Genomic DNA, 72,089 nt, shown 5'->3' with positions numbered 1-72,089 from the left:
TTATCTTGTTTGGCCCATTTGGATCTTAGATGGTCAATACTATGTTATAAGTGCATCTGTGAAATAGAATACTTTGTATTATATTTATTTTTTGTTGTTGTTCAAATTCCTTAGTCCTATGTGGTCATATTCAATCAAAAATATGCAATATGTTTTCTTAAACATCATATAATTTTCAACATAACGAACGTGCGGCTTAAACTCCTTAGTGTCCAATTTAGAGTTAACTGCTGCTATTTTAGTCTGTTTTACATGCATGTTCATATTGTACACATAAAGCACATAACACAATACAACAACAACAACGACAACAAATAATATTTTATCATAGTGTCACCATAATTTACATTATATATTACAAATCAGTAAAAGTACATAGAAAAATACAAATTGAAAAATAATAACGACAAAAACAGGGCAAGATTATATGTATGATTCTTTATTTGTTGTTTTCAAAAACTCAAATGATTAATCGTATAAAAGGCCTTCTCAGAGATGCTAACATTACCTTTATAAAAGGTTCACAAAATACATGAGGTTGTTTTTTTTTTTTTGATAAAATAAAATCTATGTTATTTTCTTTTAATCTAATTAGGAGAGAAAGTGGGTTTAAGCGTATTATGTTAAAATTTTAATGCATTTCTTTTTGTAAAAAGTTCCTATTAGTATGATTAAATTATCAGATATATCATTTAAATAACATAGATTTTGCACATGCAATAAAGGCATTGTTTCCTGTAAGTTATCTGGGCAATAAAATTTCATAAGGGCAAAATCTGCCATCTCTGGAGCTTTACTGACGTCGTTTCCGTACCTCTTTAATCTTTATCCTGTGTATCGTCGACGTCACAATCGAATTGACGTTACTTTGTCAGTAACAAATGCGGATCACGGTAGTAGCACGACATTAAAAAATCCAAATGCAGTAAAAACAGAAGAAAAACGATTATTTGCCGATAGAGAATCATATGTTGTCATAATGGAGAGATATGTTGTTATTAACTCTGAGAAAATTCTACAAAACGTAAGGCATCAACAGATTATACCACACACTTTATCTGCTAGTCTTTTATGAGCTTTTTTTATTTGCAAAAAAGTAAATAATTCATACTGGTATAAAAAATATGCTATAAACAGATTAATACATGGTCTTTTTAATACTGTATTTGCAATAACAAGGACAATGTAAAAATGCTTTTGTCTCAAATAATCTAACGGCTTAATAAATGCTTTGTCACGGAATTACGCTGAATTCCTATTTGAAGTTTATGGGTTTATTAAGAGGTACCTAAATAGAAATAATTAACTCACCGAAAATGAACACAAATATGAAAACCACAACAAACAAATGCATCTGTAAAACAGTAACCCCTCCTTTGAATATCATTGCAAAATATTAAGGCAATGTTATCCTTTCATTGCAACGCAGCTAATGACAAATGTGTCTGAACACCTTTTATATACTTACCAAGAACATTCCCATTGGTGGGTATGAAAATAATTGTTAGTGAAATAAGAATGCGTTAAGCATTAGTTTTCGGAAAACACCATTTAACTATATTTGAAATTTAGAAAAAAGACAAATAATAAAACTTTGATAAAAACAAAAATCAGTGCTGGAAATGATATATTGAAATTCTTGAAAATTGATAAAAATATCATTAAGATAAACTTTAGATTTATAAATGCTTTATTGGCACACGTCATGTTTACGCTTAATGTTTATTTCGTACTCTGTAAACGGTTCGTAAAGTATTTAAAAATGAATATTTATTTTCGTAGCCATGACTTATCAACTTCTTAACGACAGTATCTAACTAGGATGCTTTGAGTTTATTTTAAATAAAAGACTTGGAAAGATTTTATGATTAGTGTAGATACATTTTGAAATAATACCAAAGAACGAAAAATAAACATTATTTATGCCATGAATGCACTCAAACTTCTACAGAATGTTTAAGTTGCAAACAATATATTTCAACTTCCTTTCTAATGTATATTTTAATGTTCTTGTACAACTATTAAGTAACAAAATCATTTTTAACTGGTGACTATTTTTTTGTATGACCCATTTTAACAATATTCTAATTTGATACAAAGTCACAACAGTGTTTGGTGCTCCTATGACAGAAACGGACTGACATTGTTTTATAATCATGATGGAATATCTTTTTTTTAACTGGAAGCAATCAATCCGATGCTTGAACAAAATTTTCACAATGTTATATTTTACGTTTTAATAAGGTAATTATGTGCACTCAAAACACGTCAATACGATCATTTAAACAATGTTGCCAGACCGTCATTTCAAGTTGAACAAAATGCTTTTTTTTCTTGTAAGCTATTCATAAGAACAGTAAAACATAAAAAAAATCAATAATGATGTTAACAAACAATATATTTGTAAACTACTATTTTTGACTTTTGAATACAGTTGTTAAGACTTATCATTAGCAATCTTTAAAAGTAAAGCAGTGAAGTCACTGCATATAACATTGTTATCAATTTGTGCATTAAAAAAAACTTATTTAACTTAGTTAGATATACAGCAGATGCAAATATAACGAGGCTAGGTATTATAAATTATGCTGAAGAGACAACAAGCCCATCGCGATGAAAATGTCAGCCCAAGGCCTTCCATTGGTCTTCAAGGAATAACGAGGAAACCCTCACACCACCGGGTAGGCTGCAGCTGCCACCAAAACATAATTATACAGAGGTACAGTGAAATAGTTGCCCTTTATACACACGTAGCATACAAATAAACTAAAGGTGAAAACGAAACAAATCATGCAGACGTCAGAAATTCCTGACTTGGAACAGGCGCAAAAACTGCGCAATTTTTTCTTTATTTCTACGGTTAGTCAAAATAATCTAGAGCGGCACAGATTAATTATCACTCACGTTTGTACAATGCATTTCGATTTTGAAATATTTGAATTATCCCATTGTATTCGGAATTATGTTTGCCGATATTCAGAACATTTTATGTAGCAAGGATCTTTTGCAGATCCTCTGGATTCAGATATATGTATTGTTACACGTAAGTAACCTGAACCTCTGCACTTGATGAATATCAGTCCATTAGGTTGATCCGGTAAAATATACCGAAAAAGTCCAGAAATTAATCAGTATATTTATAACTTTTGAGCGTTAAAACTGTTAAATAGTGGTTTTCATGATGTTTGTTGTTTTCCATCTAGTGTCATTTTCTCAAGATTCTCCATCGTTTATACCTTCGGTATTCCCTCTGCCCGTTCACCACTGCATCATTTGGAAAAAAGCAAAGTTTTAATTTGTTTGATGCTAGACTTTTACCGTTACTGAAACCGAATAAAAGGAAAATGATAGTAAAAATCATATTTGTTTTCTTTAATGCCATGAATTAGAATAAATTGACTGTACTTCAGAATTTAATGTACTATTATTTGATGGGCAAATAATACATTTTTGCGTTTAGTTTAGGAGTAGTCAAACGCACTGACTTTTCTATTTTTATAAGTAAGATAATTTGAGTTGGATATTGTCAATATAAAAAAAAAACTGGTTCTGGTTTGAATGCATGAGCTCATATGATATTCATACAATAAGTGTTTTAAAATATTCTGCCATTTTAGAGGCCAAATTTACACATACTCATTTAGAACTATTACATGTTTAGTTGGTTATTCTTTATTATAGGTTCTAACAACTGTAAGAAAACAAAACAAAACAAAAAAAAAAAAAAAAAAAAAAAAAAAAAAAAAAAAAAAAAAATGGGGGGGGGGGGACAAACAAAAACAAGATAGTTATCAATAGATAAAAATTGGAAATCTATCCCAGGCAGCACGAACCTTTTTCGAAACATTTTATTTAGAGTTTATTGGTAATTTGCTAAAACATTTTCAGCAGAACATTTTAAAAACGTTTTTAAAACATTTTGATTTTCAAAATGTTTTGATGTGGCTTTTAAAAAAATTTACAGTTTAAGTTTGAAAAAAGATTTTCAGAATTGTTTATTGAAATGTTTTGGAAATGTTGAAATAACATGTCACTGTAATGTTTTGGAAATGTTTAAATAAGATGTCACTGTAATGTTTTTGATCTAATTTTAAAACACTATTTGGATTTGTTATAAAATGTTTCTTATGTTTTACGAAAAAATATTTTCTGATACTGTTTTCATTACGTTCCTTTGAAACAGGTTAAAAATATTTTCAGATATGGTTTTTATAAGGTTTTCTGAAATATTAAGAAAAAACATTTTAATGCATTATTTTTTTAAAAAAATGTTTTCAAACTAATTTAGAAAAGATTTCTAAACTATTACATATAGGAGAATCGTTTTGAAAATATTCTTGCATAATATATTATGCTTAAGATGAAATTGTTATGAACCGAGCACCATATGACAAGCATATATTTTATTTAACATTTGATAATCACAAAATTTTCACAGACATATGATAAGCACATGTTTTTCACAAACATCTGATTATGTTATGTTTTCAAGCCCATATTATCATATGAGAATAGTATGCTAATTGTATGACTGCAACAAGATAAATATTATATGATTTTCACATGATTACCATATGATTATCATATGAATCGAGCACCATATGATTATCATATGTGGCACATTTGGCTGTATAGTGATCTAACTGTTTTGGAAACGCTTCATTGTAAACTATTCGTTTATAGTAAACCCCTGAAGAAATCGGGCGAATAGGATTGTTGAAATTTTTGTTTTCATTTGTTCGAATCGTCTGTTGAAAATTAGTCCAACATTGTGACCGAATTCGCTATGGTCATAATATCATCATTGGTGTATTTGTCATTTATAAATGGAGTGACTTTAACAAAAAACACCTTATCGCTCCGAAAACACCAGGTATTGATACCTGTATTTACTATTTTTTCTGCAAATTAAAACCTATAATCTGTCCATCTGTTGTTAATTAGAATAGTAATATTGAGGTGAGAGAAATCAATATTTTAATTGCCATGCATTCAAAAGTAGATATAGATGTAAACTGATCTGATTGATCTTTCGAATCTTTTAGAATGCACATTTGATCAACTCCGTTTTTAGCATAGCAAGTGTCACAATAACTTTGAAAGCCATATTTCTCCGCTTTCAGGATTGACGTCAGAAGCTTAGAAGGGGGTTATTAGTACATTTGACACAATAAAAATAATATTTATATTTATGATATATTTTTGTATAGTATCAAAATTATTTTATATTTGACATGCTGACTTCTTTCAAATCATAAACATTGAATGTATCTTTTTGCACCATTTTTCAGCTTCAACAAGGTTAAGAACATGTTATTTTTCAATTGACTGCCTAAAGTACATGCCAACACTTAACAAAGAATTCACCTGGTAAGACCTAACCACGTGATAACACGGCTCTATATACAGGATGAATTACCCTTTTCGTGTTTATATAAATAGTCATGGTTTTAGAAGTCGCAGGCATGGTTATAGACTTTGTAACTTTTCAGTTCTAATCATGATTTGTAAATGATGTTTATCGTTTTCAGTCAAAAGTACATTGTTCCAATTTTGGTAAGTGATAAACTGAATGTAGACTTTACATTAATCTTTCAATTTCACTAAAAATGTTGTGTATTGTTAGCATGCTCTTTTTCAAGTTTCCTCTTGATATTATATATTTGTCGACGCTGTGAAGGGAACATTTACTTTATAACCCAATGTTTCTATACTAGGATAGCAGGCTAACGATTTGCGAAAGTTTAATGCACCGGAATATAATAGGGCTAAATTATATATCGATGGAAAGCTTATTTAAAGCTCTATAGAGATATCAATCTCGCACGCAATGATTGTGGTCACGTCACTAACAAAATGGGGTCAAAACTCAATCATGATTTTAAAGAAAAATGGTAAGAAAAATTCCATTTTTTTAACATCAGATCAGCGCAAATTCTTTCTCATATCAAAATCAATCGCTAAATTTAAGGGAAAATGGCAATCAGTGCCGTTCTCAGCGGTTTTTGGTTCACATTCCAAAGACTTTCAAATTCTAGCAATCCGAAATGAAAGGCCGACCTTAATTTAGAAAGTAAATATTAAAAAACACATTCAGAAATATTGTTTTAGTATCTAACATTTGCAGTAAAATATCGACTTTTCTATTAAAATTGCAGCATTGAAAGTATCATTTGCCATGAGTTCAATTACAAGTTACCATTTGGTCCATTTTGTGTATATTTCGTATATTTGTAAATAGAATCATGTAATACTAAACAAAGTTTTATATAAAAAATATCAGTTCTGGACAAATTTGAGATAAACATGGAATATTATTAACTCAAACGAACTCCATTTAACCTGTCAATAATTTTTGTTGCCTTGACTATAACGAAAACTATCAGTTTTTGGGAAACGGAAGGCATGTATTAATATTTGAAAAAAAAGATAATACCAATAATGCTATAAATGTAATTCAAAGAAAAAAGCAGAAAACAACACTTCGTTATTGGCCAAAATCAATTTTGTTGCACATAATGAAACAGTGCATTATTGATTTCGGTCTTTTGCTTTCACTCCATATCGTTAATATGCGTCTTAAACATGCCAGTGCAATCCAAAAGAAAGAAACAAAAATACTTATTTTGTTGTATAGTGGTACCAAGTTCTTGAAAGGTACATGAAATGCACCGCCAAAACACCAGTCTGATTATTTGTGTCAGCAACAAGTTTTTTTTCGGTTTGAAAAGTTGATAAGCCATTGACTTACAACACATGGCTGTTACTAATAGTAAACCAGGTGTCGAAAAGGTAGGTTCTAAAGAGAGTTAAGCTGTCGTAAATGAAAAGCGAGTAAAAGTATTGAACATTCTGGCAGGAACATTTGAATGTTGTCAATCCAACATCCAGTTATTTTGGCTCACCGTTTTCAGTTTTTGTTCCCTTTGAGTCTTATGGTAAAACAAAATGGCGTTTGCAGCATGTAGCATATAGTGAAACATCAATATTTTGATTTCAGTCCATAGGTCATAAAATCATTAGTATGAATCTTGATGGCTTAATATAGCGTCCGTTCGCTGAGGTACATCATGACCGGTTACTTCATGCGTAAACGGCAGAGAATTTTTTAATTGCCAAGACTCCTTTTTTACAAATTTTAACTTATTCTGGAGGGAAGCAACGAACAAATTATTTTGGCTATAGGTCTCATTTGAAACCAGTGTTCATATGTATATTTTAAATGTAAGGAACAAGGAAAAGGAATATTAAACATTTGTAATTGCAAATAAAAAAAATGTAGTATATGATATCATTTTAGCCATAATTTGATATATACATATATATAAGGGTCTGAAAAATTCCCAACGATGTTAAAACTGTCAAATTTGCAAAGCAAAGTTTTGGTCTTTCCCTCTGCAGGCTCGAACTCTTACCGCTGTGACATATGTGGTAACACCGCCTGCACAAAGACCAGTGTCCAAGACCACTCGGCCAGTTAGACTATATAAAAATATAGCTTTCGCTGGCCGGGTCATTTGTCCTTGTAACTAAGTACACAATGTATGGTAGTACGGAACAGTTTATCTAGTTGTTAAGCATATACACTCCTTTTTAAATTTATTGGCACACTTATTATTTTCTTTTTTAGCTAAACCACTGATCCAATTCTCTTTTTTTATATGCCTAAATGTTTATTGACTAAGATTTGTTACAACCTCACTATTTTTTTTCTTAAGTCGAATGTTCATTGACCATTATAATCCGGAATTAAAACGTATCATGCTCAAATTTGGTACGAGTCATATAAATCTTACTTAATAAAAATAAGTGGATATTAAAAAAGAAAGCAAATACAAAATAATTTCGAAGTTTTCTAGCAAACTAAACAAAAGAAACCCAGCAAAATAAATAGTACACTACTTTGTCAAAACGCAGCAACACAAGAGTGTAATTTTGACCAAGCGTACTAGTTATTGACTGACCACAATATACGGTAGATTATATACCGAGCACATGAAATTCCGCATAACTGAGGTAGCTTGTACCACCAATTTCGACCTTTTTATTTACTTTTTAAAAATACTTCTTATCATTACACAATTTCCGCGGGATAAATTATTCTTTATCAATACTACATCACCTGTCTTTGCTTCATCACTATTAGTTATTCTGCCACATTTGAGTTTCGATGCAGTTCTTTCTCCGAGACTCAGTAGATAGTCATCCCTATACACTTTCTCTTTTTTAATGTCAACAGTAGTTTCTCTTTGAACTACTAATTTGGGGTAAATAGTCTGGATCATTAATTTCATTCTCCTCTATTTCTGGAATTCCAATTTTTGGATTCAGCGTAAGAAAATGTGCTGTTGTCAAGGTAACAGTTTATGTCTTCTCCAACATTGACCAATGGTCTCGAATTAACAACTGTTTATGTTATTATAGTTCTTAACTGTTCAAGAAGTTTTCCAATGGTTTTTATAAAACCTCTACAATATGCCAACTAAACGTTAAAAAAAACCAACCATCCATGATACTAATATACTGCCTCAATATACTCAATGATATTAACTGCTAATTTAGATTGAGAACCATTATAAGAAATAATCTGCTTTGGTTTTCCCTAACGTGTAATAAATCTTCTATATCCTAGAAGAGATTGATCTATAGGCATGCCTTGCATGAAAGTGAAAAGCCGTGACCACTAAGCGTGTGTACAAGCAAATCCATATCTTACTATTTCCTGTACCTGTTTTCACACAACGTGTAGGTAAATGGTGCAGGTTCATGACCAGTCTGATTCAAGAACATTCTATAAATTAAAAAAAAAAAAACAACGACTAGTATTATATTTGTAGTAGCAGGTAAATATCAGACACTGATACTTGTCTCAAAACATAAAGAAAGGACATTTAATAGTATTCTAGAACGTTCATCTAACTCTTACTATGACTAACGTGTAACAAACAAATGAAACAATTTACTAATCCTTTTTATCAGGTACCCTCATGACCCAATTTTCGAAATCGACTTTTTAAAAACACTACTATTGCAAATACGTCCAATAACAAAAGTCGTGGTACATTCTACCTATAAATGTCATGCTCACAAATGATTAATTTGTCAACATCTTTCCTCGAAATATACAGTAACGTCCACTTTTCATGATCACACTTTTTATTTGAAATTTGATTCTTATATCACTTGAATGCCTAACTCACATGGAATGTTGCATTCAGTATTTGAGTGAAATCTGTCGATCAACGACCAAAATGTTCAAAAGTGTCCTTTACTAGCATTGTTAATATGTTAATCATGACACTAAATATTTAACTGTTCAACCTTTAAAAGTAATCAATAAACCGTCAGGGGAAACTCGTTCCCCTAAATAAATAAAATTGGAATGTATACGGAAATTACAAACAGTTTACCCTTTCGGTCTTAACGACAATATCATAGGAATAGGTAACATCTCAAGAACAGATTCAGTAAACATTTTCGATATAGTTTCTAAACAAATGCGTAACAAGATATTTCATGGACGCAAAGTAAATCGCAATAAACGGAAATATCGAAACAACAATACTACGGTTTCAAACATCATTACAATCTCTGAAACAAACAATGGGCGTCATCAACACTTAATCAAACTATGTTCAAAACCAGTCATTAGATTACTTACTGTTATTGAGGATTGTAGTCAAGAGACAGTATTTTGTGTGCAAATCACTTTGAAGAAGACTGCTTCAAAGAAGACCTGCAGGTATTTATATATTCATTACATGTAGCATGTTATTTGGAAGTTAGAATTATTTTACATAGATGAAATATTATGATAAATTGTTTCAAGTTACTGTAAAAGTGATACATCCAAAAACTAAACAAAAATATAATTTTGTTATATTTTGAAAACAATATAAAAGCATCTTTTTATAATTGTATTTTTAAGTCGCCGACCACGAAGTGACGGTGACTTATTGCTTTTACTGTGTTTCTTATTAAGTCGCCTACCACGAAGTGACAGAGACATTGTTTATACTGTGTTTCTTTTTCTTATTATTATTTTAATTCTCCTGTCATAAATATTCTTCGAACTGTCCGCCTTTTTTCTCACAAGTGGCTTATCCAGTTGAGAGTTAACTTCAAAGGATGATAGAACTACTCTTCGAAGGATGCAGAATTCCAAAATGTTTCTTCCAGTTGCTATCATTTTTTTTCAATTTTTCCATTTGCACCATGAAAACTGATTTATTCAACAGGTCATAGTTTTCCTTTCTCCGTTTATCTACTCCGGACTTGACTTTTCATGAGCAATTCGGCGGGTGTTTCTAGAAAAACAGAGGACGCTTACCCTACTGGTCCACTTGGTCCATGCTCCCAGTTTTTAGTGGAGTGCGATTTGCTCATTTGCTTTTGTTACTTTGTATGTATGATTTTAGTTACTTCATGTTCTTTGTTGTGTATATCTGTTTTCCATGTCTGGTCATTGTCCCTGGATTATGTATTCCTTTGATTGTCGCTATAACCTTGGTTTCCTTGGTTACTAATTCAAACTCAAAATTTACTTTTTAACAGCTTATATTTGTATAAGAAAACAGGGCGCCCTCACAAAACGCAAAATTATACAGACTGTGACCACCATACGTTTGAACGACAAATTTAATTGAAAAAAAGAATGATTTTCCTAAAATCAACAAAAAAAAAAAAAAAGAAAGAAAACTTGGTTTATTAAATTCATTGATGATTATATAATTGATGTGTTCTTGATGGGCTTGCGAATGCTTGAAGAATTGAAAATAAATGGTGTACGTAGCAAACCTACACATACAGAGACAACCCTTTTTAAGGCAAAAATATGCACGTTCCCAAGTTTAAATTCATACAAATGAAGGAAAATAACCAAATTACCAAAACTTATAATTTAAAGGCAGTAGTTAAAAAGAATATTGTAAAAAGACTTATTACAAATGGGATTATCAATGGCAAACTCTTGAACTTTCGGAAAAGCCGCAATTGTCATAGAATATAATGCATTTTATTTATGTCTCATCTTTTTTGTAAATCTTTACCAAATGTCACAAGTCTATGTGTTTTATTCATGGCAATCTTCAGATCAGCGACTACCAGCGATTAATGAGTGATTGGTTGTAACAATGTCAATATTGTTTCTTTTGTCTGAATATATCATAAACATATATATTGTTTTATCTCCTAACAACTTATATTAAAAATAAATTACATAAGCAGGAGGTAATAATTTTGTAACAATTTTAAAGTCTGAAAGACTACGTAGCAAAACAATTGTTTAAATTATCGAATTTATGGAACCATCAAGATGCTCGTGTTGTGTTTCTTTTATTGAAAGGTGTCATTAAACTTTTTTTTTCATTAAAGCGTAATCATAACAAGTTTACAAAGTTGTAAAGTATTCATTTGAAAGTTCAAACAAAAATTCTAAAATAAAGATTCACAAATAAACGGTTGGTAACTTCCATAATTATTAATCTTGCACTGAAAGAAAGTATTTATTCGATTAAATAAAAAAAAGTTATAATTGACAGACTTAACAGGTTGAAACTTGAATACTAATGATATATATTCTATCTAAAACCGTGATCTAGATAAGACTGTTTAGAAGTTAAAAGTTTTTTTTAAAATTATGTAACGATGCAATTAAAAAAAAAACAAGAACAAAGGATAAACATTAAGCAATTGAAACTCTGTTTGATTATATCCAATCAAAATCTTCCAATAATATGATTAGAAAATACACACACTTTACTAAACCAATCAACAATTACTTACTTATTGTTTTCTTCTTATCGTTTAATATACAGGCAATTAGTGATGGTTGATCCGTGAAAACTTAGATTTTTCATGATGTAAAATTCACACATTGACAAAGTTGTTTTGGACAAATTGAAAATATCTTTATACCCATTTTGACATCAGCAGTGTTTGTACAATGAATAAGCTCATCTCTAAAAGGAAAATTGCTTGTGATAAAGGCAAAAAATAAAAAAATAAAAATAAAACTCAACAAAGCTAAGATAAATATAATCCAAATAAGAAAACAAAAATGAAAACAAATCTACACGTATGGCTTATTTTTGTACTTAATTCTTGTACAGTCTTGTATAATGGACACCATAAGAACCTATTTGTTCAACATACATTTCATATTTTAAAAAGCCTCTTTCAATGCATAAATATGTATCATACAATGGGATTCGATTTCAGATTTGATCCACTAAAACTTCCTGTTTAATGATGATTTTGATAAGATTTTAAAAGTATGGTTTGAATACGAAATGTTCCTTACGGTTTACTATGTAACAACTTTTTACAGCTACTCAATATTGTGACAGAAATTTCATAAAGTCGAGTGATGTCTATTCAAATTCTGAAAGAAACATTACCATGAAAACTGAGTTGTTCAACGTGTCATGGTTTTCCTTTCCTCTTGTCTACCCCGGACTTGACTTTTTATCAGCAGCTCGGTGGTTGTTTCTAGAAAAGCAGAGGACGTCTACCCTACCCGTACCCCTGGTCCATGCTCCGAGCTTTTAGGTGAGTCCGAGTTGATCATATACTTTTGTTGCTTTGTATGTGTTGCTTTAGTTGCTTCATGTTGTTTGTTGAGATTGTGTGTTTTCATGTCTTGTCTTTGTCCCTGGATTACATTCTTATGATTTCCGCTAGTATCTTGTTCGCCTTGATTACTCTCAAGACGGCTATATCTACATTTTAGAGTTTCAAGTATGTTGACAATATAGTATGAATATTGAATAGTCGTTTCAGAAAAAAAACAAACAAACAAAAAACAAAAACAAAAACAAAACAAAAACAAACAAAACAAAACAAAAAAAGAAGAAAAAAAACAAAAACAAAAACAAAAACAAAAAAAAAACAGAAAAAGACAAAAAAGACAAAAAACAAAAAACAAAAAACAAACTTAAAAAAGTTGCATGACAACTTTCATGTAGGTATAAAGTATTATGGTTTCAATTTTGCAGTGAAATAACATCAACCTCTCTGTTAATGTTTTGACCATATGATTTACTGGATTTGTGGACTGCAGTATCGATTTCTATTATTTTTAATTACCAAAATGTTTGTTCTTTATTGATGCTATTATCTTTTCTTTCAATTCACAGGAGTCCATTTAAACCCAAATCTTTCCGAACCAATATCATCATTAAAAAAACAAATTTTACATTATTCATTCTAAGCCCAATACTAAGTAACTCATGAACCCTAGAACTGATAATTTCATTCAATGTTTGGTTGTATTCAAATTGTTATGGAGAAGGGGATAAAAATGATGAATTTAATTTACTGGTCTAATTGCGAGACAAAACTTTCGATAAGTAAATATATATACATGAACAATATTGCGTTTTGTCGTATTAAAGATAAATGCCTTACTTTTCATGCCTATTTAAGTCGTTAATATTGATAGCGACTCTTTACACTTTCAGTACTTTACATTCGCATATTATTTGCATAATTATGTATTACTCCACCACCTTATGCTGCTGGTCGGTGCATCAAAATTGTCATTTCTAGCTCCATACGAGCATACTTGTGAAACGAAATCATAACCCACACTTACTGGTAGCCAGTTGTAACCTGTTGTCTTTATTGAGAAACAACTTGTGAGTTGGAATAACTCGTGTCTGATCCAAATTTGCTTTTTTAGCATTCGGGTCATCGCGGTTACGAAAGTGTAACATATCAAGGGAACTAAGATTCTGGCGGATGTTACCTGATTTTACAGCATGATGCATATGTGCCATTTCGGATGTTGAAAGCAAACAAAAATCAGTGCATATAATATTTGACGAATAACGACATAACAGTAGACGTTTTTTTGCGCGTCAGATGCTTTTTGAGAGCGTTTGCTGAAAAGTTAAAAGACACCATTGTGAAGTACATGATCATGATAAAATTTCACATGTGAAAGCAATTTAATGAAAATACTTTGGCATAAAACCAAACATATCGTATTCTTTTAAGAACACAATTTGTCAATGACATCGTCAAAACACTTTGTTTCTTACTTTACTTTAAACTATTGATTATATATAAAAAATGTAGTTCAGTGAAATTTTGATATTTACGTTTTTACCTTGAAATTATAATGGGAAAAATACATTTTTCAGTGAAGATAATTTTTGTTGCATTGTTCATAAAACGTGGAAATCAATGTGTCCAATACCAGGACGAAACGTGGATCCTTATCCTTAAAGAGTACGAAATGTTTTGTATCGGAACTACAAATTATTTGAAACTTGTGTAACAATTAAACATGTAGATACTGGTTATCGTGCAATTAAATTATGATGGAAATAAAATGGTGCTTAAAATTTATTGACTGAGCTAGAAATTTCAATATATGTAAAATTAATTGCAGTACTGTGAAGCAACCTAGATTTTGTGATAAGTAATTTGAAATAAAATGCATAAAGACAGATCCTATTCTTGTTTTTGTGCAAAGTGTTTTTGAATGTTGTTCTATGACGTTAACGAAATTCCAGGGAATTTTTGTTCACAAACTTAGTCGACGTTGCGGTTGGACGTCCTACCAAAAAAAATAGAAGATGATAATAAACCGTTTCGCTGCATGTCTGTATTAAATAAATGTCCGTATATAATTACTTTAAATAAGCTGAAAATAATACAACCGTTATCCCCATTTTTAGTCGCATTGGCTTAATATGTGTACCTAAAGTGTAATCGTATATTAGCTTAAGATGTAGAAAGTCCCCTCGAAAGGGTTGTCGAAGATATTGTTAAAACCTTCTGTATTATTTTCGGCTTCTTAATGCTTCTTCTCAGAGGTTTAAACGACATAGTTTTCCTAAAAGGATTATTAAAAGGCGACTTAGACAAAATTTTACAATTCTGAAATTCTAGCAATAGACAACTTACCAAAACAGAAAAAACAAGAACGTCATTTGTACCCGCCATTTCAATAATTTCTATCAATTTTTAGCAAATATCTTTTCTGATAACTAACAGAGGATATATTTTTATTTCTGTAATCTGAGGTTAGCTGTAACAAATCACTCACTTATTATCAGTCATTTCTGATCAAAGATTTTTTTACTTACAAATATGGCGGGAACTAATAAATACCACTTTTTTCCACGGAAGTATATTGTTGTAAATTAGTTCGTTCCTTATGCCATGCCATATTCAGAGCTACATGTACCTGCATTTTTCTAACACAAATGTCTAGACGAAATATATAGGCCACATTATTTCTTTTGTAGATTTCTCCATCACACTTTAAATATGTTTTTACAAAATATCAAAAAAGATATTAGTGGTACACCTAGTAGGATATGTTTTGAAAGAGTAATCAAGGGAACCAAGGTTATAGCGGTATTCAAAAGAATGTAATCCACGGATAAAGATCAGACATGGAACACAGACATACACAATAAAGAACATAAAGTAACTAAATTCATACATACAAAGTAATAAAAGCAAATGAGCAACTCGGACTCTACTAAAAACTGGGAGCATGGACCGGGTGCACCGGTAGGATAAGCGTCCTCTATTTTTCTAGAAACACCCGCCGAGTTGCTTATAAAAAGTCAAGTCCGGTGTAGACGAAATAGGAAAGGAAAACTATGACCCGTTGAACAAATCAGTTTTCATGGCACAGAGGGATACACCGTAATGATAAACGAGTTCATGATGACGACAATAAATATTGGATTGATTACTTCAAAGACAATTGTATTATTTCCGATTTAATTTTTCTAGTTTTAGCAAGGGTAAAATATTGTCTTTGGATGACTGTGTGGATGTTATGGTTGTTGCACAATATCTGTTTTCAATTTGTCAAATGCCGAACACATACAAAAAATATGATAAAATAAAATAAAATAAAATAAAATAAAATAAATAGTTTACAATACCTGACGCTAGAACGGTATGGTTTTTAACAAACGAAACAAAATAAAACAAACCGAAAAATAGAATAATAATAAAAACAAATAATAATAAGATATAGTGTTTGTCGAAACTAAGTTAATGTTAATGTTTTTCACTATTATCAATTTTAATTTACTGCTGTAAATCGCACATGTTTTGTCCCATACTAAAATGTCAAACGAACTCTGTTTTTGTTATAAGAAACAAATATTTAACAGTTCTTGCTCGTTGTTTTAGTTATTCCCTACATTATTTTTATCATAGATAAGAGGCATTATTTAAAAATTTCTATGGTTCTAATTAACCGATTGTGTGTTTACGATAAAGAGACGATAAACTTCCAATTCGTCCTCGAAAACCAACGCGTTTGTTGAGCAAAAGAGAGAAACAAAAACTCTTGACGCTTTCAATCGACTGTGTAAGCATTGGTTTTTAACAGGGTTCCTGATTCTTTTTGAACCGATTTTTTCAACCTGTCATAATTTTCCTTTCTTTTTTTCGTCTACCCTGGACTTTTCATGGGCAGCTCGTTGGGTATTTCTAGAAAAGCAGAGGACGCTTAGCCTACCGGTGCACCTGGTCAACGCTCCCAGTTTTTATTGGAGTCCTAATTGCTCATATGCTTTTGTTGCTTTGTACGTATTATTTTTGTTATTTTATGTTCTTCGTTGTGTGTGTCTGTTTTACAAATCTTGTCGTCTCCCTGGATTTCATTCTTTTGACTTCCGCTAGAGTTTTGGTTCTCTTGTTTACACTGTGTTTACAACTTTTGTATTGAAGAAATATTCTTGCTAGGTTCCTCTTTTTGGTATCTCGGATGTTTTTTTTCATCAACAAATTTGTAGTGTAGATATTGCAACTTCTGTCATAAGAACAACAATAAATCTTATATGTTATCTTTGGTTTTTTAGGTAATTACCAGGAATCGTTGTGGTGTATCTGCAACATGAGAACTGATTTCTGCGTTCACAAAGTCATAGCTTTTCTTTTATAATTCGTCTCCTCTTGACTTGAAATATTATAATCTATTTGGTGGATGATTCTTAAAAGGTAGGGAATAATTTAAGGTGTTGCTCATTTACCTTAGTTTCTACATTCGTGTTGTTTTAGGTATATGTTGTGCGTTGTCTATTCTCTTTGTCTTGTTGTTGTCCTTGGATTGTATTATTTTTTTTTCTACGTCCTAGTCCTGGTACCCAAACTTTTTCAGGAATTATATTAAGTAGCTGCTTATACAGAAATGATATGTAAGACTTTTAAACTGATAAACACACTAGAGTATATATCAATTGTTAGTAATGAATTCCAGGTTTGAAGTAACGAAGAGCGGTTGAACTGGATTCTTGGTTTGAAGAAATGATGACGGACAACAGGATGGACGGACCATTTGACGGATAGAACGATTTCTTATGTGTCTTGTGACATTAGGATGGTTTGTATACCATAATATTCGTTTTATTGTAGTTTTGCATTTTAAACAAATTCTTGTATTTCATATTCATTTTACGAAATTCAATAAAAACTTAAAATAACAGTGAGCAAACATTTGTCGATCATTTATTTCAATACCAAAGAGCAACAACAACAAACAGAAAATATTTTTAGGGAAGTGAGTGTCCTTTTTAAAATAATGTCCCAGAGAATTATGTCATTTTGGAAAAATCTTTTAACCTTTTCTTGTTGAGCTTTCGTAATATGCATTCAACGATAGATATTATTGCAGCTACTCCAGTGCATCCAAGAAATATTGATGAAACTCTCCCATCGTACGCGAACTGATGTCTTCGGATATAGGCGCTAGTTTTTGTCTTGTCGATGACATAAACGAAATCAGAAATATGGTTTTCAGACGCAAAACTGATTTTTCCAAGTAACTAGAGTTGCTTGCACACATGTAATGAAAGATAAATCATTAATCCGGTCAGATGTTGCTCTGGTCGTATGGATGTTGTGTTGTCCCGACAAAAATAAACATATAAAGATATATATCATGAATGCATAATGTTGGTAAGCATGCAATGAAAATATTAGGGAATTTAAATTTATATTTGTATTTTTTTTTAAATAATTACATATTAGGCACATTTAGAGTTACATCAAATTATTTTCCATTTTTAAATTGTAGAATGTGGATCAAGTTTTGATATTTAATGATATTTGTGTAATTTTGATATACGGGTTACCATTAATATTGTTTGTAGACTTTAGATCCAGTTCTGCCGTAACTTTTAAATTAGAAACGGGCTGTTGTTTTGACGTAGTAGTAAATATAAGTTGTTGATATTTTGGAATTGATAATTTGGGTTCAGATGTAGAAATGAAGTGTTGTTCCGTCATAGTGGTAAGCTGTTTATTTAATTCAATCGAATGAGGTGGAGCTGTTGCAGTGTTTGGCTGTTGAGCTGTTGTAATGGTTGACTGTTGAGCTGTTGTAGTATTTGACTGTAGAGCTGTTGTGATGTTTGATCGTGCAGATGTTGCATTGGTCAACATTTCAGCTGTTGTAATGGTTGACTGTTGAGCTGTTGCAGTGGTTGATTGTTGAGCTGTTGCTGTTGTAGTGGTTGACTGTTGTGTTGTTGTAGTGCTTGACTGTTGGCTGTTGTAGTGTTTGGCTGCGGAGCTGTGGTAATTACTGACTGTTGTGCTATTGAGGTGTTGACAGAGAAGCTGTTGTAGTGTTTGGTTGTCGAGCTGTTGTAATAGTTGACGACTGTTGAGCTGTTGTAGTGTGTGACTGTGGAGCTAGTGTAGTGTTAGGCTGCAGAGTTGTTGTAATTGGTGACTGTTGAGCTGTTGTAGCGTTTGACTGTGGAACGAACTGATGTAGTGTTTGACTATGTAGCCGTTGTAATGGTTGACTTTTGAGGTGTTGTAGTGTTTGACTGTGGAGCTGCTGTAATGGTTGACTGTTTAGCTGTTGTAGTGGTTGACTGTTGAGCTGCTGTAATGTTTGACTGTTGAGCTGTTGATGAGAAGCACAAAGCAACTTTTCAGACTTTCCATTCGCTATCTTTAGACAGGCCTTATATAAGAACAAAATCTTTTTTATATAAATATAATGCAAAAATGTGCAGAGACCACTTGAACTATCGATTGACTCATGTTGTTTTAATAAGTGAAGAACTATGTTTCGTTAATAATCGATTGTTTGATTTTATATTCTTAATATAATTGTTTATCTCGTGGAATTCTGACCATCACCCGGTTTCGATTGCGATCTTCAAATTTAAGCATCTTTATGTACACGTCAATCCAACTAGACGATGTTTTTTCTTAGCCAAAGTGAGTCTTAAATTGGAATACTTGAGTTACTTCCTTTTAAATATTACCGTATATATGTTTTAAAAGTTTTTGTGGTTTATCATTATCTTTAAATGGTTAACACACAAGGGCACACTTTAATGATCAAATTAGCCGACAACACAATAAAGGGGAAAATAAACAAAGCTCCAAATTAGAAAAGCAATTCAGAAACATCAGCATTCAAAAAAAAATACCAAATCGTATAAAATACGATAGTATATAAAAAACTGAAGATATACATATCAAGACAGCACTGAAAAGACTAAAGCATTATATATAGCAAAACTTGTTTGTCATGCATAGGTAATTATAAACCATCAAAGAATGATTAGAGTTATTCCCGGATATGGTCAACCCTCTCAATTTGTATACATTATTTAAGTTATTTTATTATTTTATTTGATGTGTTTGCTTATTTTCCATGTCTGGTCTCAGTCACTGAATTACATTACTTTTGATATCCGCTAGAACTTTGGTTTCCTTTGATTACTTTTATAGTTAATATCCATACCAGTGTTACGAAATATAAATTTAATGTTTGATTCTGGTAGAAGATTGGTTCAAGATCTGTTGCAGTGTCATGTAAACAGTAGTTTGTAGTTACAAGAATGGGTTGCGTACGATCGCAAAAATAATCGTACAACGTATTTCGTGTCTATTTACTGTACATTTTTATCTGTTCGAAGAAATTGTGTTTGCATCCACTGTAGCATTCAATAATTTTGCACTTTTTATTATTCATCATCTCGGTTTTTACAAGATAACCTATAGCATGAGTTACAGTGTAAATGTTATATTTATTTTGAGTCGTAGTAAATTTTTAATGTTCGAAACATAAATATTAAAACTTGCACTGATAACACAAAACATCATAAGTTGTTGTCTCACAATCAACTGGTACCCATTCTTTTCTGTCTAGTTTATGTCTCCATTTATAAACATGTACACACTTAGTTATGGTATTTGATTTCGAATATTCAGGTGAATTGTCTGGAAGTCGATCAAATGGTCCAAGTGTTATATTGTTTGTCCAGGTAAAGTTCTCTCTGAGCGGATCACAAATCAACCAAATCCAAAACTCGCTTGGACTAAAATAAAAGGAGGGATTACATTTAAGACCTATCTATAAATGCTCTGTATCAAAATAAAATAGGTGTCATACATACAGCTTGTTGAATACTAACCTAGAATTAGATACCATATGAACAACAATTGGAGTGCTTTGTTTATCTTCATCGCAGTAAATATAAGTAACGTTGTCAAACTATTTTGGTACCACATTATCACAAATGGTAAACTGTTGTGTTATAGGAAATGAGGTCTTTGCTGATTTGTAAGTTTGAAAAAAAAATACCAAAATAATATTCCCTATATACTGAATAAGTTTGGGTACAGAAAGAATTGGAGGAAAATGGCAATTCGCTTTAATTTGATATATAACTGAAACATTAACATAGACATTTAAAAGTAAGAGTTTGTAAGAATCAGGCAAAGTGGGAAAAAATCAGAAACGAAACATGTATGTCAAAATCCCACGGATCTAACAATATAATATTACTTATGGATACTTTTTCTATTTGTAAAGACCATTATTAGATCTCTGCATTACTAGCTTTGTGCAGAAATGTTTGAATAGAATCTTAGAGAAATGAGGTTTTCGACAGACTAGTCTGCCCTTGAAATGTTCATTTTCAATGCATTTCAATGACTCAGTGGTCCAACATGATATGAAAAATCTTATTTGTTTTCCTTGAATCTGATTGTGCAAATACTATGAAAGTACTATTGTTCGTGGGGCACCAATTTTCATGGTTTTCTTATATAGGTCAATTCACGAAATTTAGTTCCCAACGAATAGTAGACTCTCATTAATGTGTGTACCGAAAACTGCAAAACCACGAATTTAAGAATCCTTTCTTACCTGATCCACGCAAATTGGTACCCACGAATTAAAGTAATTTCACAGTAGTCGAAATAGTACGTGGGCTGAGATAACCCCGTGCACCCCCCTCATCAACCAAACTAGGATTTTCAGGTACCCTTATACCTCCCATTTCGGAATATTTTTGTCGCCAAAAAATTCACTAAAGTGAGGCATTTTTGTATTTTGTGGCTACCTTTTATATCTCGTTTAGGCAAAAATCATTTTTGTTTGAGTATTTTGATTCTACCAACGTCTTCTCTCTTCAACACGACGTAAACTTACGTTAAGGTAACTTTGATTGCCCAATCCACTATTGGTATATATCATTTATACTCATTTACTTTTGTTACTATGTATGTATTATTTTGGTTAATTTATGTTCTTTCTTGTGTTTGTCTGCTTTCCATGTGTTGTCTTTGTCCCTGGATTACATTCTTTTGATTTCCGCTAGAATATTGTTTTCCTTGTTTTCTCATCAAGATCAATCTTGCTGTTAAATAACACACCTGTGATCGTCATTTTCTGTAGTTCGACATTAACCGAAACCGTAGCCGTTTTATAAATAACATTCTCTTAATAAATAAGTTAACATCGTTTACTCTTTGTCTGTATTGTTGTGTGTGTACATTTTGTAATATTTTCAGAGTGTCATAATGAACCAATCCGAATAGCAATCTAAAGTCAAGTCTGACTTTTCGCATGTTTAATGTTCAATAAAACAAGTAAATGAACGACAATACCTTATATATTACTTTGTTTTTATTCTTGGTAGAGATTCCTCATACTTTGTAAAAAATAATTCCAAATCATTTTCCAAATATACAGAAGAAGATATTTTCAAAATGCTGGAGTTTTTGATCCAAACATATTTGTCTAGTGTGGTGGGCGCGTTTTTCAACAAAAGGTTGGCATTCCTATGGTTACAAGTTATGCTCCTCTGCTTACTGACCTTTCCCTTCACTTTTATCATATTTTCATATCTCAATTTTTTGTATCGTGCTAGAACTCCTTGCCATTAGCCGTCTGGAACAAGGTTATGTTGCTACAAGATTTAAGTAATCACTACAGAAGTTTTATGATCGTCATCATGAACTCGTAGATCGTTACGGTGTATCCATCTGCACCAAGAACACTGATTTGTTCAACGTGTCACATTTTTCCTTTCAACTTACGTCTACCCCGCACTTGACTTTTTATGGGCAACTCAGCGGGTGTTTCTAGAAAAGCAGAGGACGCTTACTTTACCTGTACACCTGGTCCATGCTACCAGTTTTTAAAGGACTCCGAGTTGTTTATTTACTTTTGTTACTACGTATGTATTATTTTGGTTAATTTATGTTCTTTCTTGTGTTTGTCTGTTTTCCATGTGTTGTCTTTGTCCCTGGATTATATTCTTTTGATCTCCGCTAGCATCTTGCTTTCCTTGATTACTCATTTACAATATACAACTGTGCATACTGACTCGTAATACACCTGATTGTGGACGACCAGATATGAAATGTAAATGAAGAAAACACCAATAATTTGTAATGACTAAATAATGGTCGGTTGTCCTGAAGATGATATCATTTAACATTGACTTGAATGTTTCATTGCTAAAGGAAATTGTAGACATAATTTCAGAATGTATGTTTTTGTCTTTTATGTTCACTTGAAACGAAGTTTCTATAGGTTATATTTCAGATCAATTGCGATGCATTTAGGAAAGGAATAATTTTAAAGTAGTTTTGTTTCGCAGTTTCATCTTATTTAAGTTTTACAAAAACATACATTAACACGTATTAATTGTATTTCGATGATATTGAAGCAGTTTGGAAGAAACTAAATGAATTTACCAGATATAAATAATGTACTTGATGATAACTGATAAATAAGACGGCATTTTATTCATAATGTAAACAGATGACTGAAAATAAAATTGTATTTTTTTTTTAAACTCCTTTGCAATACTTTTTTAAATAGTAATATTTATCATTTCGGTTTGTATAAAGCCAATTTCGAAATTTAATTGGTTATTCTATATTCTTCAACAGTGACATTCGTGTAAAAATAGTTGCCCATTCTTTATACTTAGTCTTGAGTATATTATAAACTAAGTTAAAACGAATGTTATAAATTTGGACAAAAATAATTTCTGTAGAATTAATTTTTAACATTACATCACGCTATTATATATTTTTTGAAAAAAAAAAACTGAAATTGTTCTATTGACAGAATCAGCGAAAATAACCAACAACGAAAATTAATATCTTAACAGTTCACAATCCCGAAGTATTGAATATGTGCATCGGTAGGGTAAACGCTCTCTGTTTTCATCGAAACCCCCTCAAAATGTTAAGTCCACAATAGACAAACGCAGGAAGGAAACATATGACACGGCAACAAATTCGGTTCTTATAATGCAGATAGATACACCATAATGACTAACGAGTTTATGATGACCATGAACCCTTTGTATTAATGATTATATTTTTGTAACAACACAAAGCTGATCCAGAAGCCTATTTGTATAACGTATGATATGAAACTTGTATATGCAGGTATGTTGCCAATAATCAAAGGACAGTTGACGATACGAAGGAGGAATCATAGCGTTTGTCGTATAGTTTGGTCATGAGTTTTCCTTTCAGTCAAAGCTGATTTCATACTGTCTCCAGTGCTCCAATCTCAACTTCTTTCGGAGTAAAAGTGATGTATATCATTCACGAATCTAATATAATTTTAAAACAAAACTACGTCTGTATAACGAAAATTGAGCTCATAGACTCTGGCTTAACGATATTCCTTATTATGGATAAGATCATCTATAAAGTCAGTCCTATAAGAGTGAAAGGATACGTTAGCGAGTTGTTAAACACAACTTGTTTCCATTGGAATGACGACCGTCTGCTCAAAAACACGTCCACTGCACACGTTTCATTAAATGTTCCAGCATTTTGACAGAATCTTCTTCGGTGTACTTACAATATGATTTTGAATCGTTTGTACAAAGTATGGAGAATCTCTACTGTGCAAATAAATGTTTGTATATAAGATACGATGTAACAACGATGTATAATGCTCCTTTGAGAAGAATTTGTACATTCTTCTTTTTTCAGAAGTAACTAATATTTTGTCTTAATGTCTGTTGTTTGCATTGTGTACTTTGGACGAAATGTTTTATATATGTCTGACTGGCGCAATAAACAGTTTTTTAACGATTCAAAAAAGGAGATAAAGGATACTATAGACACTGCGAAGTCAGCCTCATATCTTGACCTACACTTAGAAATCGATGGTAAAGGAAAACAATTGACTAAACTTGACGAAAACGTGATGACTTTTCATTCATACTGTAAGTCACTTTTTCCGTTTAGTGTAAAAATCGAGTCCCTCATTTCTATAAGTTTATATTGTCATGGTTTTATATGTACACAAGTTCAGTACATATAACAAAACAAACGGAAGTATGTCTGTTGTCCCTTAGGAGATGCTCTGTAAAATCCTCTTTCTTCATTTGTTACGTATGGAAAAACAAATGCAGCCCAGTTGCGCTCATTTATTTCAGCAAACATGAAAATAATTTAACTTGTAAGTTATTATGATTTTAAATGTGGAAGTTCAAAGTATTATGCTGATTGTGGCATATTTTGTGTCATGTTGTGTTATAATTAATTTACCCTTGCTCTTGTTGTTTTCGACCGATCATAGATTAATTGTGATGATACTTTATTTTGTTGCTGAAGAGAGGATTACAACAAGTTATAACAGAAGGTTTACCTTTCCTCGTTTGTCTACCCCGGACTTGAATTTTCATGAGCAACTCGGCGGGTGTTTCTAGAAAAGCAGAGGACGCTTACCCTACCGGTGCACCTGGTCCATGCTCCTTGTTTTTAGTGGAGTCCCAGTTACTCATTTACTTTTGTTACTTTGTATGTCTGATTTGAATTACTTGATGTTCTTTGTTGTGTATGTCTGTTTTCCTTGTCTGGTCTTTGTCCCTGGATTACATTCTTTTGATTACCGCTATAACCTTTGTTCCCTTGATTACTCTTTCAATACGTAAGAGAAAACCATCAAAATGAAAAACAAAACAACAAAAACAAAAACAAAAAAACAACAAAACTTTATTAGCAAGGTATACATTTAAACAAGATTTTCAACACAGAATAAGGGAAAATATTCCGGTCAATGATGGTGATGATAAACTTATTTGATATAAATGCCGTCTCTAACTATAATCACATTTTATTTCTTGAAAAGTGAATCTATCTGCCATTATCTTATTTATTATATATAGGAAACACTAGTCATAGAACAAATAAAGAATACTTTCCATGACTTTAGGTATCATTCAAGCACCGCATGCTTCATTTTTTTTACGGATTTCTGATATTTTCACATCCACATAGTGAAGAAACTGATTTTGGACAGAACAACAGTGCTTCAATATTCAATTCGTTTCTCTCTGTGGTAGAAAGAATAATCAAGGGAACCAAGGTTATAGCGGTAATCAAAAAAATTTAATCCAGGGACAAAGACCAGACATGGAAAACAGACAAACACAACAAAGGACAAAAAGGAACTAAAATCATACATACAAAGTAACAAAAGCAAATGAGCAACTCGGACTCCACTAAACAATGGGAACATGGACCAGGTGCACCGGTAGGGTAAGCGTCCTCTGCTTTTCTAGAAACACCCGCCGAGTTGCCCATAAAAAGTCAAGTCCGGGGTAGAAAAACGAGGAAAGGAAAACTATGACCCGTTGAATAAATCAGTTTTCATGGTGCAGATGGATACACCATAACGATCCACGAGTTCATGACGACGACCATGAAACTTCTGTGGTGATGACTTCAATGTTGTAGCAACATAACCCTATTTGTTAGAGTTCTAGCGTCTACGTAGTTTCGACAAGCTCTGGCATAACGTATGAGTTGTGATATGAACATTCCATACGCGGATGGCGAAGGGATGTTGCCACTGATCTAGAAAAGTTGACAATTTTGAATGAAAAGTCATCACTTTTTTCGTAAAGTTTGGTCAAAAGTTTTCCTTTACCATCGATTTCTAAGTATAGGTCAAAATATGAGGCTGACCTCACAGTGTCTGTAGTATCCTTTATCTCAGGTTCTTGTGGGTAGATGCGATGTATCAAATCCCCGAAATTAGGATTGTTTAAAGACAATACATCATTTATATAGTGGAAACTGAGATTTAAGGATCTAGCCAAACGATATTATTTCTTTCTGATCAGTTCACCAATAAAGTTGAACCAAAGTTTAGTTAACCTTAAAACAGAAAGGTAGACTACAAGTAAAAAAAGGAAACCTACCAAACAAACATACAAAAACATCACTGAAATTTAACAATGATATAATTTTCAAATGTCCTTAAATATTGTATTTGGTAAATGTTTATCTTTCGAACTATGAAAGTTTCCCTGATATTATTTGACATTATCAAGATATTTTGTTAACGTAACTGATACAACAATTGGCAAAAACAAAGTACAGGTAACTTTTACATTGTATATGAAAACAATATTTTTTCATCGCAAATAAATTGTATGTTTTCATGAGAGAATAATCAAGGGAATCAAGGTTATAGCGGTAATATATATAGGTCAAAATTTGAGGCTGACCTCACAATGTCTGTAGTATCCTTTATCTCAAGTTCTTTTGGGTAGATGCGATGTATCAAATCCCCGAATTTAGGATTGTTTAGAGATAATACATCATTTATATATCGGAAACTGAGATTAAAGTATTTAGCCAAACGATATTCTTTCTTTCGGATCAGATCAGCTATAAGGTCAGCCTCATAAGATCAGAAGAGTGAGGGAACAGGTAAGCAAGTAAAGAAGCACAATTTGTTCCCATTGGAATGCCGACCGTTCATTGAAAAACACGTCCACCACTGGACAAATTTGTTGTCGATAAAAAAATTCAAGCATTTTGTAAACATCTTCCTCTGCATATTTGGAAGATGATTTGGAATTATTTATTGGAAGTATGAGGAATCTCTACCAAGAACTATATATTTGTATCTAGGTGTACCATTTTGTTTTGGAAAAAAAACGATGTATAATGTTTTTAAGTCGGGATTTTAACTGAGTATAGGGAATGGAAGTATACAATGTTAGACAATCATATTTTTCAATGCTATTATATTCAGATAATAGTCTTGAACTGATTGTCTCCAAAAGATCTTTCGAATCTATCAGGATCCACATTGAATTGATACTACTACGGGAATAATAAGTATTGTCATAGGACTGCAGATCCTCTTTGACTGTTGTGAGTATAGAAGTTAAAAGTTTTGAAAGAGATTTGGTGGTACATTTTGCAGATCCAGCTATGAAACGTTGTTTGTATGGATTCTTGTGGAGTTTAGGAATCCAGTACATAGACGGTAAATCACACACAACACAATGAGCTCAACAATTGAAAATGTAATATTTTACAGCCGCAACATACTTTATAAGTAAAGACTTAAGTACATTTTTGTATAAGAATTAGGTAAATTGTGCATAAGGTGTTGCGCATGAAGGAAGGAAAAAAAAGACGTTTTGGTGCATTATCCAAGTCTTTATACCGCATAACCTCCTGAATAACCACCAAAGTTTCTTTTAAGAAATATACTGGTCAAATGTAGTTGAATTTCACTATGAAAAAAAAATGGCGGGAATATTTTCTCGTACTTTTTCCCTATACGCCACTAATGCTTTAGGATAAATTTAAATAGTTTTACGGTAGTTTTCGAGATGTATTGAATATGTTTTAAGCACAAAAGACCAATTTTATCGAATGATGTGCCACCCTTTGCATGATTCTTACACAAAATGTTACTTTAAAAATACTTCCGAAAAGGTATTCGAGCAAACTTTCGTTATAAATACACAGTATTTTCTGGCATTTCATTGTTGATTTTATTATTTACGTGTATCGCTCATACTCGTTATATCTAGTGCTGAGGTGGTGTTCTGATGTCCTGGTTATACTTGTTTGTTTCCAGATTGTTGAATGTGGTAACAGCTCTGATGAAGTTGACAGTATGTGTCCCTGTGTAATAAATAGCTGTTGTGCTGTGGTAGTTTGCTTTTCGATTGTTATCTTCTGTTATTGTATCGATGAAGTATTTCTTCATCATTAATTATTGACGTAGGTGAAAATTCTAAATTAAAACCATTCTACCATAGATTTGTTTTAATCTAATATGTAACAAAAATGTACGACGAAGAAAAATTGGAATACTTAATTTGTACAAATAATTTATCATGTTGCTCGAGACAAGTGAATATAAAAAGATTTAAATTAAAAAAAAAATAAATTCCTTTGTTTTTGTTTCAACACAGAAATAACTGACAGACTCTCGATCTATTGGTCAAATCGTCTATGGCGTTTCGTTACCGAATCATTGTTTAACATTGCATGAACATAGATAATACAGGACGCTTGAAATTTTTTTATCAATATACTTAACTTACGGAACTGTTGTAAAAAGTATACTCAGTTAAGTTCCTAAACAATTGATTGGCAGCAAATTTGTCAAGCTTGTGCAGTTGAGCCGGAATTTTGTGAAAATTGTTGAGGGGTATACTTCGTACAAAAAAGCTTCATATACATTAAAGTAGAAAATGAAGAGTAAAATAAGGGTAACAACAACATAACCGAACACTAATCCGATCCATAATCAAGTCAAGTCCAAAATAGATCTGACAAAAAGATATCATTCCACCAGAACAGCTGGTATCGCAATCCAATTTAAATTAATTCTATAAAACATTTGAAATAGAAATAGAAATCGCAATGGTTTTGGCTTGTTGTGGGCATTTCAAACGAAATGTTGGGTTACATATAGGTTTTTCAGCGCGTTAAACCTCCCTCTTTCATTATGGTGATTAAATAGCATTTGCATGTTATAGTGTCATAATTATTAAATCAGTGGTCATATCAGCATACAGAATTATTTACAAAGATCAATAATTACTCATTGTTTTAGAAGAAACTTAGTAGTTTTCAACCAAGGACTGATAATTGAAAATGATACTGGTAAGAGACCTTTTGAGACGCATTTCCTCATCCTCATAACCTAATTCAGGAGTCTGATGCGCAGATACTTGTGGATGTAAGGACATCATAGTTCATAGTAAATACTTGCTCTAGCGTAGCGAATCAATCGTGAAATATAAACATCATATGTAGGAGATGAAGGTATATTGCTGTACAGGTAAGGAAAATATATAATTTAAAAATTAAAGTCTTCTTTTTATCATAAATCTTAGTGCTGAGATGACCACTTTTGTCAGCAGTCTTTCTTAACCCGAGCTCTGTTGGATATATTGAAGGTTACCATTTACCAAAACAAAAGGGATTGCTGATGGCCAATATAGCATGATATAATATCATTTTATATGTCATTGTGTCAATTTGCTTTCAGATAGTGAAGTCTTACTACATCTCCAGTATGTCCTCGTCGCAAAAATGTAACTAAAGAAATGCAAAAATGAATTTTCAAAGGCATTGGCGTTGTCTTTCCCAACAATAATCAGGATTTGCTTTTTAAATCCTTATATAACAAAATCTCCTTCTTCATTTTAGGGGTTTTTTTAATTCTTAATCCACTTAGAATTAACACTAATTCATTAAGTAAATAGCAATATAGTAAATTTAAACAAGAATGGAATTCAATTTACTTCTTACAGAAAAGATGGTAGTTAAAAATGTTGATAAACAAATTATAAAGCATGTTTTAATGTTTAAATCAAAGAGCTTGCGTCAATTCCAACTAGAGCCTTAGGAAAGATTGTGAAATATCAAGTTTACCTAAAAGACTACATCTTTTATAGTTTTCCTGCCATGATATCTTTTTGACAAGTGTCATCACGGATATTTACTTTCGTCGTATGACGGTTGTTGGAAAATATGCTTTGACAAGTTATTATCTATATACATGTATCTTGTTATTAATTGTGACAAATATAAAAGAAAATACGACCTCGGTTGTTTTACGTGCATTTTACTGAATGAATTGAATGAAAATGAGCTTTTTATGCCAAAAATGAAGAAAAAATACAAAGTATGTCATATGAAATGAAATTTAGATATGCACCAAGGTACTTTTTTATATCAATTAATTATAATTTGCATGAAAAGTCGTTAACTTGAATATTGATCATATAAATATCTTATCATCAGAAGTTTATTAACGAATTCTAATAACGTCTTTTTCTTTGCTCTCTATATGCCATTTCCATTCCATTATCTTTACAAAGTTGTAAGCCATCATTCCATTTACTATTTATGTCTAGTAAATTGAACAGAACCGACACCACATTTCCTGCATACCGAGATAGATAAATGGTAAACTGACTTTATGGGTATATATATTTTTTACCAAAAGAGGCTAAAAACTGGATTATTATCTCATTTGTGATAGGTCATTACATTGGTATTGTGTAAATCTAAATGCAAAATTTGTAATGTTGCTTACCACTATAGCATGCAGTTATTTTTGTTGTTATTGGTCAAAAACATGACAAATAATCTTGAAAATAAATACTTATGCAAACGAGGAAAAAATTGAATAAATTGAAAGCAAATAAAAAAAAACTGCAATTGTCTTGTCTATTTATTACAGTACAAATCACCTATAAAAACTTTATGAAATAATTTAGGAAAGAAAGAATATAAATACGAAAAATTCAAATATTCAAAAATTAAGTCGACATTCAATATTTGACATTCCAATTTTGGCCGTAATGTATTTTCTGGATTTTCTAATTAAATAAAACAAAATAAACAAAACATTAACTTCGTCGTTTATGTGAAGCATACTTTAGGTTTTCGATAATGATAATAATCATTCCCTTAATTTTGACAGAATAACATATTTAGTCCGAGGACTATTTTACTATATGGCCCTGTACATATGTATAATTTACAACATAAAGAATAAAATACAACTTCAAGTATTTTATTATGTTACTTTACGTCTAAAGTAACATAATACAATGACAGATATTAGCAGTAACAAAACAAAATAATTTTCTGGATATGATATGTAACTAGGAATTGTACAAATTCTGATATTTGTTTGCATACTGTTCCATAAAGAACTACCTAATATATTGCATGCTCAAATCACTATGTAGGTAATATTAATTTTAAGGTTCAGCTAAGTGCAATATCTTGGACATTCTTTAATGAATTTGTTTCTCTCATAGTTTGAAAATACACCAAATTATAGCGGTAAAACATTGCTTAATGCATCTTTAAATGTATTTAAAAGATCAAATGTCGGCATTTGAAAATATGAAGACTCAATGCCGTTTCTTTTATGGCGATTTTGTATTATCTCCGTTTAAGTTTGTCTATGTTTGATGATATTCCATAATTTCCACATTATTTACTCTATAAACTTGTAATTTGACGGTTGCCACTGGCGGAGGAGAAATGACTACCCTTCCGGAGCACCTGATGTAACTCCAGATTTTTTTGTGGAAATTCATATTGCTAGTGTTATAGTTTTGTGTGTGACGTCTTGTTTTCCTTTTCTTCAGTTTTTTTTGTATTTGTTATCTATTTTATTCTACATTGTGTATGTAGTCCATTTTTGTTTCCTGTGCTCAAGTTAAAGCTACGTTCTTATATATATATATATATATATAAGTATTTGAATTATCTCAATGCTGACGCATCGGTATTTCTTTGCTGATATCTCATTTTGTCAAAGGAAGGCATAATTTTGGTTGTACTTAGTCCAGCATTCGATTTGATGTCTTGGTCGTTCTCATTCGTTTGAGAACTTTGCAATGCGTTCCGAACCTTTCGAAATATTTGTTCCAGGATAAAAATTCTCGACCAACGCCAACGTATACCAAGATCATTCAAATTACATCTGGTGATCGTCTTATACGTTATCAGAACGTTTTTCAGTTGCTGAATCGCTATGTTTATTAAGTTTTTGATATGTGTGAAAGTTAAATGCGTTAACAGGACGCCTTCCATACGTTAATCATTTGATTGAATGTTTTCAAGGAAACAAAATTATTTAGTAATATACTACTTTTTTTTTCATCTTGTTTTCGATTTCAAATACATTTTGTCATGAAAAGATAAAACAATAACTAAAGGAGATAAGTCTAGGCTATAATTGCTCTTTTTAGACTTTTTCAACAAAAAAGGGGTGATAAATTATCCGCAACTGCTTTCTGGACGTAAAAAGTTTTTTTTTGTTTCACTTAAGGAGTAAGTCCTTCATTGTAAAAGTAAGCTCCATTACTTGACTATGGTCTATGATTTTTTTTAATTGCACAAAAATATAAAAAAAATAATAAAAAATATTTTTTTTTATGCTCTATTTTCTTCCAAAACTTATCTGTTGCAATTTCTTGGTAAGTTTAATTGATAAACTGCAATAGAGTAACATAGACAATAACAATGTATTGACGAAATAAACCAATATACGGATGAGGCTTTAAATCGTGGTAGAACGGGAGGCTTCGTTGAATGTTTTTTTAAAACCCAATCATGCCGAATTTGTATATTGGTTTTTTTTAATTTATATTTACTATACTTTTTGTACTGCAATCCTATTCATACAAGTTTCATGTTGATACGGCGTTTTATTTACATTTCTTCCCCACCGGTGGCCCCCAATAGTGACAGTACTATTAACAGGTAGTTCCTGCAGTTGTAGGAAATGTAATCTGCTTCTGTTGAAAGTCTTTTTTCTATTGCAGGAAAGGTGTATATGCCAGAGAGACGGTCTCTTTCTGACAAGGTATTTCATGGCCTTATGATGATCAAATGTTACGATGATATTTGACATTTATCTTGAAATTGGTCTGAATTCAAATTGTAACTATTAGATTTCTTCAAAAATGTTGTATATCAATTTCTACTTATTTATTATGTAGCAGAAGCAATTGAAAAGTAATACATTACATTACCAAAAAATTTGTAATATTATTTATTTGAAGAATTCAGCGAAAAATTTGGTTATAATTAATTAATTTTGCATGTAATTAACCCGAGGTCTGTCGTATATCATCAAAAATAAACTGTCAATTTCATTTAGGTTACCAAATAGCACGATTGCAGAACAAAATAAAATCTTGACTTACAACATTATGCTATTGTCTGTGAGAGAAATACATTTAGGCCAATGTCAAATCCAAAATACCAGTGAAATATTACAAAAGTTATAGGTGAATTTAAAAACGAACCACAATTAAAATAACAAAATACTTTTTCAGTAGATATGAACTATAATGTAGATGTATGTGAAATTCTTGCTGAATGCGTTGCGTGGAAAAAAGAATTACGTAGGTTTATGTTGAAGACTTCATCGGAGCTACTTCCATGCAGAATTCTTTAAAATCGTCGAATTGAATAAATAATGAAATGAGGACTGATGCTTCTTAAAATTAACCATTTAATAAAAATCAAATGAAGGAAGTGCCTTTATTTTAATTACTGAATACCGTACTTTCATAATAAGAAAACATTCATGTCGATTACACAATAACACCTTGCCGAATTTTCTATCGAAGTATAGTTTTTTTGTGTTTTTTTTTTGTTTACAGATGTGCGTCCGGGGTAGACAAACGAGGGAAGGAAAACTATGACTCGTTGAATAAATCAGTTTTCATAGTGCTGATGGATACACCATAACGATCCACGAGTTCATGATGACGACCATGAAACTTCTGTAGTGATGACTTCAATTTTGTAGCAACATAACCCTGTTCCAGAAGCCTATTTGTTAAAGTTCTAGCGCGATACAAAAAGTCTACGTAGTTTCGGCAAGCTGTGGCATAACGTATGAGTTATGATATGAACACTCCATGCGCAGGAGCGGAAGGGATGTTGCCACAGATGAAAGGAAAGTTGACAATTCTGAATGAAAAGTCATCACGTTTGTCGTAAAGTGTTCCTTTACCATCAATTTCTAAGTGTAGGTCAAGATATGAGGCTGACTTTACATTATTTAGAAGCATAAAAGAATTTTTGTAAATTGTAAATTATCTTATTTTTCTGTGTTTTAATGAGTTTATTTCATATTATTATGTTGAATCGATCAGTTTAAGGCCCATTTAAAAGTATTCAATAGCAATAATTTGAATTCCTTCATTCATTCAACCGAGAGCTTTTTATGCCAAAATTTGTAACGTGTCACAGATACAGCTTTATTAAAAAAAATGCACCACCTAGACGAATGTTGATTTTCCTGAACACTTAATTTAACGATTAACGATACCAGCGTCAGCGTACTACATAAGACGGACACCGTTCAGGCCGCCCACGTGTCACAACTGTAGCCCAGGATCGCTATATTAGGATGTTCAACCTGAGGAATATGACTGTAACAACAGCCAATGGCATTCCTGGTATGCGCAGAATCTCAGCACAGACCATACGAAATCACCTTCGTCACCATGGGTTGATATGATGCCTCTAATGCATTATAAGAAATACTTAGTAGCTACTGCAAGCTTAAATTGAAATTTGCAATTTTTAATACAAAAGTGTTGGGGGAATACATAAGAAGCAGCCAAACAAAAACAGTTAATGAAATACCATGTGTTTAAATAAAAAAAAACAAAACAAACAAACAAACTTTGCAGTATTAGCGATTTTTCCAAAGTATTTTTTTCTCAATTTTCTCCCGCAAATATTGGATAAAAGAAAACAGAAAAAATACTCTTCTTATAAGTTAAATCAAAATTTGAACTTTTTAAAATTTAAAATTTTAGTTAAAGATTTTTAGAGCTTCGTTGATACAAAATAGTTTGTATGAATTAAAATTTCATTTAATATATTTAATAAAGCGGTCTAAGTTGTGTGAATGCTCCTTCTAGTTGCTCACTTTAACACTTCTTTATACTTTTATAAATCAGAAAAAGTAGAGCTTGTTGTTTTCAGGTTAAGAAATATCACAAGTTGAAATGTTTTATTATTATCATTACCATTTTAATGGCATAATGGCATCATGGGTGTCTCTTGTTTTTACTTGAAATCTATGCTATATCCAAATGCCGTGGTTGACCAAAGACATTTTTGTAAGATTGGGTCATTTTGCACCTTTCTATCTCGCCTTTCTGTCTATTTTAATTTAAACAAAACTCACAATTGATGTCTTTTCTGTATGTTGCCTCGTAGAAGCGAGCAAAATATACGACAGAAGTCAATAGTCAACATGTGACACTTAGCACATATATAAACTGCAATTATTGACTAAAATAAGTATTTCAAAATTTGAATGAATTCATAAAATCTAATTGAGAACAAATCATTATAGCCGAAAAATATATGTCTTATCTTATGTTTTTTTTTTTATAAAATAACCGTGAGAAACAGGTTTTTTTGCTTGCAGTAATTCTTACTGTGACTTCACAAATGTCGATTGGTCAATAGACCGCAGTTCAAGCTGGGTAGAATTTCGATTAAGGATTAAAGTAGCATTGTAATTCGAATTTAAATAAAACTTATAAGTGGTTGTTTTAATTTTGTTTAAATGTATGCTTACATAACTCAATCTTAGACAGTTCACTTTTGATTATGATCGATTTGCCACAGAGTTCATTACATTGTTTTATAAAGTTACAAACAAAATAGAACATAAAAATAGAAACATACTCCTTATTGGAGTAAAATTTCTCATTAAAAGACTAAAATTAACCAGTAATAAAGAAAAAAAGGGAGTATTACATGCACAAAACATGGAAACGTAGATATGCATAAAAATGATCATCTAAAATATGGGAAAAACACTTAAAGGCATGTGCTTCGTAGAGTTTTCGTTTGCAGAATGCTAACATCTTTATATTGGAAGAACAACAATGCAGTTTGTGTCACGGTTCCAATGTCTTACGAATGACGTGCATGAGATGTCTACCGAAGTAACATATTTTTTTTTTCATTTTCTTTGTTTATTTAAGAAGAAAATACCATATAAGCATAAAATAATAACATATTTCATTTGTAATAAGTCTCAGATCGGCGACAACCTAATCTATTACTGTCCTATTATTAATGCGAATTATAGGTGTGATTATTTATTGAAATAGGCGTTGTAAATTTCCACTTATTGGAGTAGGCCTTTCTATCACGATATGTCAAGCAGCTTCACAGAGCCTGTATATTTTTAATGAAAACGTATAACAATTTCAAAATCGTTATTCATTGTTTAAAAAAATTACAGACGTAGACCATGGTTTTCATCGATCTCTTAGCAAATAAATATATAATAAAATTAAAAGTTTAAGACGATAATTATTCTGTAACAAAGCATATTTATATTTAAGTTTGAAAGACTGCAAATTAAAACATCTGATTACAATTCAATTGTGTAAATATGCCAATCTATGTAAACATATGATCAAGATGTACGAATGTATTATTTTTAGTGACTGGAATCATTGAATGTTTTATTATTAAAAGTATATTGATAAAAAAGTATTACCAATGTGTATGATAATTGCAAAATTGTAAAATACTACTTTTTTTTATTATTTCATTATTTTATTTCTTTCTAAGTTTTCATTTCAAACAAATATAGCTATAAATAGGTTCAGTATTGTGGTTAATTGTAGTTATTAAATGCGCACTTTTAGTTAGTATCAACTTAATGTATTGTTTTGATTTGCCAGAATTGGGAGGATGAAATCTTAATGGTTATAAAAAATAACAAGCCAAAACCTTGATCATAAAAATATGGTTTTGATATAAATTCATTTTAAAAGTTTAAGGAAAAAATGACTTGTTATGAACAGGAAATTATGAATTAATTCAACATAATTAATGGACTGTACAAACTATCCTACTCTCAAAGAAAACGATATAGACCAAACATCTTGGAAATGAATGCTTAATGATTTATTTTATACAATTATTGGACACATTTTACAGTATCATATTCGAGTGAAATGTACGACGAGAACAATAAAATAAAAAGAAAACTTACAAAATTAACAAATAAGTTATTATTCTTATATGTAAAAATGTTGCTTTAATGAGTGAATTATGGCAAATTTCAAGCAGACAATACCCTTTATAAACTATGAATAATAGATATAATTCGACTATGTAATTATAAACCTTGTCGTTTTTTTACCAAATAACTAAGATATGTCTTCGCTTGACATAAAATGTTTATTTTTTTTATTATAACGATTAATTTAGATTGCATGGAGAGTGAGCAGTTAAGTACCTAAATATATGCTAAAATAGGTACTCTTATCACATAACAAAGAATGTTTTTGCACTGCCTGTCACAAGAAATGTTATTAATTGAATTTTAATGAATAAAAGAGAGATGCCTTTAAACAAGACATAGATAAACTAAGATATAGATATAATCTCCACCGTATCCTTAAGTGGCATATCAAAAATCAATTAAGTCTTGGATGAGGGTTTCTTTTGAGGCTTTCGTGGAGTGCATCAGTAAGCATTTAAACATAAAACTAAAAGTAAAGCAGCAATATTGACAGCAGATCCACTCAATTACCTTGAATGAAAACCCATCATACGCTGATAGATGTCTGCAGATATTAGTACTGGGTTCCATCTTACTGGTTATGTGCAGAATATCGAAGCCATAGGCCAGAGCTTAAATTACTGATTATATCATATTCACGTATAGTCAAAGTTGACTTACTCTTGTAATAAGCCTTGTGTTTTGATATTTGAAGGGACGGATTTTGTCTGTTTAAAAGTATTTAAATTTTTAATATTGTTTAGAATTAGATAGAATCAGCATTGTTGGATATGTTCAAATAAGTCAGTAGAATTTAAATGAGAATATCTTTTTTGTGTGTTCGAAGTATTCTCATAATATTATTTGAACTTTTCGAAACAGCAAACACTCTGCACAGCCAATTCCAATTTTGACAGAAGCTTTCATATATGTATGCCGTATCGTTGGATTCAACTTGAAGTGAAATGACATCAACTTTTCCTTTAATTTCATAAATTGTTTGACTATATTCCGGGAGTTGAAAATGTATCACATTCAAGTTCATTAACAATGATTTTTCAAAATGCAGATTCTTCATTAATGCAGTTGTCCTTTTTAAAATACTATTTCATAGAAATCTTAATCTCACAACTCAAACTAAATTTTACAAAAGATTCCAAATGCACATTTCTTAGCCCCAATACACCATGATCCATAGTATTGATTAATTTACGCAGTGAATCATGTTTAAGTTGTAATTTACTTGTTACATCGTTAGACAACACTTAAGATGAGACGAAAAATCCAATAGCAAATTTATCAAGGAAAACAACTTGATACATGTCGTACATTGTTGTAAACTTTTTTGAATTACATTTTTGTCGTTTTTACATGTACAAGGTATACATATTTGCATATCAGTACTTTGTGATAGTTTTTGCTGAACAATTTAAAAGTTCCATTGTGTAGTGCATGGTCATTTTTCAAAATAAATCACAAGTAAAAAAAGAGGAATAAAACTATTTCGGCGTGAAATCAATAATATTGTAATTTAAAAAAATCAATTCACTAAATACATCTTGATTACTATTTGCGTCTTTGTAAACGTTGAATTATTAATTGCATTCAGATCCGTGACATTCTGATATAGACGTGGGTGTTTACTTTGTAACAAGTTACACCTTTCAGTAAAAATAATGTTTGTTTCATTGTTTCTAAAACGTGGAAAACAACGTGTCTAACACTAAAAATACTAATACGGAATGTTTTTGTTTCAGAAACACAAACAATTAGGAACATGTGTAAAAATTGAATATGTGCATATTGCTTATAGTGCATATATATATATATATATATATATATATATATATATATATATATATATAGAAAGGTCTGCAAAATTCCCAACGGCGTTAGAACTCAAATTTGCGATGCAAATTTTTGGTCGTTCCCTCCGCGGGACTCGAACTCGTACCGCTGTGACATCTATGGCAATACCGCCTGCACATAGCCCAGCGCCCTAGACCACTCGGTCAGCTAGGCTATATAAAAATATAGCTTTCGCTGGCCGGGTGTTTCCTCCTCGTAGGATTTATCTCGGGCTGTACTTAGTACACGATGTATGGTAGTACGGGACAGTTCATATAGGTGTTATTATGTAGGATAGAGGATCAAATTAATGACGCACATCACAACAAATCAATATTATACAACGTCTCAGAATTTGACGACTCTATTCGCTACACTGCTCCATCGGATCAAATTGATACAGGGAAGATACGTTGTTTAATATTGATTTGTTGTGACGTGCATCAATTATTTGATCCCCTATCCTATATAAGAACACTTCTATTCCACTTAATACTGCAAAAGGAAAGGGATTCATATCTGAGAAATTTACTAGACCTTTTCAAAATGAATATAACTATCATAACATGATAAAAAAATATTTATATGTACATGCACTGGTAATAATCTTTGTATAAACCATTTAAGAAAAGTTTATAAATCAAGAATTAGTGTTAAAACCTGCGACATCAGTATTCTAAGCACTCCTGAACAAGGTTTTAAAGTTGAAGATAACTGAGCCTTGCTGAGTTTTACACTCCTGCTTGAGGGACTTGATTGATATACGTTGTGTATTGGGCACTTATGAAGATAGAACACGTCGAGTAAAAAAATCTCCACAAATAGCGCATTTAAAATTTGGAAGAGAATGATTTTTTGTGCGTGTGTTTGTTTAAATTTGGTAAAGTTTTTAATCAGTTCTAACATTTCCACGCACTTAAAACTGTTTCTCTTCACATCTGTCTCAATAATTAGTGTGATGTAACCAAAACTCCGCTTTCACGTTATGTTTTTTTTATATTTATTATTAACGGGTTTTACTTCCTAAACTTTATAATTATACGGCATGCCACTTACATTTTAAAATTTTGGAATTTCGCTATTTAATAGTAATAAATTTGAAATAAGGAACAGAATAACTAATGAAATATACAAACAATTCACCTTATGAAATTTTTAATTGACTTTTTGTAAATAAAATGAAACTTACCTTACTTCCTATATAACAGAATAAATGACGCAACAACTTTCGGTATGCATTTATATGATTACGCTAAGCCTGGCAATTTTTTTCGAGCTTTCTCTTTGATAATCCATATTGGCAAAATATAACTTCCCGGATGTGAGCCTGGCTACACTAAAAGAACATGGTTTTCAGTTCAGCACTCTCATCACTTTTTGTATACAAATAAGGAACAATCGTTTGACACTTAAAATAACCTTTCTATAAGCATGTGTATTCTATAAATATTATTCGGTAATCCCCTTATTCACGAGACATATGTGTCGCTTGCATCAACTTCAAGGATCGTAAATATCTTGATTGCATTGCTTGACATTAACAAATATTCTAAAGCAGATAAGACTAAATACAGTCAAAATCTGACACCATAATGCTTTTTCAACCGTCGAGGAAATAATGTAGCTATTCCGTCATTTTGCCCTAAAAACTATTACTGGCTGCATGGTTGGTAGGAATTTCACCGAAAAAAGGTTTCTTTTTTCTCAAAAAGACCAATTTTACAGTATAAAAAATAGATATCGGACCAATCGGTTGTGGGCATTGATGTTGCAGTCATTTTGGGCTATAACTTATGCCTATCAATCTCATAAGAAGGCGTACATGAAAAGTTTTCGGGAAAAGATATTTGTTTGTATATTTATATATAATTTAAATTACCTAAAATACCTAAAACACTGAGGCTTCATTTCATGTAATGTCCTTTGGAGAAACTTTGACGCCTTCCTATATCAATATTTTTGGTTTTGATTACTTCTATATAATCATTTTTTGGGTTGAGATATCCCTATCATTTCGATTCTAATGCTGCAGATTACAGGTGACTCTAACACGTGACACTTCTTCTATATAATCATTTTTGGGGTTGATATCTTCCCATAATTTGTAGCCCAGCTGGCCGAGGTTTGTGCCATCACTTGGCGTCCGTCTTCGTCGTTGACGTCCGTCGTCGTTAACATTTTTTTAAACTCTACTCCTCTGACACTGCTTGACACATTGGAACCAAACTTGGTATGACTGTTTTGTTTAATTCAAAGTGTCAAGCACGCTGACATTTATCTGTTGTCAACTTTTCATTTTAATCTGCCAAGCCATGTTGGAATTATTGTCCTTTTTCGACCTTTTGTATTTTCAATTTTATTTCTTTCAGAAATGTTCTCTTCTGACACTATTTGACCAATTGGAACCAAACATGATATGAATGTTTCTTGGTGTATCCTGATTAGAACTGATCTGGGGATTATTTATCCATAGAAAAATATGGCTGCCGTTTCTAAAAATAGAACATAGGGGTCAGACAGTAGTGATTCGCATATATCTGCAAAACCCTTAAGTCTACTTAAATTCTGACTAGGTTAAAAGCGTTCAGCATGGTGTGGGTGATTTCTCCTCGTAGGATTAATCTAGGGCTGTAACGTAGTACCCGATGTACTGTAGTACGGGACCGTTCATGTAGGTGTTATTATGTAGGATAGAGGATCAAATTAATGATGCATGTCACAACAAATCCATATTATACAAACGTCTCAGAATGTGACAACTCTATTCGCTACACTGCTCAGGTTTGATCGGATCAAATTGATACAGGGAAGGTAATGTAAACGTATAGAAAGGTCTGAAAAATACCCAACGATGTTAGAACTGTCCAATTTGCGATGCACATTTTTGGTCGTTTCCTACGCGGGACTCGAACTCGTACCACTGTGACATCTATGGCAACAGCGCCTGCACAAATTCCAGTGCCCCAGACCACTCGGTCTGCTAGGCTATATTAAATATAACTTTCGCTGGCAGGGTTATTCCTCTTCATGGGATTAACCTATTTCTTTAGGGCAAGTAATTGATAGATCCCCAATCATTTTGCCCTGGAATTGCAATGACCGATTATGTTGTTAGTTTAAGTGGTTTTGTGTTTCTTTGATATGTTCTGGGCTAGGTTTTATCAAATGTAAGCGTTTTTTTAAAAATTAATTTCTCATGCATTTTAAGTATCCCATGGAAAGAATTTGATAAAAAATTGAGTGAATTTTATGGGGTGATTGTTTCAGTTCATTTTTTACCTTACATTAAAGTAGGATGCTAAGACCTCATAAAAACCTTACCAAAGACATGCACCTCTTCAAAGTCAGGAAATGTTTGTCATAACTGTTTCTTTGTATCTTTATTTACCTTATAGTTTTATTTTGATGAATTTCATGTCGTTCTGTTAATGTAGACTTGATAACTTTTGTTGTTGGGGCCATTTCAATTTACTTTAAGGGGTTGTTGCACTTCTTGAAAACTGGTGGTTTTTGAGAATATGAACTGTTTTGTGTTTGGACAATACGGTTGTGAATTTGTTGCAATTTACCATGTCCATTCTTTTTTCAATCATGTTAATGACGTTATTAAGCGTTCGAAAAACGTTTATTCATTTCAATTTTAATAGGAACAAAGTCTCCACTTTCAAACCAAACGTGTGCAGTTACGTTTGTGCTGAATAATTTATCGATATCAATATCATCTTATTATATTATTATTATAATTTACATATGAAACATATTCCGTAAAGAAACCATAAACTTGTATGCACGGGTTAAACAATTAAAGTGTTTATAATTGTTTATAAAATTTGATAGTTTAGCTAAATATTGCACGAAAGAATACATACAAAATTTCAAATTTTACTTCGAACCTAGCATTTCACTTCAAATTCTTGGTTTATAAATTCAATGGGTTGGTTTGAAATAATAAATCAATGTCTTCCGTAAGTTTGCGTTTAGCAATCATTAAAGCCTTGGTTTTCTGGGAATCAGAATTTATGAACCATCTTTCAGACCACGTTGTTATATTCTTCAGGTCTAAATTAATTACTTCTCTTATTGTAGAGTACGATTGTGCAGAGTATGATAGCGATGTGTCATCCGCAAAAGGTCTGGTAAAACTGATGAGTTCATTAGCTATATCATTAATATAAACAAGAAAAAAGAAGACGGCCAAGAACAGAGCCTTGTATACTCCCGAATTTGTTTGCTTCAGAGGAGATTTTGAATTGGCCATAAAAACACTTTGCGCTTTGTTTGATAGGTAGATTTTCAACCAGTTATTCAAATTGTCGCTTACGCCATATGCTTTCAATTTTGTCAAAAAACCAGTGTGCCAAACTCGGTCGAAAGTTTTAGATACATCACAAAAAAATATATATATAAATCTGTCTTCGAAAGGCGTCGTTATTTTATGATAAATGTCTATGTCCAAACGAAAAAGTTATTGTATCTTTGGTATTTTTAAACATTTGGTGACTGATTGAATCGGGTCCTGCTGTACTCCAGTTTAAGTTTTTGTAGAATATTTTTAACATCTTCAAGGGAAATGATAAATGTTTCAAGAGATGGGTTCGTTCTATTCAGAATCAGGTGTTTTAATACCATTATGATTTATTGTATATATAGAACAAAAACAATTATTGAGAAGGCACACGCTCTCATATTCTTCAGATATGACTTCACCGTATACCTTTTTCAATTGATCATTACTAGAAATTCCATCAGTACCTTTCGTGATTTTTTTCTCAAGGACCAAAAGTATTTAGAATAGTTCTTTCTAATTCATCTCGTAGACTATTTGCATTTAAGAACAAATATTTCATGTGATATTTTTTTTTATTTATATGGATATCCTTGTATTTTGTTTTGATTGCTAATTTGTGGAAATATGTTTATATCCCCATTGCACGAGTCAAATATGTTATTAAGTAAAGCTCTGTAGGAGGTTTATAATAAGTTTTATGCAGTTCTTAATTCCAAATATTGCAAATCCTTCTGTAGGCTCCATAGATACTCTATTAGGAAATATAAGTGCAAATAAAATAGTGCGTTGGAGATATTATAATTTGGTCATATTCTACAACAGAAAAAGTACTGGAGAAATTCGTGCCATCTCATTGAAATTATTTCAATATATATAGGAGATCCCATTTATTTCTTAATTGGAAATCCTTCGCAACAATTAAAAACCAGTGATAAATATGGATTATTGGTAAGGAAAATTGAGTTGCCTGTTCTATATCGTATTTGTATTTGTTTTATTGGTTGTATATTGCTCGAATGACCATAAATATAAAAAAAGAATAAATTTGTACATTTGGAAACTCCATTCAATAAGGTTTCTGGATCAGGGTTAAGTTGCTACAAGATGAAGTAATCACTAAAAAAGTTTTATTACTGTCATAATAAACTCGTGGATCGTTACGATGTATCCATCTTCACCAATGAAAACCGATGTATGCAACCTTTCATACTTTTTTTTGTCTACCGCGGATTTGACTTTTTTCATCAACATGGCGGGTGTTTTTAGAAAAGCAGAGGACGCTTACCCTACCTGTTCACCTGGTCCATGCTTCAAGAGTTTTATGTGGAGTCCGAGTGGCTCATTACTTTTGTTGCGACTGATTTCCCTGTCTGGTCTTTGTCCATGAATTACATTCTTTAGATTGATAGAATCTTGGTCACTTTGATTACTCTGCCAGTATCGTGGGTTATGCACAAAACCCTTATGTTGTAAATGAAAAATATACATATTTTCAAGACAACAGAAATCACTTTATAAACAGCTAATATAATAAGATAAGATTTCTGTCTTATAGCGTAAGTCCAAGAACAAAATGTCTTTAATAACGATCGTTTTGAATTTTATAGTTAGGACAACATTCCTATTTGAGGAAATTTCCAATGAAAGCGTATCAACCACTGGTGGTGTAATTGTGCCATTGAAAAGTAAAACCTTGAATCTAATTGCGAGCTTTGAAAAATATCAACTGCCTCATTTTGAAAGAAAAGTCAGTATTCAAATGTTTTATGAGAACGTTTTGCAGGAGTCTACCGAAGTGAATTCCTTGATGTGAATTTGGATTGTACAAATTTTGTATTGTAACACAACTCATTGTCATTTTGTCATTATTCTGGGTTCTAATAAGACAATTATGACTTATATTTTGCAGTTCCTTAATTGTTTGTTGTCGCTATCTATGTTAAAAAATAAACGTCGACTGGTTTTAGTGTGTTATATTAATATGTTAGTTATATTAATATGTTAAATAATAATTTAATTTTCTTGTTTGAAGTTTTTTTACTATGTAAAGGTCACATATATATTTTTAATATACTTAATCATATATTTTTATTTGATGACAAATGAAGATCAGTGACAAACGAACCTATTGCTGTGCCACGAATAATGTACGTGAAAGTAGGCGTGGCAGCTCTTTTCTCATTTTGATAGACATGAAAACCTTTTACTTATTGTAGTAGGTGTGTCTATCCTTATAATTCAAGCATAAAAACTTGCAATCGTCATATATGCATTTTTATGATAAAGTGTGATTTCACAATCGTCATTCACTCATTGTCTTAAGAGTTTACGGACGTTTTCATCGATCTCATAGCAACTAAATTATAATATAATTACAAATTTAAAACTATAATTATTTTGTAACAAAGCATATTTTTATTAAAGTCTGAAAGACTGCAAATTAAAACATCTGATTAGGATTCAATTGTGTAAATATGCCAATCATTATAAACATATGATCAAAGTGTACGAATGTATCATTTGTGGTGACTGGTATCATTAACAGTTTTATCATTAAAAGCATATTGTTAGAAAAAATATTACCAAAGTTTATGATAATTAAAAAATTGTAAAGTGCAACTTTTTTCTTTTATTATTATTATTATTATAAATTTTCATTTCAAACAAACTTAACTTTAAATAGATTCACTTATATGGAGTTGAAATCATATTTATCAAAGTTACATTTTTAGTAAGTATCAATTAAATGTATTGTTTTTATTTGCCAGAATTGGCAGGATGAACACTAAATGATTATAAAAAATAATAAGTCAAAACCTTGATCATCAAAATATGGTTTTGATATAACTTTATTTTGAAATATTAAAAGATTTAAGAAACAATGAACAGTTATGAACAGGAAATTATGAATTAATTCAACATAATATACGGACTGTAAAACTATCAAACTCTGAAAGAAAAATAAACACACCATGGACAATGAGTGGTTAAGTGTCCAAATATATGCTATAGGTTTTTATTCGACTATGTAATTGTAAACCTTGTCGTTTTTTACCAGATAACTAAGATATGTCTTCGCTTGACATAAAATGTTTGTTTGTTTTTTATTATAAGAAGTAATTTAGATTGCATGGACAGTGAGCGGTTAAATATCTGAATATATGCTAAAATATGTACACTTATCAGATAACAAAGATTGTTTTTGCACTGCCTATCACAAGATATGTTATTAATTGAAATTTAGTGATTAAAAAGAGATGTGTTTAAACAAGACAACTCGCTTAGATATACAGTAGGGGCAACCGTATACCATAAGTGGCTCATTAAAATCAATTTTGTCTTGGATGACGTTTCTTTTGAGCTTTTCTTAGAGTGCATCGTTAAACATTTGTACATAAAACTAAAAGTAAAGCAGCAATATTGACATCTGAAAAATCCAAAACATTTTATGAAAACCTTCCATAACACGCTGATCGATGTCTGCGGACGTAGGTATTGATTTTTTGCAGAAAACCAAACAGAGCTTAATTTTTTAACCATATGATATTCATATGTGTATACCGTATCGTTATATTCAATTTGAAGTGAAATGACATCAACTTTTCCATGACTTTCATAAATGGTTTGACCATAGTTCTGGGGTTGAAACTGTGGCATCCCTTTCTACTTCATTAACAATAATTTCCAAAAATGCAGATTATTCATTAATGCAGTCGTCTTTTCTAAAATAATAATTCACAGAAATCCTTATCTTACCATTCAACCTAGTTTTTACCAAAAAAAATACAAATACACATTTATTAGCCACAGTACACCATGCACCATATTATTTATTACTTTATTCAATGAATGAATATATTTTTAAATTACATTTAAATATAATTTTGAATATTTTTAAGTTTTATGGTCGTCATCATGAACTCGTGGACCGTTATGGTGTATCCATCTGCACCATGAAAACTGATTTATTCAACGGGTCATAGTTTTCCTTTTCTCGTTTGTCTACTCCGGACTTGACTTTTTATGAGCAACTCGGCGGGTGTTTCTAGAAAAGCAGAGGACGCTTACCCTACCGGTGTAATTGGTCCATGATCCCAGTTTTTAGTTGAGTCTGAGTTGCTCATTTGCTTTTGTTACTTTGTACGTATGATTTTAGTTACTTTATGTTCTTTGTTGTGCATGTATGTTTTCAATATCTGGTCTTTGTCCCTGGATTACATTCTTTTGATTACCGCTATAACCTTGGTTCCCTTGATTACTCTTTAATTTTTTTTTACTTGTTAGATTGTTAGACAACACATCAGATAAATTAATTTATATGGGAAAAATCCAACAGCAAGTTTGTCAAGGAATAATACTTCATACATGCCGTACCTTTTAGACCATTTTGAATTACTTTTTAGTATTAAAATAAAAAAAAGAATCCTTCTTAATACGGAATGTTTTTGTTTCAGAAACACAAATAAAAATATATTAAATTACTTTCTACTTAAAAAAAAGGCCGTAACGTCGACTTAGTTTGTGAACATAATTCCACGGAATCTCGTTAACGTCTTGGACGCATTGCAAAATAATAACGTTCAAAAATAATAGTATGTTATGGCTTTAAGCATACATCTTATTTCAAACTGACAATCACAATCACATGGGGACATGAGTAACAATTGAACATATACATATTGCTTATCATGCGTTAAGGTAGTAGTCTATATAATTTCGGAGAACCGGTATCCTTCTTTAGCATAAAACTAACAAAGTTCAAAATCAAAACATAGAATTTGAAGCCGAATCACGCTGTGGGGTGATTGTACCTGTATAAAAGACACACACCAGCAAATGATAAAATAACTGAATGAAAACGAGAACGGGGTGTTTTGATCGAAACTTAGATACGACTTAAATGTGGAATACAACTACGAAAAGTCAAATTATAGTAGTACGGGCTGTTCATGTATAGCATGTAGTGTTGTCCAAGCTTTAGACCAGGACTTAAAAATGATCATTTAAAACAGCATCTGTAGACTGAAAATCATACTTTGTTAAATGGGATTTTCTACACTGTAAATCTTATATGGACTGGTACTCAAATTATGGTGGAAATGAAGGGTGTTGAAATGTTATTGGCTTAGCTAAGATTTACAACATTCTAGCGGAAACCAACGGAATGTAAACCAGGGTCAAAGTTCACACATGGAAAACAGAATAACACAACAAATAACATATAGAAAATAAAATAATACAAACAAAGAAACAAAAGTAAATGAGAAACTGGACACTATCAACAACTGGGAGCATGGACCAGGTGCACCAGTAAGGAAAGCGCTCTCTGCTTTTCTAGAAACACCCACCGAGTTGGTCATAAAAAGTCAAGTCCGGGATAGACGAAAGAGGAAAGGAAAACTATGACACGTTGAACAAATCAGTTTTCATGGTGCATATGGACGCACCGTAATGATCATAAAACTGCTGTAGTGATGCAAAACAAATGAATTTTGTATGGTAAAATCTTTTATACTGCAATCATAAATATAATTTGATGTTGTGATGTCACTAACGTAACATTGTTTTGAAATATTTTGCCCGCCACGAATACAAAGGAGTAATCAAGGGAACGAGGGTTATAGTGGAAATCAAAAGAATGGAAGCCAAGGACAATGACCAGACATGGAAACAGACATACACAACAAAGAACACAAAGTAACTAAAATAATATACACATAGCAACAAAAGCAAATTAGCAACTCGGACTCCACTAAAAACTGGGAGCATGGACCAGATGCACCGGTAGCGTAAGCGTCCTCTGCTTTTCTAAAAATACCAGCCGAGTTGTTCATAAAAAGTCAGGTCCGGGGTAGACGAAAAAGGAAAGGAAAACTATGACACGTTGAACAAATCCGTTTTCATGGTGCAGATGGATACACCGTAACGATTCACGAGTTCATGATGGCGACCATAAAACTTCTGCAGTGATTTCTTCCATCTTGTAGCAACATAACCCTGTTCCAGAAGCTCATTTGTTAAAATTCTAGAAAGATTCAAAAGTATGTGTAGTTTCGGCAAGCTTTGGCATAACGTATGAGTTGTGATATGAACACTCCATACGCAGGTGCTGAAGGGATGTTGCCACAGATGAAAGGAATGTTGACAATTTTGAATGAAAAGTCATCACGTTTGTTGTAAAGTTTGGTCAATAGTTTTTCTTTACCATCGATTTCCAAATGTTGGTCAAGAAATGTGGCTGAGTTTAAGGTTTCTGTAGTATCCTTTATCTCAAGTTCTTTGGGGTTGATGCTATGTATCAAATGCCCAAAATTAGGATTGTTTAAAGATAATACGACATCTATATAGCGGAAACTGAGATAAAAGGATCTAGCTAAACAATATTCTTTCTTTCGGATCAGATCAGCTACAAAGTCAGCCTAAGAAGGTGAATGAATAGGTAAGGACAATTTGTTCCCATTGGAACGCCAACCGTTTGTTTACAAACACGTCAACTACACCGAACAAATATGTTGTCGATTAAAGATTCCAGCATTTTGTAAACATTTTCTTCTGTATATTTGGATTATGATTTGGTATTATTTCTTACAAAGTATGAAGAATCTCTACCAAGAGCTATATATTTGCATCTAGGTGTACCATCTTCATTTGGAAAAAACAACGATGTATAATGTTTTTAAGTCGTGATTTGAACTGAGTATGTGGAATAGAAGTATACAGTGTTGAAAAATCATAGGTTCTAATGCTATAATATTCTGATAATAGTCTTGAACTGATTTTCTCCAAAGATATTTCGAATGTTTTAGGATCCATATTGAATTGATACCAGTACGAGAATCAGAAGTGTTGCGGTAAGCCTATAGACCCTCTTTGACAGCTGTGAGTATAGAATTTAAACGTTTTGACAGAGGGGTGTGGTGGTACATTATACAGATCCATTTTTGCAAAGTTGTTTGTATAGATTATTGAGTAGTTAAGGAATCTAGTACATAGACGGTAAACCACAATCATTGTCCTTGGTAGGGAGACCAAAAAAGGATATTACAGATTTATGGTTTTCCATTATCTCCACAAAACGTTGATTACTTCCGTGGTTTTTCTCTTATAGCTTGTTGCAGTAAAAAGACAATAACTACACTGACTTGACAAAAATACTTTGATATACGAAAGGGCACAGCCTTGCATTTTCCCGCGGTTCTTTTCCTCGACTGTTTAACAGATTTATTTCAGGTCATTGCACTGTTATCGTCTTTATCTGTTGATGACTGTGTGGACATTATGATTGAATTATTATTTATTTTCTTCACAATTCGTCAAATGCCGAACAATAAAAATAATTTATAATATCTGACGCTAGAACGGTATCGTTTTTTAACAAACAAGACAAAACAATACAAACGAAAATAAAACGCTTCAAAATAAAAACAAAATAAAGAAAAATAAAACCAAATCGATGTAAATGCCATTCACTATTTTCCATTTTGAATTAATGCTGTAAATCGGACATGTTTTGCGACTTTCTAAAAATGTTAGATGAAATTTGTTTTTAATTTAAGACATAAATGCTTTTGTCAGTTCTCGCTCAACGTGTTAGTTATTCCTTACATTGTTTTTATTATAGATTAGAGTCATTATCGAAATATTTCTATTGTCATCATCATGTTCTGATTAACCGGTTGTCTGTAGTTTTGCATTTTAGACAAATTCTGAACAAACATTTGTCGATCAATTATTTCAATACCAAACAACAACAACAAACAGAAAATATTTGTAGGGAAGTGAGTGTCCTTTTTATAAATAATGTCCCAGAGAATAGTATAATTTTGACCTTTTAACGGTCAATCTTTGGTTTTCTTTTATATTTTTTCTTGTTGGGCTTTCGTAATATGTACATCTGAATATCAGAACAAACAATACAACCAACGATAAATATTATTACAGCTACTCCAGTGCATCCAATTAATATTGATGAAACTCTTCCATCGTACGCGGAATGAAGTCTTCGAATATAGGCGCTAGTTTTTGTCTTGTCGATGACGTAAAGGAAATCAGAAGTATGATTCCCAGAAGCAGGACTAGTATTTCTAATGTTGTTGCACTCACAAGTAACTAGATTTTCTTGCACACATGTTGTGATAGACAAATCCTTAATCCGGTCAGATGTTACTCTGGTCGTATGGATATTGTGTTGTCCTGGCAAAAACAAACATATAAATATATATATATATATATGCATAGTGTTTGTAAGCATGCAATGAAAGTATTAGGGAATTTAAATTAATATTCTGTAATTTAAAAAAAAATAATTACAAATTAGGCACATTTATAGTTACAGCAAATTATTTTCCATTTTTAAATTGTAGAATGTGGATCAACAAATCTTTGACATTTAATGATATTTGTGTAGTTTTGATAGCGAGTGCCGTGAAGCGGTGTGAGCTCTACGGTTATGTCATGTATTTTCTAAATTTCACTTAAGGTTCCACGATATACTAACGAAAAAAAGTCATATCCCGGAAGTAACAAAAAGTGACAGTCCTTACGGAGAAAATTCATCATTTCCTTCAATCAAACAAATAAAAAAATAAGGTTAAGATTACGTTTCAATAAAAATAAATTCAACTTTTCTGATAGTTTTTAAGTCTTCTTCTATTTTTTTTTACTTATTTAAAGAAGTGAATGTTATGTTTATAAACACTTCGGGTAACGCATGGATGCGTACGTACGTGTATCTCCTCTGTTTCACTGTTGCTGTTGTCAAAAATCTAACCGCGCCTTGGAAAAAAATTGTATTATCAAAATCGAGGCATAGCTTTTCTAAGATAGGAAAGGCAATCATTTTCTTGTTTGGACTTTGCAGCTGTCGTCTGCATTTAGTTTGCGTCACATGATATGTGTAAAATATTCCCACTATCCGTGGAGAACTGTAATATTTCCGGTATCCGTACAGATTGATCTGACAGGTCAAAACCGAAATGGATATTGCTAGAGATGCCCTTAAGGTTTTAAAAATAATGTACAGTATTGCGAAGTGCTATAAAGTTATTGACCATTTTGAGAGCGGAAAGGGGGTACTGGGTTGGAATTGTGGGAAAAAAATTGTTCAAGTTATTCATTTATTAAAGAAAAAACTCCCCATTAATAAACAAGACAGATTTTCAAATAGAAATATTGATTTTGCTTGTTGCTTAAATATAAATAAAAAATTTGCACTCGCAAAGCAAACATTTTCATCCGGGTGGACCCCCCACCCCAACTCTATTAATGTCCTTTATTATTTTTACGAGTCTCGCACTGATGGTACACGTATGGTATAGTTCACTGGCTCGCTGCTTTAGGCAATGCCTACCCCATATTAATAATATAATTTTATAATTTATACACGGGTTACCATTAATATTGTTTGTAGACCTTTGATCCAGTTCTGTCGTAACTTTTAAATTTGAACCAGTTGTTGAAACAGGCTGTTGTTTTGACGTAGTAGTAAATATAAGCTGTTGATATTTTTGAGTTGATAGTTCGGGTTCAGATGCAAAAATGATCTGTTGTTCCGTCACAGTGGTAACCTGTTTATTTAATTCAGTCGAACGATGTGGAGCTGTTGCAGTTTTTGGCTGTTGAGCTGTTGTAGTGGTTGGCTGTTGAACTGTTGACGTGGTTGATTGTTGAGCTGTTGCAGTGGTTAACTGTCGAGCTGTGGCATTGGTTGACTGTTGTGTTGTTGTAGTGCTTGACTGTTGTGCTATTGAGGTATTTGACAGTGAAGCTGTTGGAGTGTTTGGCTGTGGAGCAATTGTAATGGTTGACCGTTGAGCTGTTGTAGTATTTGACTGTAGAGCTGTTGCAGTGTTTGATCGTGTAGCTGTTGTATTGGTTGACTGCTGAGCTGTTGTAGTAGTCAATTGTTGAGCAAATACAGTTGTTGACTGTTGAGCTGTTGAAGTGGATGACTGTTGAGCTGTTGAAGTGGTTGATTGTTGAGCTATTTCAGTGGTGGACTGTTGCGCCATTGTATTGGTTGACTGTTGAGCTGTTGAAGTGGTTGATTGTTGTGTTGTTGTACTGCTTGACTGTTGTGCTGTTGTAGTGTTTAGCTGCGGAGCTGTTGTAATAGTTGACTGTTGAGCTGTTGTAGTGTGTGACTGTGGAGCTGGTGTAGTGTTTGGCTGCAGAGTTGTTGTAAAGAGTGACTGTTGAGCTGTCGTAGCATTTGACTGTGGATCTGATGTAGTGATTGACTGTGTAGCTGTTGTAATGTTTGACTGTTGAGCTGCTGTAGTGTTTGACTGTTGATCTGCTGTAGTGTTTGACTGTTGAGCTGTTGATGAAAAGCACAAAGCAACTTTTCAGACTTTCCATTCGCTATTTTTGGACAGGTCTCATATAAGAACAAAAAAGATAAAGTAACTAAAATCATACATACAAAGTAACAAAAGCAAATGAACAGAAATATCGATTGACTCATGTTGCTTTAATAAGTGAAGAATGATGTTTCGTTAACAATTGATTGTTTGATTTTATCTTCATTTGGTTTTTTCTACATAGTACGAATAATTGCTTATCTCGTGGAATTCCTTGCCATCACCCGGTTTCGATTGCGATCTTCAAATTTAAGCATTTTTATGTACATGTCAATCCAACTAGACGATGTTTTTCATAGCCAAATGGGATCTTAAATAGGAATACTTGAGTTACTTCCTTTTAAATATTACCGTATATATGTTTTAAAACGTTTTTGTGGTTTATCATTATCTTTAAATGGTTAACACACAAGGGCACATTGTAATGATCAAATTAGCTGACAACACAATAAAGGCGAAAATAAACAAAGCTCCAAAATCAGCAGACATCAGCATTGAGAAACATTGCCAAATCGTATAAAATACGATGATATATAAAAAACTGAAGATATACATATCAAGACAGCACTCAAAAAGACTAAAGCATTATTTATAGCGAGACTTGTTTGTCATGCATAGATAATCATAAACCATCAAAGGATGACTGGAGTTATTCCCGGATATCGTCAACCCTCTCACTTTGTATACATTATTTATGTTATTATTTTTTTTTTTATGTGTTCGTCTATTTTCCATGTCTGGTCTCAGTCACTGAATTACATTATTTTGATATCCGCTAGAACTTTGGTTTCCGTTGATTACTTTTATAGTTAATATCCTTACCAGTTTTACGAAAAACGTTCCTAGAATATAGATTTAATGTTGTATCCTGGTAGAAGATTGGTTCAAAATCTGTTGCAGTGTCATGTAAACAGTAGTTTGTAGTTACAAGATAACCTATAGCATGAGTTACAGTGTAAAGTGTATATTTATTTTGAGTCGTAGTAAATTTTTAATGTTTGAAACATAAACATGAAAACTTACACTGATAACACAAAACTTCATAAGTTGATGTTTCACAATCAACTGGTACCCATTCTTTTCTGCCTGGTGTCGTTCTCCATTTATGAACATGTACACATTTATTTATGGTATTTGATTTCGAACATTCATGTGAATTGTCTGTAAGTCGATCAAATGGTCCAAGTGTTTTATTGTTGATCCATGTAAAGTTCTCACTTAGCGGATCACAAATCAACCCAATCCAAAACTCGTTTGGACTAAAATAAAAGGAGGGATTACATCCAAGACCTATCTATAAATGCTCTGTATCAAAATAAATTAGGTGTCACTTATCAGTCCTGTAAACAAAACTGATCTGCACTACAGTAAAATGAGTTTAGCGAAAAAGTGTTAGATGTCCCTTTGTCATACCTACAGCTTGTTGAATACTAACCTAGAATTAGATTATCATATGAACGACACTTGGAGTGCTTTGTTTATCTTCATCGCGGTAAATATAAGTAACGGTGTCAAACTATTTTGGTACCACATTATCACAAAAGGTTAACTGTTGTGTTATAGGAAATGAGGTCTTTGCTTATATGTAATTTTGAAAAAAATACCAAAATAATATTCCCTATCTACTGAATATGTTACAATTGGGTTCAAATAAGAAAGAATTGGAGGAAAATGGCAATTCGCTTGAATTTGATATATAACTGAAACATTTAAAAGTAAGAGTTTGTAAGAATCAGGCAAAGTGGGAAAAAAAAAGAAACGAAACATGAATGTCAAAACCCCACCGATCTAACAATATAATATTACTCATGGATACTTTATCTATTTGTGAAGACCATTAGTAGATCTCAGCATTACTGGCTTTGTGCAGAAATGTTTGAATAGAATCTTAGAGAAATGAGGTTTTCTAAAGAGTAATCTGCCCTTGAAATTTCATTTTCAGTGCATTTCAATGACTCAATGGTCCAACATGATATTGAAAATCTTATCTGTTATTCTTGAATCTGATGCTGCAAATACTGTGAAAGTACTATTTTTCGTGGGGTACCAATTTTCATGGTTTTCGTGGATAGGTCGAACCAAGAAATTTACTTCCCAACGAATAGCAGACTCCCATTAATGTGTGTACCGAAAACTGCAAAACCACGAATTTTAAGTATCCACGAACTTGTGTTTCTCACATGATCCACGAAAATTGGTACCGACGAATTAAAGTACTTTCACAGTAGTCGAAATAGTACGTGGGCTGAGATAACCCCCGTGCACCCTCCTCCCCCCACTCATCAACCAAACTTTGATTTTCAGGTACCCTTATACCTCCCATTTCAGAATATTTTTGTCGCTAAAAAATTCACAGAAGCATTTTTGTATTTTTCGGCTACTTTTTATACCTCGTTGAGGAAAAAATCTATTTTTTGAGTATTTTGATTCTACGAACTTCTTCTTTCTTCAATACGAAAAAAACCTACATATGTATATATATTATCATGTAGCCCAATGTTTCAGCTTTACAATGGTACCAATATCGTTGCAGTAAACCTAGCGTTTTGGAGTAAAATGAATAAAATATACCCATACTCCGCCGAAAAATTGCTTAAATTGACATATTTTTCAATGTCAAAACCACTAGAGTATTTATGCTTCAGTAAAAAATGGGTTATTTGGTATTTTCTGCTATTATTACAATTTATACTTCTGGGGTTCTTTTGATGAACTTTGCCGATTTTCGTTGTGAGAATGTATCCAAAAATGCAAAAAATGGGATTTTCGAATTTTCCGTAAAAGTCAGATAAATTCTACTCTATAAGTTATTACTCGACTGAAACGTCTCAACATTGGTATCATTCGATAGATAATGTTATTTTCAACGTAAATAAACCATAAAAACTGATTTTCAAGAAAGATTAAAAAAAAAAATGGTAAAAATATAACCGCAACACCTAGAAAACTCATCACAGTATAACACAGAATTCTCATTCACATCATACCAAGAGTTTTTAACTCATATTTTAAGCATTTATAATTAAGATTAAAATGTACAAAACATATCTGATCAATTCAGTGGCTAAGGTTATCCTTTTTGGGTGACAATTACTATAAAATCGGAAAAATGGGAAATTTAAGAATTTCAGAATTTTCTTCTATATCACCCGATATTCTCTTTTTTTCAAAATTACGTAGTTTAAACAAGCTTTTATGTGACACAGCACATTAATATTATGTCTAAGCTTCAAAATGAGTCTAAGCAATACATATTTGAACATTTTGATGTCATGTTAGGTGGAAAAATGACACCCCTACCCATGAAATAAATGCCTCAACATGAATTTAAATGTGAATGTTTGGCAAATAAAGGGTGTACAATAGACACGTTGGGTAATTTTGTTTAAATTAGTGATGTATCTAACATATCTTCTCATTTCAGACGCTATTTTTCAGTTTCAATGTGACCCTCCCAGCCCATGGACTAAATTATACAATCACAATGGTTACTTTTTTTCATATCATGATTCACTAACTGCCTGATTCTTACAAAGACTGACGCTTACATTAAGGATTGTCTTCAATTTTTCGTTCAATCATAAGGGTTATGTTGATGCAAGTTTGAAGTTATCACTACATAAGTTTTATGGTGATTATCATGAACATGTGCGTCGTTACGGTGTATTCATCTGCACCATGAGAACCTATTTGTTCAACGTGTTATAGTTTCCTTTCCCCTTTCGTTTGGCCTGGGCCTGACTTTTTATGAGCGACTTGCCAGGTGTTTCTAAAAAATATAGGACGACTACCCTACCGATGCACCTTGTTAGTTTTTTTATTTTAGTGGAGTCCCATCTGCTCATTTACTTTTGTTGTTTTGTACTTATTATTTTGTTTATTTTAAATTCGTTGCTGTGTGTCTGTTTTCCATGTGTTGTCTTTTCCCTTGATTACATATTTTAACTTCCGCTATGATATTGGTTTTCTTGATAACATTTTGATAAAAAGTACCTTGGTTCGGTTTACGCTGCACAGTTCGTGCATTGTAAACAGAGGTAAAGCCATTCATATCCAATAATGTAACCAACAGTTGATAAAAAATTTAAAAAAAACAAGACAATATTTTTTGTCTACTATGAATCTACGTATTTTTAACGTGGATCAATACTGTCAACTGTCAATCGGTAGCTAGTTTGTAATTTAAATACATGTTTGGTGCATTGATACACCTTTGAAGTAGTTCCGTAGTTAGGGGGCGTGACTAAGATACCAAGTTAGGTTATACGAATAGAACAATTGTTTTATAACCCTGAAGTACTCAGAATTTCATAACAATTAAAAAATATAAAATATTTAAAATAATAACGGTTCAGTCTGATTATCATTTATCAACGTTTGTTTTAATCGAGATGTCTTAATTGACATGAGAGAAGAAGAAACTCCTACAAACAGTGAATAGGGGCTGTGCTGAACTTCAAACATCTGTTACATGTTTTTGTGAATGTTATATATAATAAAAGTTTAGAGAATATTACATTTCGTTTCTTCAACTTAAATAATTCTAGGCAGAGTGTTAATTAAGTTTATAGTGAAACACAACAAATCGGAGCCTTACTTAATACATAACGTACAAGTCAACAGGACAAAGGCAAATGTGCCTCACACAATGCATAATCCTGTAAGAAGAAGCTTACCTCCATTCTTGAGATTCAAGGAAATTGATTAATTCAGCTTCAGTTTCTTCGTTTTCGATGATGACCATTCCCGTTCCGTAATCTTCACACAGTTGTTTGCCATCATTCCAGCTATGTAAACCATTTAGTTTAATAACTTGTGACACTAATTGGCCTAGCAGAAGAGATAAAACAAAAGTCTTGATAAAGAAGAAATGATGTCACATTTACATCGCTTTGATTTTATCACAGGTTGAAAGATATATGCTTTGCTTTCTCTAATTCTGATAAGTAAGGTAACTTCGATTGCCCTATCTACCATTGGTAAATATCATGTATGAACTTTCTCTTTAGGAGTGCGATTCGGAGTAATAATGCGACAGGTCTGTGTAATTTACTTTGACTGCTAATTACTGCAGTTTGACCTTTTCTAAATGAAGTAGTTTTCAACGCACGAACAATGCTAAAAAATTTATGCGCACTTATCTATATTCCGAAACAAACTTCTAACGAAAATTATATTTATTTAATTATGTGTTAACAATAAAAACACACCACAATAAACGACAGCAGAAGCGAAAGTCAAAGTGACTTTTTTTCGGCATTAAACTCTCACAATAAATCCTGTGACTTTTGACAATCTAGCCGATTTTTCTCTCGCACTCACTATTTCTTTTTTTAGGAGAATGCATGTTGTAAACGATTTCTTTAATGTTTACAAATCCTCTTCTGATGTGTGTAGTGACAACTATTTTAAGGACAAAAGTGAAAATAGATAATTAAAATATAAGCTTTTCATCATTTTGTTGATGATACAAATCTAAACTACTAAATAATTGTTAATGGAAGAGTAATCAATGGAACCAAGATTCTAGCGGAAATGATTAATAATATAATCCAGGGGAAAAGACCAGACATGGAAAATAGATAAACACAACAAAGACCATACAATAATCAAAATAATAGATACAAAGTAACAAAAGTAAATTAGCAGACTCCACTAAAAACAGGGAGCATGTACCATGGGCACAGGTAGGGTAATCGTCCTCTTTTCTAGAAACACCTGGCGAATTTCTAATAAAAATGTCCGGTGTAGTCAAAAAAGGAAATGAATACTATGACACGTTGAACAAATCAGTTTGCATGGTGCAAATGAATACATCGTAAAGATTCACGACTTCATAATGACTTCTGTGATGACATCAATATTGTAGCAATATAATCTGTCCTAGAAGCCTAATTGTACGATAATACAAATTACAATAAATGAAAAAAAAATGTCATGTTAACATTTATTTCGATACATTGACCATCGACTGCATGTATTTCAACCCGTACATGTAATTGAAGATAATGTTAAGCTACAGATCCGTAAACAATAATTTTTAGAACTAACATTTAATAACCAACTTACCAATTATGAGGTAAAACATAAATCCAATGAAGTGATGCATGTTTTAAAATTCCATCACAATCTTTAGCACCTTTATTAGGCAGTTCAAAAATACCTCAGAAGAAACTTAAACTGCATGTTAGTTTGTACTTGCTATGTCTTAGCAAATAAACGATACAAGTAATATTAATAGTTTCCTCTCAAAGAACGTACTTTGGTGCTTATTGAAGATTCAAAATAAATATATTAGTATCATAATCATACATATATTTTTATAGAATGGTAACATAACACAAACTGCAAATTGAATAGAATGACATGCAGAAAATACTAATGGTTTTCATGAAAGACTGGGAAAAACTTTCGATAAGATACACTACAAGATATTGAAATGGTAGTTTAAAGTTTCAAACAGTCATTCTTCTGTTACCCGCATCAATAATTATTTAGACACTATAATTAAAAGAAAAAATAATTATGTAACCACAAATTGGAATAACAATTAATGTGAACACGATAGATTTTTGATATAATAAGCAAAAACAAAAAGTAAATATCACTTTTTAAATTCTTATAATTATACATCATTTTTACCCCCACTCAACGGGTAGTGAAGTAGAATCAACTTGTTCGTCCTTCTTTCACTCCGTTTGTCAGTCTGAATTTCGTCACAATTATCCCAGCTCCCAATAGATAAATTGATTACAAAAATGGGTTTGTTCATAGATAAATTCTTGGTGTTGTCCGAAATCATATCCTGTTTCGTGGTACTTTAGCACTACATTAAATGATGGACAAAGGTTTCATCGCAAAAACCATTAAACCAAGCGGATGGATCGATTTCAATTTTGGTGTGTGGCTTTGAAAGAGGTTGCATTTCTTGTGTACGATTTTTCGTGCTGTCCAGTATTAAATTCCTGTATGTGTTGGGGTTTTATTATCACAAGAACTTTTGTAACTTCATGTTTATTTACTGTTAGGTTTGGATTTGATAGTTTTAATTAGTTTTATTATATACTAGTTTTATATTTACTGATTTAGATTGATTTAAATAAAATGTTATTGTTTTATATCGATTTGTTGGTTATGTAAAATTCTCATTATGTAAGAAAATCATATGTGATGAGCTTGTATAGTGTTTGGTTGATGTTGATGTTGAAAATATCACTGTGTCTTGGTTTCGTCAGTCGTCCTACAATCCATCCAAGGAAGATTCATGCATATAACAAATCTGACAAATTAGATATTATATCACCTGGGAAAGCGGTACCGCAATGATCCTGATTTGGTACAAGCATTTCAAACGAATTAGTGGATTAAATCTAGGTAGTAATGAAAGAGTAATCAAGGGAACCAAGGTTCTAGCGGAAATCAAACGAATGTAATGCAGGGACAAAGACCAGGCACGGAAAACAAACATACACAAAGAACATAAAGTAACTAAAATAATATATACAAAGTAACTCTAATGTACACAGGAGGTTAATATATTTCTATATTCATCATTGCTGGGTCCCTTTCATTATATTTACGTCAAAAATATCTACCAAAGTTTCATTTTGATAGGTTGAAATCCCGATAGAAAATCGTGACGAACCGAATAAAATCAACTTATGAATTATGTATAAGAAGTTAAAATCAATCGACTGATGATGCAGTAAGGCAACAATTGGTTACCTATGGTTTTCGATGATAGTGCAATGGTTCTTCAACATTAAGACATTAAGCAAAGGTCAAAGCATTGTTTTCCGATTTCGACGGGGCTTCCGTTGAGCAGAATGTTGAATATCGGAACAAACTACTAGGAGCGCAACAGTCACAATAACAGCTAATCCAGTGCATCCTATTAGTTTTGATGAAAGCCTTCCGTCATACGCTGATTGATGCTTCCGGATATAGGATGTAGTTTTTTTCTTATCAATGACGTAAAGGTAATTTTTAGTTTGGTGTATCGACGAAGGGCTGATTTTTCTGATTATTTGACAATAACACAAACTAGGAGCTTTTTGAGGACAGAATACAACAGCCTTCGTGCCGTTACTCTGGATTTGTTGAGATGTTGCAATGGTTGTACCCAATCTTTGCTCCCCTTCAAGACAAAATATACATGTATTGTGAAATCGCTAAAGAGACATTACAAATTTAATGTGTATTATGCTTATCTACTATTGGTTTTCTGCGTTTTAATGTTTTATTGTTTAACATGCCTAAGACTTCAACAGTTATGTTAATTAAAATATTCAAGTCTGGAAAAGATGGCTTTTTAAAACATTGCATTTTAAATATAATTCAGTTTGTAATGTTCCGCTTATCATAGGGTCACTTGATTGCCAACTTTCACAAATATTATTACTTTATGTTAAGCTATTTCTATTTCATCTATTTTTCACACACATTGTACATGTATATTTTCTTATAATTTTGAAATGACAAGTTTTACTGTGAGAAAAGATGCCAACATTATATTTAATCTTCGATACAAATTTTCTATCACCTGATTTATACGCAAGGGCATCAACTTAATACGACACCCCTTTTTTATCAATTAGTGTAATAATCATGTCAAGCGGAAATCAAAAGAATGTAATACATGGACAAAGACCAGACATGGAAAACAGACACATACAAGAAAGACCATGAAGTAACTAAAATAATACATACAAAGTATCAAAAGTAAATGAGCAACTCGGACGCCACTAAGAACTGCGAGCATCGATGAGGTGCACCGGTAGGGTAAGTATCCTCTGCTTGTTTAGAAACACCCAGCGAGTTGCTCATAAAAAGTTATCTTTTTGTGTATCTTCATTTATATATTGAATACCATTAACACGTTTTTTTTTAATATTTGCAATAATTCCTGTCGAAATTAATTATATCACATGTGTTATAAGTTCCCGATTTCGTACGTGATTTCTTATATATTACCCGTATTATGTCAGAGGCGTGAAATTGTTTGTAAAAAAAAGTAGACGAGTTCCAAATTGGTTATCTTATACATATGATAAGAGTTAAAATTAGAATCATATACATATGATAAGAGTTAAAATTAGAATCAGTACAGTACTTGTATGGTTAAAGATTCCTATTCTATGGTACATGGGAATATGGGAATGGGGAATGGGGGATATGGAATTGAGATGGAAATGGGGATGATTTATGTATGGAAGGATTGGGATTGTGAATGGGGAGTATGGAGGACATAGTTTTAGAATATCTGTAGAAAAGATCAAATGAATTAAATTTAATTTAAAATAACAGCTAAAGTGTTGAAGAATTCCAAAATGTAAAAAAAATTATCTGATGATGTAAATATTTGATAAAACAAAAACTTGCAAGGGAGATTATAGGTGGGATGGGAATTTTTCTATGGGGAATTGGGAATTCTCAATGTGGAATATGAATGGGACAAAGGGGGATGGGCATGGTATATGGTGTAAGTGTGGCGTTTATACAATTTAAGAGCTGTAATCAATAAAGCTCAAACATAAAAAAAAAGAATTACATATCAGGTAATGTCAATTAAGTCCACTAGCATACAGTACTGTCATGCTAAAACAAGAGACATATCTCGAATTTGACCATCTTAAATCAACTCATTGCCATTTATTTTTGTACTCTTTGTGTGTGTGTGTGTCAAAAATATAATGTTATTTCATGCCATCTGAATGACTTAATCAGAATTGACAGTTACAACTTTTTGCCTGTTTTTTTTTTAACACAATGAACAATTCTATATAACAGGCGTTCTTGTTTTAACCAATAGTGTATTCAATGAAACTAGATTATTGTAGTTGCTGAAAATAAATGCAAATACGGCCAGTATTATTTTAAGGTTGAAGGTTATATTAAGAGCTTCACTTCATGCATGTTGTCTCCATCGGTATTGGTTAACATGGATTGAGCATACTGGTATCTTCGTTGTGTGTGTGTGTGTGTGTGTGTGTATTTGTTGTTGTTATTGTTCATTTGACAAAAGTTAATAAAACCTACGCTGAGTACACAGTACATAATAGTTCTGACTATTGCAATCAGCCGGCTGCCAATCTTGGTCATCTACCCAGGCATGTAGATGTATACACATGCTATTCTGATCTAAATTTGAACAGTCATTGTATTCGTTTGGTGATTTAAGTCGATGAAATATTCCTAGCGTGTTGTTGTTAGTCCACATATATTTCTGTTGCAATTGGTCGCAAATCAGCCCTATCCAAAACTGATCATTACTAAAAAAAGTACAATATTTTTTTCTAAATTAAGAACATTACTATAACAGCCATGTGATGCAAAGTTATGATCTTGAGATACAAATACAGATAAGAATAATAACAGTCAAAAAATAAAAGATCTTGGTTCGAAATAAATTAAAACATGTCAATTAATCTTTATGAAAGAAAACAAAACAAACAAAACCAAATGCATCACACATCATGCAAATACAATCCACTGAAAATAAGTAGATTTATAAATTATGATTTAATGAGTCAAACAAAACGTGGTACTTGGCAGAAATTAAATTTCAACCCATATTTGGATGTCGGGCTAGAATATCAGTTACGTTATTTACTCAGAATGAAGTGTATTAGAGACATCTGTCAGTTTTAGGATTAATTTAGTGTATTGGGTGAAATTTAGACATGATAATTTTTGGAATTAAAAAAAAAACGAATCACAGTTCGTCCCCTGGTATTTCAAGTTAACGGCCCTTAGTATATTCAAGTCAATTTTAGTTGTCCCTTAAAACAATATAAACAAAAAAGCCTAAGGTACAATCATAAAAACAATGATAAATATGTGTAGGCCATATGGAATAAAAAATTATGTTTCTGTGTCATGGCCTAAAATAGAAGAAACATATGTACATATACAAAATACAGCACAGCTGCAATTGAAACACTGTGTATTTGTATAGGAGACGATGATTTGCAGGTTAAAAACTCAAGCGAAAGACGTGTTTAATATATTCATTAACAATTCCCATCAATAAAAACTGATAACTATAATCCATAAAAAATACAAAAAAATTTTTTTGTCTTTACTCGAACCTTATTTTTGATAGAAATTGCAACCACTACATAATTTGTCTAGATGTGGTTCTCCTGCGAAGTATTCTGTGATAATAATACAATGGCAAAGTATTTAGATTGTCCCTCTTAAAGGTCGTGACGTCATCATCATACATTGGTAGAATTTCCGTTTCCAATAAGACAAACGATCTAAATCTTTCATAGATATTCGCCCTTTTTCTCACCATTTGGCCTTCAAAGAGCAGCAATTTGACTTGCTAGAAACAGGAGCACACGCGTTTATCACCAATGGTTAGTAGGGTTCAAGCTTTTTATTGTTCTTTTAGGACTTATAATTATTTGGTGCGCTGTGTTTTATTCGCCACTTATTGACAATTTAACGTGTTTGTATTGTTTTATCCACATATTTCCTTGCGTTTTGTCACTCCGCTTTTATATATTTTGTATATAAAGTCATACCAATGAAGCATTCAAAGCAAACATCTAAAGCCACAAGACAAGGCCAAAACGCAGACAGGAACAGAAACGATCATAATACAAAATGTATATAAAAGACATATTATCTCATATGTGTAATAGAACCTTCGAATCGGTCACTCAAATTGCGATGACGCCTATTAAACGTCTGTTGTAATAGTATCAATAAGGCTGCGGATACTCTTTTTAGAAGCCTATTTGATAGGTTTTTAAGCTTATTAGTATCTTCTCTTTACTGGTAAAATCAGTGTACTAACCACATGCACGACGGTAACATTACACGTGGAATGCATACTCCATACATTTTTGCAATAACCACTAAGACATGAGAAATTTATAATTTTAATATTATTATCACTAAGTGTTTCATTTATAAATAAAGGTCTTGGTATAACTCAGGTAAAGGTGTGTCAAGTGTCTCTATAATTTCAGGTTCATTTAGAACGAGCAAGCGTAAGTAATCCTAGAAGTCAGAATTTTTTTTAGAAAAGTTCACTATTTAATTAATGGAAACAGATATATGAAAAAACTATATTCTGGCTACTTTTTCCTATTTATGAGCTCTTGTTACAATGTTGCTTTAAACGGTTATAAACGCAGGCCGGCCAAAAGTGGCACACAATTACATTCCGTTTTAATGGGTATCCAAATTGTTTGCTGGATCACTTGTACTCCAAATCGATACAAATATTGTCGACCAGAAAGGTAGTTTCTCATGGTCCTAAATTCAGAGAACCACAGCGCCTCAATTGGACACATTATTTCAAAACCATAATGGATACTGTTGAAGATTATGCCAGATCATGGATAAAGAGAGAAAAGGACCAATAACCAGAAATCGAGTCCTTGTCAGATTCGATACGTACCATCCAATCGTTGGTACGGAATAGTATTGACAATATCAAGATATGTGTCAATAAAAGACCTAAGTCCGTTTTCAACGACCTAAAGGCACTTGAATGCCTTTCCTCATTACATGAGATATATGTGGAAACTAGTTCTCTCGCAACTTTTGACCTCTCAACTCCTTACACTACGTTGCCACAAGATAAATTGAAATCTCGTTTGAAAGGACGTATTCGTAAATCTTTTACAGCTTTGACAATTTATGTTGTTCTTGGTTAAGAATCCACATACTTTTCTAAACCATTGCAAAAGGGTAAAATGTGCTATACAGAAAGGCAGGTTTGCGATATTCTTGACTTCTTCATTGACATCATATTTGTCAAATTTGAAAGAGTATTTTTCAACAACAAGTTGGTATTTCAATGGGCCTAACTGTGCCCACTACTAGTCGATTTGTTTTTGTATTCATACGAGACTGAATTTCTACAGAATCTTGTAAGGAATAAACATATATAAGATGCAAAATCCTTTAACTTTAAATACAGACATATTGATGATGTACTGTCAATCAACAAACTTTCTTTTGGTAAATGGTTACCTTCAATATATCCGACAGAGCTCAAGATAAAGGACACTACAGAAACAGTTTGTTCTGTATCTTTTGGTTATCGCTATTTTGTTTCAAATCCGTTTGATCTTGCTATATGATAATTTTTAATCTCACGCCAGTCGAATGAGAATGAAAATTATCGCTAGTTTCTATGTCCTCGCGTGACATACAAGCAACAGCGACCTAAATAACCGTCGGTTTGTTTACTGGATATGAAATAATGGCTAATTTGTGGTATTATTTTCTATTTTATAATGGAAAATGATTAAATACAGTAACTTACCCGATAATAATGAATACATTCCTAAATGATTCCACAAATTTTAAACGCGAGCGTCATTGTTTTTTTTTTAAATGATGTGTATCACAGCTGAACAATATACGTGACGTCACTTTGCACATCGCCGAAAAATAGTCCCGAAAGAAAACTGTGCAGCGCTTATCAAATTTACATATATAGGCCAGGAAAATACAAATAAAAGAAGACTGATACCTTACACTTCAGCAAAACAGCGAAAAACAGATTATCAAATACTTTTTTTCAACTCGTAGGAGTTTCTCATGCTCATCTCGATATACGCATGAGAAACTCCCTCTCGTTGAAAAAATATTAAATAATATAATATTTCCTACAGCTCGAATTTGACAACAGTGGTCATCTCAACATTAAGATTAATGATAAAAGAAACCTCTTTGTTTTAATATCATAACATTCCCTTCCCTGTGCAACAATATACCTCCATAATCAACACTGGTATATTCACTCCGCATTGGAAGAGGCAGCGTTAGCGCGCAGAAAAACTTAGATTTAACCCACTTTTTATAACCATTTTAGGCTTATTTTAAGGATGATTTTTAAAGTAAATGACAATTAATCAAATCCATTCATTCATAGATTATGTTTTGCCCTAAGGATGTAGAACGAATTAACCCACACATATCAATCAAAATCTGTCAAGTTTTAATGAAATATCTTACGTTTTAGAGGTATTACGGAGATATTCAAGTAGCTCTCTTTCAGACTCGTCGTTTTCAATTATGACCATTTCCATGCCTGATTCTTTACATGTTTGATTTCCACTGTACCAACTTTGTTTATCATATCGCTCGAACCGTGACATTACTACTTGTCCTAGAAAAAAGAACTGAAGATTTATTCTCTATTTTTGCAAATATGGCTGCCAAAGGCACAACTGAGCTCATGATTATGTCAAAAAAATATCGCAGTGCTAAAAGTAAGAGTTACAGATATCGAGTTGACCCGTTGGTGTTCACGTCTATATCTTGTTAAAGGATTCCTCTCGATAGTGCTTTGATATTACTTCTCCTCCATTTTATCCTTGCATGTTTATTTATCAATAATGGTACAGTAAAGGACAATCGATGCTTCCGAAATGTTCTTTTTTAAACATGACTAATAAATGCATTCTTATGACTTTCTTGGTTGAAATTTACAATATACCGTGTTTGTTATTGTTTGTCATTTTCTCCTTCACACGTTTGATTTGCATTTGTGGGAATAACGCTTATATTACTTGCAAAGAGATTTTTTACTCACTATTATTGCAAAATAATATAATGAAGTATAAAGTTATAGCAGAAGTCTATAATGGGCAGTAAGTACCATTAAATAGATGTATTAAACAGTTTTATAAATCAATTGATTTAACAAAATTTTATATTTCCCTGTTGGTTTTCAAATTACGCTTGCCCCACAATTTACACTGGTTTTGATTTAGTATATTTATAGTTGGTCGGATTTCATTTTAATTATGTCATACATTTGTTGTATGTGATAAAAAACAATGTAAGGAATGAACGTCCTTACATTATTTCTCCATGTCCGTTGAAGTTTCCCGATAGCCCGGTGTGTAAACTCTCTCTTCTACCTGATTGAAATTCATATTTTGTCGCATATACTAACTGTTCAAAATGAATAGGTCTAAAGCTGAATGGAAATGAAAGAGAGGACAAGTTCGCAATCGATCATCAAAATTAAAAATCTGTATCAAATCTGTGTCTGCATACAATACGGGAAATAAATTTAATTTTAGATAAAGATAATTGCTCATAAGTACTGTATATAGACACTGGTCAATAAAAGAAACGTGCATTGAGCCTCTACTTTATCAGAAAGATAGAAAAAAATAATTTAAACAATTAAAATCCATGTCTGTAGTTGGTACCAAAAGTACCATACTCGGGCTGGAAACAGGTCATTTCAAGCATTATAATTTTTGTGTGCAATTCCGATGATTTGCAATTCAGCTCATTTTCGATGACAAAATAACAGATAATAAGCCTTTCACCAGAGGGTACTTCTGGGCAGTCGTCGGCTTCGACTCAGGCTGAACATATATTTTCAAGTGGTGCAATCTACGCACACTAGGTTTATAACGTAGGTAACATGTCCACGAGAAATATAATGCAACTGAAAATTATATAAGAAATTATTCATCATATACGTTCCGGCGAAACTTAGTCTGCTGCACGTATATTTCAATTTCTCTACGATTTTCTGCTACATGTATGAGACATCAAAATCGAAATTTTCTCATTCAATCCGAATTAAATATGATTAAATCTAGAATAGCTATTTGTTAGTATACTCACCAAATGTTGAAATAATCATAAAAAGCACTAGATTAGATTTTATTGATGTTCCAGTTACCATTTTGATTTTCCTTCAATGATAAACTTTTATACGCTTTTATACAGCCTAATCCCAGATTATGTGTATCAATATAAAAACAATAAAGATAAAAACAGTACTTGTAAGCTCCTAAGAATATAAGAAGTTAGAAAATTGATAGCTAAGGAAGGACTATAATTTGATGCTAAATGTTGACTTTAAACTATATATTCATTCCGAAAACTATTGATTTGAGTGAAATAATCATCATGTATATTGACACGTTTTATATTTTGGGTACATAAAATATGAACGGGAGAATCCGGATTACATGACATTTAGACAATACTCGTCATCTTCAATTATCACTTAACAAAATTCTATTGTTACCACTTTTAAATTGTCAATTTACGTTTATTTAAGAAATCGTCATTGAAAATTACTTGCTATTACATGTTTGCCCATTTAAAAAAACAAAATGTTAATAACATTTGTATAGCATGTTATTTCGTATAAATGGGATTGGTTTTCTAACATCGCTAACGTCCATCAGTCAGCACTCTTCAATTCAAATAAAACCATGCAAAATAACGTTTCGATAACGAACAGATTTCTAAAAATTGTGATTTGTACCCATTTAAGGTTTGTTTCTTATTTGTAAATTGACTATACGCAATAGCATAATATTTTGATTTAGGCAACTAAACCTGTTGGTTGGAGGGAATTTACAATAAGACAGCTAAGCGGTTTTTAAAAAAGTGTTAACTAGCCCAAACCAGGTTATTGAATATAACCTGTTCAAGAACATTCTTTATAATTACATTTCTAATGGTGTACAGTCCCAATATCAATACTTTATTCGTAATAAATACAATTTTGGGATTATTTGAATCACAGGGTGCGGAAAAATCAATGTTAATGACGTCATAGTACTTAGCAAGGTAATAAAAAATTACTTGATTTGCTCAAGGAAAACAAACCAATCAGAAAGTTTTTTACAAATGAAATTAAATAACAGAAAGAAATTTACATATATGGAATGTTTCCAATTTCTAAACAGCCTATACGATATAAACAGTTTCACCTAGCTAACATTTCGCGGTTTATAAAAAGTGTAAACAAGCCCAAACCAGGTTATTTCTTAGTACCTGTTCAACAATTTATACATTGTTGAAAATATATATTTCTTTCATTTGCATTAATTTAATGTGTAGCTCTATCAACACTAATTGCATGTAAAAATTATTACCTGCAAAGTCACTCTGTATTCATTAGATTTTTCAAAACTATTTTAGTCGGTTTTCTATATATATATATATATATATATATATATATACAACGTCTCAGAATGTGACGACTCTATTCGCTACACTGCTCCATCGGTTCAAATTGATACAGGGAAGATAACGTAAACGTAAACTTATAGAATGGTGTGAAAAAATCCCAACGATGTTAGGACTGTCAAATTTGCGAAGCAACTTTTTTGTCGTTCTCTCCGTGGGACTCGAACTCGTACCGCTGTGACATCTATGGCAACACCGCCTGCACTAAGTCCAGCGCCCTAGACCACTCGGCCAGCTAGGCTATGTAACAATATAGCTTTCGCTGGCCGGGAAAATACTGTCCCGTACTACCATAACATCGTGTACTAAGTTAAAGCCCTAGATTAATCCTACGAGGAGGAATGACCCGGGCTGTAACTCAGTACACGATTTATGGTAGTACGGGAAAATTTGATGCAGAATTAATTATTCTTATTACTGAAAGTGTCTGAACTAATTTGGTTACAGTATTGCTTGTTTCATCAGTGAAAACTAATCTTCAATATGACAATAAGGTTTATTGACAAAAGTACGTTTATACAGATTTTGTAGGAAATATTAAAAACGGGACTCACTTATGAAACGGTGCTGTAAAGTAATGACTGACATGCATCTTTTTGCTATATAACTCAATAATTCGGATTCAGGTTTGTTTTACCTGCGTATCCTCTAATGTTTTCATTGATTAACAAAGAAATAGAAATGATGGAAATATTAATTATAGTTTGGCTGTACAAGATTTTTTTTAATTATTGCTATTATATGTTTATTCAGGTTCTGTACGTCAGTTTGTTTATAGAAATTTTAATTTTCAAAATATAGGTAATAACATATAGTTCTTATCTAATTAAAAACGTTTTTCACATCATGATATGTTTTATAAAAGACCAAATTACACAGATTTGGTTTCATACGTCTTGTATCGTTTCTTAGCCCACAAAACAACTAGCAATTATCCCATACCAACTATTAGTTGTCCAGAAATGAGGTATCTGTCAATAAACTTAAGTAAAAGTCCTCCTTAACAAGCTCGTTGACTATCACTTAGAAAGCATGAATATTTCCGGAACTAATGAAGACAATGTTGCAGTGTCCCGTGGTTCCACATCGGATATCAGCATAGATCGTTGTGATTACTCAAAGTTCACAAATTCGGCAACATATTTTAGTAGGAAGAAAACACCAGCCTTAATTTGTTTTATCGTTTATGTTGTCTTTGATACCATTGTTTAACATTTAATGTTGTTTATTTGTACTTGGCAATTTTCCGTTCTAAATTCTTTGGATAAACAATTGTTCGTTGGATACAAATTTGCGTGTTTTTTTATTTTTGTGCCAAGCTCGAATTTATATAACCAACGAAAAACAAATATCAACCGATAAACTTTTTGGTGTAACGAAATCAAGCATTCTCAAAATAACGAAATTTTGACAAACAACAAACATTTATATTAACGAATTATAATACCTTTGTTGGTTGAAAAGTTAAAGTAAGAAGACAAAGGGGTCT

At 31.9% G+C, this 72,089-nt stretch overlaps 1 protein-coding gene across 1 annotated transcript; it reads right to left on the bottom strand.

The window, feature by feature from the left end:
• Nucleotides 1–50,208: 50,208 nt before the first annotated feature.
• LOC148612956 (uncharacterized) lies at nt 50,209–60,167 on the bottom strand. The gene is made up of 5 exons (XM_088590565.1): nt 59,690–60,167; nt 58,297–58,450; nt 54,644–54,879; nt 52,651–53,577; nt 50,209–51,452 (listed from the first exon to the last, which is right to left on the bottom strand). The coding sequence occupies exons 1-5, from the start codon at nt 59,727–59,729 to the stop codon at nt 51,091–51,093; spliced, it is 1,719 nt and encodes a 572-aa protein (XP_088446691.1). The 5' UTR covers nt 59,730–60,167; the 3' UTR covers nt 50,209–51,090.
• Nucleotides 60,168–72,089: the final 11,922 nt, after the last annotated feature.

The sequence above is a fragment of the Perna viridis genome, chromosome 7 (genome assembly GCF_037379345.1).
Source record: "Perna viridis isolate PV_CMFRI_1.1 ecotype Kerala chromosome 7, ASM3737934v1, whole genome shotgun sequence".
NCBI classification, from domain to species: domain Eukaryota; kingdom Metazoa; phylum Mollusca; class Bivalvia; order Mytilida; family Mytilidae; genus Perna; species Perna viridis.
The sequence above is the reverse complement of the archived record's forward strand: the minus strand, read 5'-3'. Positions and strand labels throughout refer to the sequence as shown.

What these genes read in the sequence shown, in the direction of transcription:
- LOC148612956 (XM_088590565.1), bottom strand. Translation starts at nt 59,729, where the DNA reads ATGCATCACTTCATTGGATTTATGTTTTACCTCATAATTG. An exon ending in TGAAGTTTTGTGTTATCAGT is followed by an intron (nt 53,578 to 54,643) that starts GTAAGTTTTCAT and finishes TTTCATCAACAG; the next exon opens with CTCAACAGTCAAACACTACA. An exon ending in GTCTACAAACAATATTAATG is followed by an intron (nt 51,453 to 52,650) that starts GTAACCCGTGTA and finishes TGTTTTTGCCAG; the next exon opens with GACAACACAATATCCATACG.